Here is a 71,646-nt window from a genome sequence, read left to right on the forward strand (position 1 = left end):
ATCTATATCACTATCTCTCTATATACTATATATGTGTTTACATATCTCTATCTCTATCTACCTATGTAACTCTATATATATGTGTGTGACAGCTTGCTCACTGGCCTCCCTTCTGCAACCTCCCTCATGTCTATAACTATCCCTAATCATCTCCCTAACCCCTACAATCATTATGGCAGAATACACCCTGAATCCTTGCATGAAGGTAGATTCTGACATCTAGGACCTACAATGCCACTTTGGGTTAAAGTTGGCCACAGAGTTGCGACGGAGGACCTAGATATTCCTAGAGAGAGCATATTAATCAAATCCATGGATAATCAAATCCGCAAATATCAAATATCCCCAGCCCTGCAATTGTTACTATAGCTAGCCTACCTTGTAAAACATTCCCTAGACTAAAATGTATACGGTAACACAAAATACAAAGGGTTTTTATCCAAACACGTTCAGAAGAGAAAGTGAGCAATCCATATGCAATAAGATAAATAGGATTTTTTTCCCTTTAAAAATTATTTATAGTAAACAATCAGAAGGGTTCCGGTTCAAAATATAAAAACTGTATTTAAAAAAGCAAATGTTACACGAAGCATGAGAGAAGCACAGACGAAGGGGGAGAATGCGCCGATGGGAGCATGATGCAATGCAAGACTGTGGGAGGAAATCTCAGAAGTCAGCTCAGTCAACTAAAGGCATGGAGAAAAGAGATGTGCTATTAGAAAAGCAGGTCCTCCAGCATGAGTCTATGGTCAACCTCTGGCAAATACTGAGCATGGAGTTGTGTTGGAGAACCTAAAGTCTACTGGAGAAAACCCTTCTCTAGGCATTTGTAGGTCCTCCAGCATGAGTCTATGGTCAACCTCTGGCAAATACTGAGCATGGAGTTGTGTTGGAGAACCTAAAGTCTACTGGAGAAAACCCTTCTCTAGGCATTTGTAGGTCCTCCAGCATGAGTCTATGGTCAACCTCTGGCAAATACTGAGCATGGAGTTGTGGTGGAGAACCTAAAGTCTACTGGAGAAAACCCTTCTCTAGGCATTTGTAGGTCCTCCAGCATGAGTCTATGGTCAACCTCTGGCAAATACTGAGCATGGAGTTGTGGTGGAGAACCTAAAGTCTACTGGAGAAAACCCTTCTCTAGGCATTTGTAGGTCCTCCAGCATGAGTCTATGGTCAACCTCTGGCAAATACTGAGCATGGAGTTGTGTTGGAGAACCTAAAGGCTACTAGAGAAAACCCTTCTCTAGGCATTTGTAGGTCCTCCAGCATGAGTCTATGGTCAACCTCTGGCAAATACTGAGCATGGAGTTGTGTTGGAGAACCTAAAGGCTACTAGAGAAAATGCTTCTCTAGGCATTTGTAGGTCCTCCAGCATGAGTCTATGGTCATCCTTTGGCAGATGCTGGCCATGGAGGTGTGCTGGAGGACCTGGAGATTCCTAGAGAGGTGGTCTCTCGGGTAAAATAGTACTTTTTTATTTGCTTTCCCCCCACTTTCACGGGGGTCCTGTGCCCCTAACCCCAGCGAATGTGGAGGGACCACTGTCCTATGGTATAAATGATGCACATGTATGTCTACGCATGGATGGTAATGACAAGATGGTCCGTGAAAATAAAGGAGAACGGGGTTTCTAAGCAACAATTGAGGCTGAAGGTGGAAACATTCCATTGGTTTCCTTGGACACTGGCTGGAGAGGAGCTGGGCATTTCTCTTGGTGGAAGGTCCCATCTCCATTGTTATTGAATATAGCTGATCTTCCAGTTGTCTTTTGGGGGCAGAGATGTTGCCTAGATCAATACTCCAGAAATGATTGGATGAACTCTCTTTGCAAATACAGGTATTTGTACGCACCCAGCCAAAACCGCAGCTCTTGCCAGGCGAATTATTATGGCGTTGACCCTGGTCCAAAACACACTGCAGAAATAATGCATTTTCAGACCGCTTTAACTGCCCTGGCTCAGTGCTAGGATATTCTGGAAATTGTAGTTTTGGGAGTCATTTAGTCTTCTCTGTTGCACTGCTCTGGTGCCACAACAAAATCCATTGGATCCATTGCATTTTATTATTATTATTACTATCATTATTATTATTATTAACTGTTTGTTGTAACCCGCCTCAATCCGCAGTGAGAGGCGGGCTATAAATAAAATGATTAAAATTAAATATTTAATTAAATATATTTAATAATAATAATAATAATAATAATAAATTATTTATTTATAGTCCACCCAATCACAAAGGAATCTGGGTGGGTTACAGGAATAAAAATAGATACAAAATTTAAATTATTTTAAATTAAATTAAATAAATTTAATTATAAAATAATAATTTGTAAGCTGCTCTGATAGCCTTTAGGGCTGAAGGGCAGGGTATAAATACAATAATAAATACAAATTATTATTATTATTATTATTATTAGGGCTGATGGGCGGAGTATAAATACAATAAATAATAATAATAATAATTAGGGCTGAAGGGCAGGGTATAAATACAATTATTATTATTATTATTATTAGGGCTGGCTGAAGAGCAGAGTATAAATACAATAAATTATTATTATTATTATTATTATTATTATTAGGGCTGAAGGGTGGGGTATAAATACAATAACAAATTATTATGTGTTATTATTATTATTACTACTTGTGTTTATGCGCACCTGCAGTTAATGCATTATTTCTTGCTTTGATTTAAGCAGTAAATCAAAGCAATGGAATCCAAGGAGGACAAAAAACCTCATGCACCGTCCGCAGAGGATAGAAAATCCAATGGACAACCTGGAGATGAAAGTAAATCTGGCGGCAATCCCACCGAGGACAAGGAACCGAGTGCGAATTCCACAGAGGACAAACCAAAGGAAGGACAGTCCACCGAAGAAAAGCAAGCTGGAAGCAATGCAGTAAGATGGCCTCCTTTTAAATGAGTATATTATATAATATATAATATATATAATATACTCATTTATGAATATATACGCAGTTAAAGAAATAAATAATAATAATAATAATTTATTTATTATTCATTTATTATTTCTTTAACTGAGTATTTATTCATTCCTAATAATTATGAATAATAAATTTATTTATTATTTATTTATAAAATTACATGTGTTTATTTAAACAAATCAAATGTTTTTATTCGTAAGCTGCCTTGGGTCCCTTTCTGGTAGAAAGGCAGCATAGAAAATGAAATGAAATAATAAATGAATGAATTTATTATTTTTTTAACTCAGTATATGTTCATCCCTAATAATTATGAATAATACATTTATTTATTTATATTTCGTTTTTGTGACGCCTTTCTTTCAGAAAAGGAGTATATATATATATATATATATATATTCATTTATTATTTTTTTAACTGAGTATATATTCATCCCTAATAATTATGAATAATAAATCCATTCATTTATTTATTAGAATCATAGAATCATTTTTAAAAAATGAAATAAATAAATAATAAATGAATGAATTACATTTTATATCGCATATATTTTATGTGATTTTTATATAGAGACATTTAAACCGTTTGAATTTTATAACCATTTTAAAGTTTTTTATCTCTGGGGAGAAAGGCGGGATATAAATTAAATAGATAGATAGATAGATAGATAAAAATACATTAAATAAATATATTAAATAAATAAATTAAATAACATAAATATATGAAATAAATTAAATAACATAAATAAATTAAATATATGAAATATATGAAATAAATTAAATAAATTAAATAAATTAAATAACATATTGCAATCGTGGAAATGACCGTTGCAAGCTTGGAAATAAGGTTGCAAAATTGGAAACTGCATTGCAAAATAAAATTAAATAGATTTTATATATATATATATATATATATATTGCTAATTAAATTAAATGCAACAATTCCTTTTGCCTATAAAGAGTAATATTGCTGCGCAATGGATGAGTCAGCATTACTGCTTCCTGGGGGACACCTGAGGACAGGGCGAGCGCCACTGCGCCTGCGCGTCAGGGGCAAGGCAAGCCCTATCCATCAAAACCCCGCCCCCTTCGAACGCGGCGGGCGTTGCTTAGCGACGCCGCTCGAACGTAGAGGAGGGACTCCAAACTCCCTGCCGTCCTTAACCACGCCCCTTTGTCCTATTTTCACCTCGCTCCGATTGGCTCCGTCGCTCCTCCCCGCCCTTGAGCGATAACCGTCGCATCCAGACTCTTCCAGAACCGGCCGTGACGTCACGGCAGCGGTGGCTATAAAAGGTCCTGAGATGGGCGGGCGCTGCGTCAGTTGCAGCAGGTAGAGGCAGCGGAGGGGCGGGAAACCCTATAGAAGGCGGCAGTAGCGAAGGCGACTAGCAGGGGGCGCCTCCTCTTTCTCTTCAGGTGGGAATAAAAAGTAACTTATCGCCCAGGAAAGTAACTTCTCTCGCAAAAACAACGAGGAACGTCTTCAGCCACGTTTGGAATTAGATTCTCTGTGGGTTTTGTGTTGTAAATAATGGGGAATAAGCAAGGAATTAGTAGAGCATCCTCTCTAGGAATGTAACTAATGTAACTAGTTTTTCTTTAACTAATGTAATTTTCTAGCTTCTCTCTCAGAAACAAGCAAATAATAATGGCAAATAAGGAAGAGATTACTAATGTAATTCCTAACTAATAATGTAATGGAATTCCTAACTAGGAACTAATGTGATTTTTAATTAATGCAATTCCTAAATAATAACTAATGTAATTCCTAATAACGAGTATAATTTCTAACTAATGTAGTTTCTAACTAAGAGCTAATGTAACTTGTAACTAAGTAATAGCTAGTGTAATTCCTGACTAATAGCTAATATAATTTCTAGATAATGTAATTCCTGAACAATAGCTATTGTGATTTTTAACTAATGTAATTCCTGAGTAATAACTAATATAAATTCTAATAACTAATGGCATTTCTACCTTATCGTGACTGATAACTAATGTAAATCCTAATTAATAATTAATTAATTCTGAATAATAGCTAATCTTAATTTCTAACTAATGTAATTCAAGACTAATAACTAATATAATTACTAGATAATGTAATTCCTGATTAATAACTAATTTCTAACTAATGTAATTTCTAACTAATAACTAATCTAGTTTCTAACTAATAACTAATCTAGTTTCTAACTAATAACTAATCTAATTTCTAACTAATAACTAATCTAGTTTCTAACTAATAACTAATCTAATTTCTAACTAATAACTAATCTAGTTTCTAACTAATAACTAATCTAATTTCTAACTAAAGTAATTCCTGACTAATAACTAATCTAATTTCTAACTAATATATAATCTAATTTCTAACTAATGTAATTCCTGACTAATAACTAATCTCATTTCTAACTAATAACTAATCTAATTTCTAACTAATGTAATTCCTGACTAATAACTAATCTCATTTCTAACTAATAACTAATCTAATTTCTAACTAATGTAATTCCTGACTAATAACTAATCTCATTTCTAACTAATAACTAATCTAATTTCTAACTAATGTAATTCCTGACTAATAACTAATCTCATTTCTAACTAATAACTAATCTAATTTCTAACTAATGTAATTCCTGACTAATAACTAATCTCATTTCTAACTAATAACTAATCTAATTTCTAACTAATGTAATTCCTGACTAATAGCTAACATAACTAATAACTAATGCAATTTCTTGAGCCACAGCTAGAATTATGTTCCCTATTGGCATTGTACTATAAATGTGGCCAAAAAAAACAACCACCATGAATTAATTACTAATGTGTTAAGGTAATATATTGCAAGTCGAAATACATCTATGTATACATAATATGCAAGATGATAGAAATTAATTGTGTATGTCATGCAATGTAATATATCGCAAATAGAAATGTAACTAAGGGAGACTGTAATGGGAGGAAATAATGAAATATGTTTACTTTTTTCTCACTTTTGTAACCTTTTTTTAATTATAATAATGATAGTAACAATACAGCGAACGGAAATAAGTAAGAGAATATAACTATAATTACAGTTACGAACCGAGGCTGTGTCCAGTTAATGAACAACGAGAGCCACAAATTAAGATGTCTTTCTACGTTTTGTTTCCATCGCCAAACTGAACATCAGTATAAGAAACATCAGTCGCATCCCAAGTGTTTAATTTGCTACTTTGTAATCCGTTGTTGTTGTTGTGTGTTGTGTGCCTTCGAGTCATTCCCAACTTAAGGCGAAACCTATGGCGAACCTTTCGTGTGGCTTTCTTGGCAGGTTTCTTCAGATTTGAGCATCTGGGGACAGCAGGGCCCATCGTCCCCAATCGTGGCATGCACTAGCGGCCGCTAGTTGTGCTGCCATTTGGGAACAGGATTTGAGGTCCTGCGTTTTCCCATATCCGTATGGTAATAGAAATACATCTACATATAAATAATATTCAAGTCCCATTGTCCCTAATGGCAGCATGATGTGCACATGGTCGCTGGGGTGTCTGCTTGCACGCTCCCCCATTGGGGATAATGGGGCTTGCTGTCCACGGATGCTCAGATCCGCAGATTGCAAGCCTGCGCATGGCAAGGTCCCACTGTATACAAGTTGAGTCCCTTATCCCAAAATGGGAATGGAAGCGTTTTGGATTATGGGTTTTACTTTGGAATAATTGTACAGTATTTACATATACAATGGGCCCTTCCTTTATGAGGGATATCTGTTCCAGATCCCCCCAAATAAGGGGAATGCCGTGCATGCTCTCACCTCATTGAAAACAATGGGGTGCGTGTGCCATACACTTTGTTGTCATGCGGCTTCAGCCTAAGCATGGAGCCACCCATATATGGTGTGGGCGCACTGTATGTACCTAATGAGCGCCAGCGTGCCCTAGTGGTTTGAGTATTGGTCTATGACTCTGGAGACCAATGTTCGGTTCCCAGCTCAGCCATGAAACCCACTGAGAGACCTGGGGAAAGTCACACTGTCTCAGCCACCTCAGGGAAGGCCTCCTCTGAACAAACCTTGCCAAGAGAACCCTTTGATAGGTTTGCCTGAGGGTCACCATAAGTCGGAGACGACTTGAAGGCGCACAACAACAATGAGCGTAGTGAGATAACTTGGAGATGGGACCCAGGTCTAAACATTGGATGCATTTGTTTCGTGTGCACATTATACACATAGCCTGGAAATAATTTGATACAGTACTTTTAATAATGTTGTGAAGGAAGCATTGGTTCACCTCTATTCTCTCATCCATCCAGCCTTTAGTGTGAGCACAAACAGTGATGTCTGCTTGAATTTTGTAAGCTGTTTGGCATTGTTTCCCTTTGCTCCATCCTTTACATCCTTTGTTAAGTTTTACCCTCGACTTATCCATTGGTCATATCAAAAGCCACAATTTTGGCCCCAAAATCTGTCCTTGACTTATATGTGAGGTCTGCTTGTAGTCGGGTATATGCGGCAAGCGTTTTGTTGCCTGAACATTGTTAACCACATATTTGTTATATAAAATCGCTTTATTTCAGTGTAAGTTTGGAGAGAGACTTCAAGGGTGGGACGCAGTTCAGCTGATGGAATGGCGGCAAAAGGTTGGCAGAGAAAAATCTGAGCTTTTGGCTTACTCCACGTGTTGCTTTTTCCGTTCTTTCAGGCCACCATGGTGAAGGAGACGGACTACTACGACACCTTGGAGGTGAAGCCCAATGCCACCTCCGACGAGATCAAGCGTGCCTACCGCAAGCTGGCACTGAAGTACCATCCGGACAAGAACCCCAGCGAAGGCGAGCGGGTACGAATTCGGGATTCAGGCGGGAAAGCTGTGTATGGCTACCGCAGGATGTGTTTGGCTGGAAAACCAACCCAGAGCTAAGGCTGAACAACTTTATACGGCGGGTCCTTGCTATCCGCTGGGGTTTGGTTCCTGGACGCCCCGTGGATAACAAAATCCATGGGTGCTCAAGTCTCATTAAATATAATGGCACAGCAAAATGGTGTCCCTTATATGAAATGGAAAATTAAGGTTTGCTATTTGGAGTTTATGCTTTTAAACAATATTTTCAAGCTCTGAGTGCTTGAATCCGTGGATAAAAAATATGTGGATAAGGAGGACCGACTGTCTTCTGGTTGTTAATCGCATTCCATGTATTATTAATCCGTATATATGGTACAGTACATACTCATGTATAAGTCTAGAAACGTAGGTAAAAAAATTGACCCAAAAAAACCTGAGTCGACTTATCCATGTATCTTAACTGTTATTTAAAAGAAGGAACCATCTGGTGAAAAGCAAGAGTATAATATGTGAAGCACTGGCTCCCTTTACTTTCTCATCTATCCAACCTTGAGAGTAAGCGCAAAGAGTTATGTCTGCTGGAATTTTATAAGTTCTTTGACATTGTTTTGCTTTGCTTCATCCTTTAGATCTTTTCTATATGCCCCTAAATTTTACCCTAGACTTATCCAAGGGTCATAGCAGAATCCATAATTTTGGCCCCAAAACTTGCTCTCGACTTATACATGAGGTCGACTTACAGTTGAATATATATAGCCCACAGATAATCATGTAAGAATCAAGCATATAAGCGTTGCACCAGGACAGTTAGAGCAGTCTGAAACTGGATTATTTCTGTAGCATGTTTTGGACCTTAGATTGTTTCTCACAGTTCAGGGGCCCAAATTCAACCCCCAACACTGTTGTTGAAATACATATTTTACCCCTTACTTCAGTTTTATTATTGTTGCTTGTCCAGGGAAACTCTTTGGCGGTTGTTTCTGATCTGCCTCCTCTGCCACACTGTTCTTTACAATATGCAAACTCTGCCACTTCGCCCTGTTTGTAAAGAAATGCAGCTCATAGTTGTTGTTGTTTTGTGGGTTTTTCTGGCTAGGTGGCTGTGTTCTAGAAGGGTTTGTAGAAATAAAACTCTTCTAGAACATGGCCTCGTAGCCCCCAAAACCCACAAAAAACTATGGATCCCGGCCATGAAAGCCTCCGACTCCACAAACGTGGTTCACTCTGGATACTAGAAAATACTCTTTTCAGATGGCCCCTTCTAAATAATGACTGCTTAAATTCTATCATTACTGTTCTCCACTGTGTAGTGTCCATAGGAAACCAAGAAAAAGGAGTTTGGAGATTAACGGATAGACATAAAGGAATAATGCATGCAGTATTCTTTCCCATGTGTCTTGCGAAGAATCCCATTTTGGGAGAAAGATGGAATATGAGGGAAAACAAACTCAGACTGAATCCAGAGAAAACGGAGGTACTCGCGATAGGTACCCCAAGTCCAGGGATGGGGTTTTGTCACCCAGTCCTCGATGGGGTCACATTTCCCCTAAAGGACGAGGTTCGCAGTTTGGGAGTACTCCTGGATCCGTCCTTACAATTGACATCCCAAATAGTGCTTGGTATCAGCTTCGGTTGATACGCCAACTGTGTCCCTACCTGGACCGAAAGGACCTTGAAGCAGTAGTACTTGCACTGATAATCTCTTGGTTAGATTTCTGCAATGCGCTCTACTTGGGGCTACCCTTGTACCAAATTTGGAAGCTTCAGTTGGTTCAAAATGCAGCAGCCAGATTGGTCACTGGAACATCTAGGTTTGACCATATAACACCAATACTGAAATCTCTTCACTGGCTGCCAATTAGCTTCCTGGTGCAGTACAAGGTGTTGGTTATTACCTTTAAAGCCCTACTTGACTCGGGCCAGAGTTACTTGCGGGAGCGCTTCTCCCTACATAATCTGCCCTGCACTCTCAGAACATCAGGGAAGTTCTTACTAGAATATTATAATACCAGGTTAATGGCAATTTCACATAGGCATTCACTGCCGCGGCCCCAAGATTATGGAATGACCTACCGGAAGAGATCCGTCTCATTACTATCTTAGAGGCCTTTAAGAAGGCACTCAAAACGGATCTCTTCCGGCGAGCTTATCCACTGAATTCCATATTAAAAAGGTTATGACGACTGCTCTTCCTTGACTCTGATTGTTGGCTAATGGACGAATTGTAATTTTTAGAGAACTAATAGGAATTCTTAGTAAATTCAGTGTTAGTATTTTATTGTTGTATTGATTGTAAATTGTACTATGTGTCTTTTTAAGGTTGTAATCCTGCCTCGATCTATGGGAGAGGCAGGAGGTATAAATAAACTATATTATTATTGTTATTATTGTTATTATTATTATATAAATCCAGTAAATAATAATAATAGGTTTAATTTATATCCCGCCCTTCCAAAAGGGTCGATGCAGATTACAACATAAATAAAATACATAATTACATACATAAGTTGATACATATATCCCCATATCCCCCATCCTTAAACTAGTCCACGTAATTACAGAAAGAAAAACAACATTATAAAACAGTTACAATCCTATTAAAATAATAAAATAAGAGCAGTATGTGGTGGAGCAGAAATAAGTTTTAAGATAGGTTGGGAACTAGCACCCCTAAAATGATGGCTATCTCTGAGCACTGGCTTTGGTTTCTGGGCTGATGGGAGTCCAGTAATATCTGGAGGGCGACCCAAAAATGTTAATATTGCCATCCTTCCCAGAGTCTTCCTCTACACTAAACAAGGTTACTGTCCTTTATTTTCAGTTGCCTTAGAAGCCTGGTGTTAGGCATAAAAGAGGTACATAAGCAAAATCAATTGGCAGTTGTTGCTTGGGCGTGTTGCAACAAGCGAGTACATCATTTGTTTGGAATGAGTAATAGGACACTGGGTGAGCCTGGGAGACAATATGGTTCCGTAGAGTTAAACTGGTAAAGGAGTTCTTATCCCATATTCAATTGGTTTAAACTCTGCCTATTTTAGCACGAGGAGAACGTTGCTTATGCAGTTAGCAGCATATGCACCAGTCTGTCTTAGTTGATATTTGGAAATTTATTTGCTAGCCAATTTTTTAGAGGATCTTTTTTTCTTTTTCTTAGTTTAAGCACATTTCGCAGGCTTACGAAGTTCTCTCAGACCCAAAGAAAAGGGACCTCTATGATCAGGGAGGGGAGCAAGCCCTTAAAGAAGGAGGAAGTGGCGGCAAATTCACTTCACCCATGGACATCTTTGACATGTTCTTCGGTGGTGCAGGCCGAATGGGTAGAGAGAGAAGAGGTATGCCTTTGTGTGTGTGTGTGTGTTATTTAATTACACCTTTTCAGTTCTACTGTTTGGGACAAAAATGCAAAGGGGAGGATAGAATTGTGTCCAGAAAGTAAGATACATACAGGTTGACTATCCTTTATCTGGTGCATATAGTGGTACAGCCCCATTTACTTACAGTCCCATGAGGATCCTTCGTATGACTTTGAGGACTGTGTAGTCAGTTTTCAACTGTAGTAAGCATTGTAAGTTAGGTGCTGCCCTCTGGTGAATGTGATAAGTAAACAGCCTTCTTCACAACTTCAGAACTGGAGAGAGAATTGGATGTTGTCCAGTTATCTGATCATCCACAGTGCTTCTTCCCCAGGGCCAGAGCTGGGAAGGTAGTTGAGTCTGCGTCTGTACTGGGGAAATAATCCAGTTTGACACTGCTTTAACTGCCATGGCTCAATGCTGTGGAATCCTAGGAAGTGTAGTTTGGGGAGAGACATTTACGCTTCTCTGTCAGAGAGGTCTCAAAAAATACAATTTAAAATAAGTTTAAAATAAACTACAATTCCCTGAGTTCCATAGCGTTGAGCTGTGGCAGTTGAAATGGTGTTAGACTGGATTATTTCTGCAATGCAGATGCAGCCCAAGGAATGTTTTGAGAGCTACGGATCAGTCACATCAGAGACAATATGATTTCATAGAGTTAAACTGGTACAGGATTTCCTTGTCATATTATCAAATTCCTTTGCTTCTTCCAGTTGGTCTGCTTTTTTCCAGAGCAAGAAGCTTCAGGCTTAAGGCAGTGCCTGTACCTGTATCTGTTGACATTGTGACCCAATAATGCAGTCTTATGAGGTCTGACCTCAGGGTGAGGCCAAGCAAGGCAGTAGTAATTGTTCCCTTCAATGCGAATATTAACATTTCCTGAGTTGGGTGAACTGGGAGGTACTGTGTAGCATCCTGCCTTGTCTGCAGTTCTGCCTTTTTGCCACTTTACGTGACGAAACTGCTGCAAGATGCCTTCTATTCTAAAAGTGCATACTTGGTAACATGTGGTAAGGGCAAAGTTAGTATTGTTTTGTCCTGTTGTGGCATTATCAATGATTTAAAACACAAAAATAGAAAAGCTGGCCTTGTAGCCGACTTGAGAAATCCTGAGAAAATCTATTCTTTTAAGAACAACAGCAGTGCCATATTCTAGGAGCATTTCTCTTTTTGGAACTGACAAACAACGTTGTGCTGCTCCAGGTTGGAGAGTGGCTGAGGAGGTTTCAATCAATCAATCAATCAATCAATCAATCAATAGTTTATTCGGTCATTGACCAGTATAAAATATAATAAAAAATATAAATACTGAGATAATGATATGATCAAAACAGTACAATTATTGGAACAAAAGTCAGAAGGGCAAAATCAGAGGCTGATGAGGTTTGCAAGTAGGAGGGCTGAAAAACTTGACATTCATTTCAGAAACCATGCTTAATGAATCTAATTTTTCCTTTTCTTAAGGGAAGAATGTTGTCCATCAGCTAAGTGTAACCCTTGAAGACTTGTACAATGGAGCTACAAGAAAACTGGCGCTTCAGAAGAATGTAATTTGTGACAAATGCAAAGGTAAATGACTCATTGAGTTGAACATTTCATACAGTCCAATTTAAAAGCAAGAGGTGTCTTAATACATAAAAGTCAAGCAGAGTAATTTTGTGTGTGGCTTCATTAAGAGCTACTTAACACTGTTCAGTGACCCATTTTTAAATCTTAACATCAGGCGTATGTCACAGCTTTCGTATTTGTGAAATTCCAGCTAATCTACATTATCCTAAACTGGCTCATGAACGTAAGGTTTGAAGAAGCAAAAAACCTGTTCTGCTGGAATGTGGTGTCTAGTTAAAGATTGTCTTTTCTGTCACAGGGCTCTGTCTGAAAAGCTAAATCTAATAACCAGATTCTATCGTTAAAAGAAATTGGTAATCTTTTTTATTAAAAAAAAATCCCCCAAACCTGATTGAAAGCAGGTCACAATCCTTTAAATACTGTGCATCCCTCAAATCCTTAACATAGATATAGGGGGTATATGCATGCCATAGTCACCAGATGGGAATATTCCCAGTTTTATTTTAGTATTTTATGTATAGTATAGCTTGAGTAACCCTTATCAGGAAGTCTGAAATACTTCAAAGCCCAAAGCTTTGTTTATGGGTGGCTGAGGTAGTGAAACCTTTGCTTTCTGATGGTTTGGTGTACTTTGTTTCATGCACAAAGTTATTAAAAAATAAAGTATAAAATTACCTTCCAGCTACGTGAATGAGGTCTACGTAAAACAAATGGAGTTCTTGTTTAGACTTGGGTCCCATATCCGAGCTTTCTCATTAGGTATATTGGAAATACTCGAAAATTTGAAACACTTTTGGTCCCAAGCATTTTGGATAAGGGATACGCAGCCTGTATAAGAGAAGATGCCCTCATTCTGCATGCTTAATTTGAGGTCTGTGTTCTGCTGTTGGCCTGTGCAAGCATACAGAATTAACAAATATGTATGTATTTCCTTCCCAAGGTTATGGCGGGAAGAAAGGGTCCGTGGAAAAGTGCCCCACATGCAAGGGAAGAGGAGTGCATGTGATCGTTCAGCAGATTGGGCCTGGCATGATGCAGCAGATCCAGTCTGTCTGTCCAGAATGTAAAGGTCAAGGAGAGAGGATAAATCCCAAAGACCGGTGCACCGTCTGCAATGGCAACAAGGTGGTTAGAGAGAAGAAGATCATTGAAATGCACATTGACAAAGGTAAGAAGCGGAGTGCCATCCCTGTTATCTCCGTTAGCCAAGCAGTCTGTCGCTCGGTTTCTGTGGGAAATTACCCACCCGCCTTACATGGGGCAGAGGAGTGTCATGGAAGGGTTTAATTGGCATCAGGAAGAAATCGCAGTGATCATCTATTTCAGGAGGTTTGGTTATTCAAGTTACTGCATGGTGGAAGGGAGCTTGAGAGGCCCCAGGGATGGAATCATTTTTGCTCTTGCTTCTGATTTAAATGAAAAGCACGAGATATTTTAACGGTTGAAAGGGTGCTTCCAGAATTCACATCTGAACCTCCGTTCCATAGAAGTTATGACCTCAAAAGGTGGCAGCAACCAGTGACAGAGCTAGCGGTGCCTGGATAATTTTATCATTTTTAGAACTTTGGCAAGTGGTGGGCTTCAACCCTCAACTCCAGTTTCATTAGGAGAATGTGTAAAATTATTTCATTCTTTGTTTCACTGATTCGCACGCAACATTCCTGTCTTGATAGGCATGAAAGATGGGCAGAAATTAGTGTTCCATGGAGAAGGGGACCAAGAGCCCAACTTGGAGCCTGGGGATGTCATCATTGTGCTGGATCAGAAGGACCACCCGGTATTTCAGAGGAGGAGCCACGACTTACTCATGAAAATGAAAATTCAACTGACAGAGGCATTGTGTGGCTTCAAAAACAGAATCGATACATTGGATAACAGAGTCCTTGTAGTAACATCTCAACCTGGCAAGTTTGGCATCTGCTTTGCTTTTTTAATGTCATTTGTGAGTTTTATTCGAAGTGGGGAGGGTATGCATGCAATGCAAAACAGTGTCTCAGCATCATGTACATAAGCAGGAAAAGGCCTTAGCAAAGCCATGGGTTCATGTTCTTCTCCCCAATTCCCATGCAACCAGGAGAAGAAATAAGCCAGCAGTTTCATTTGAATTCTACCAACAGCAACGGTGGTTTAAAATAAATCCAAAGTAAATCCAGTCAAAATCAACCAATGACAAGCATGGTGGGATTATTGTTTCTTTAGCTTGGGTTGTTTAGTAAATACATTTATTTAAAACCCCAGGTTTGCCCATAATGACAAGCCAGGAGTTGGGCAAAGTGATACTCATTGTTGGTTTATAGTATAAAACTACCGTATGCTTTTAGGCAAACACATCCTTTAAGAAAAAAGAATGATTCTAAAATAACCAAATCATCTATATTTTATATAACTGTTTGCAGCCCTAAAGGCAGAGAAAAGGGAATGGATATGATAAAGAAACTGAAAGGCATGAGTTAGTGTTCAGCTTATCTGGCTGTGTGTGTTAACAGGTGTTTTCGTTCGTCAGTCTGTAACTCCAAAATGTTAAACCAGTTCCAAGCTAAGGTCTCTGTAGGGTCTTTTATGAAATAGTCAAGACTGATTTCAGCTTAACAGAGTATTCATTTATATTTTTTTCCATTTAGATATGAATACCAAACTCCACAAGCCTTTTTGTATCCATACCTGCTTAAAGAGTGAGTGTTTCTATGACTTAATATATGTAATTGCCTTTCAAACAGGTGAGGTGATAAAACATGGAGACATCAAGTGCATTGTAAATGAAGGCATGCCAATTTACAAATCTCCATTGGAAAAAGGTTGCCTGATCATCCAGTTCCTTGTAAGTAAAGCCTCACATCCCTTCCCATTGGTGCTTCTGGTATTGGAGGTCTGAAAGTGGATTCTCTGAGATTAAGCATAATAATAATAATAATAATAATAATAATAATAATAATAATAATAATCTCTACAGGCATTACTAGAGTGACTGTTGTTCCAGACTCTGGAGGTGAGGGTTACTTAGAACAGCAGTTCCCAAACTTTGGTCCTCCAGGTGCTCCAGAATCCCTGAGTATTGGCTAAGCTGCCCGGAGCTTCTGAAAGCTGAAGTCCAAAACACCTGGAGAACCAAAGTCTGGGAATCACCGATTCAGAACATGCTCCTGACATTTTCCCTGTTCTACTGCAGGTTACATTCCCAGAAAACCAGTGGCTCGCCCTGGATAAGCTACCTCTGTTAGAAGCTCTCCTTCCTCCTCGGGAAGAAGTAATGATTTCAGATGACATGGATCAAGTCGACCTGGTTGAATATGATCCCAAAGAGCGGCCTCACTGTAATCACGGGGAGGTCTGCGAAGAGGACGAAGAAAGCCCCCAAACTGGGGTGCAGTGCCAGACATCCTGAACCACAACTGTAACAGACTCTAAGGTTACAGCTTCAGGAATGGATCTGCAAAGGTTTTTAAAGCCTCTTTCCAAGTTCTGCACAATGAGTTACTGTATATTTATTTTTGTAATGACTTCCATATTTAAGGGTTTATGTAAAACATGAGCATGTGTAACTTAAGAATTGCGTGTCCTGCTGCTTGATTGAGTAAAACACTTTCTATTACTGTAAAGAAATGCTTGAGGCAGGGAATGCTTCCTCTACTACTGTATGATTGAAGTATTTCTTCAGATTAAAATTTGAAAGGACCATTCTCATTAAAATAGGATTTGTATTTTCTTTTTCCTCAGCCAAGCACTGAGAATAGTTCTTTATGTACTTTTCAGATCCCATCTGAAATGATACACACTGTTTGTTAAACACTTCTCACAGACAGCATATTTTAATGGAAATGTTTTTATTGCATCCTGACAGTATTTGTAATTTTTTTTAAACATACATAAACAGCACAGTTCATATTGTATTTGATTAAAATGTTTCTTTTCAAAATCTAAATGTTTCGCGCACACAAAAGAAATCCTGAATTACCAGGACACTTGCTAACATGCTACATACATACAGTCTTCCAGCAATCCACAATAATCAAAGAACTATTAAATTGGACAGTCATAAATATGGATTTCTTGGTCATCACCAACAGAGACTATTTTTGAACCATTTCCATTGTACTGCACTCCCCAGACCTGTGAATTTGAAGAAAGACAAACCCACCGTGGGATTAGTGACCTCAGTGGGTTCCAATGCTGGAAAACTACTGAAGTAAAAGTGTCTTCATATACCTGATCCTGATGATCAAAGAAGGTATGAACGCAGGTTCTTGAAGGCACGTCCCACACTTTGACGGTTTTGTCTGATGAACTGGAAAATGCAACCAAGCAACATGAATTAGATTCATCCTATTTAACAACCAAGGCTATTACAACGAATTCTTCATGCATAGTCTAAACACTTGAGCAATCGGTATGTAGAGAGATCTTGTATCGCTTTTGAGACTAACCAAAAGAAAAGTTGGTAGCATGACCTGTCCTGTCCTCTCTTGCCAACTTCTTTTCCTTCAGTGATTCTCAAAGGTGCTACAAGATGTCTCTACAGACTTAACATGGCTATCTTTGAATTCTATCACTTGAGCAATGTAAAGCATCAGTTAGAAACCTGTGAACTGAAAAATGTTGGCTAGAATCCTGTTAAATGCAGTACAGTAGTGGTTGCACACCAGTGATGAGGGAAGGAAAACAAAATCTGCCATGTCTGACTAGATAAGTCTTAAGGCAGGGGCCAGGCTGTTGGATTTAAGACAAGCCTGTTGCTTTGGATTAACAGGACTATTCCTATGGAGGCCCAGAAAGATAAACATTTGGATGAACCTCTGTCATGCTTTCCTAATTGACGTGTTGTATTGTATATTTAACAGTGATGCAATGTATCAATATATTGTTAGGGGATCTGGAAGTAACAAATGCACAGCATCCCAAATCAAGCTTTTTTAACAGTAGCTTCTGTATACAGAAACAGTGCTCCAGATGCTGAACTGCAACTGCCAGAGTCGCACACCAGTAATACCTGGAGGGGCTGCATGATTCCTGCCCCTGTGCTAAAGCCACGTTTAAAGGTTTACTAAGTTACTTCTGGATCTTAAGACAATACATTGATAGATTTTCCATGGACCAGTTTTGCAATGTCCTGTCAAGTGGCTACGTCTTCTACTCCCCAAACCAACAAACGCTTAAGCATGCGCGGCTGGTATGAACAATCATCCCAAAGACCCAGTGCCCTTTCAAATTGTGCCATTATAGCTCGATAATCACTAATTGCCATAGCAATATTCTATGGGTTTTGTTGCCTGGTTAAGTCTTGCCATAACCCTGGCTCAGATATCTAAATACCTCACCCTAAAATGCAAACTCCACAATACTTTGCATTCTATTCTCTGGAGCAGCGGAAAACAAGCTTGCTCCATCCTCAGTATGACACCCCTTCAAATTCCTAAACAGGGCTTTTTTATATCACCCCTTAACTGTCTCTTCTCCAGGCTAAACATACCCAGCTCCCTAAGTCTCTCCTCATAGGGCATGTCTTCCATACAATATGACTGCATATTGTAGAAAGCCCCCCAGTTAACATCCCCATTGCACCAAGAAGTTCTCTGGATCTCTTTGAACCAGCCTCCACTGCTTAGCCTATCTGACTTTAACAGGTTTGTTGGGATGCAAAGCAAGGCAACTGGGCGTGTGGAGAAAAAGTGTACACTCTGTGTTCTTTAGAGGGAAAGTAGAATAAAAATAGAAACGTAACAAGCAGATCCAGGGAATATTCATATTTTACATACCTGGAAACAAAGTGGGTGTCGTCAGGACAGAAAGCGACATTTAATACCCAGGACGCATGGCCGCTCAGGGTGCCTGCCAAGTTTGCGTGTTGTCTGTGGGGAAAAAACAAATACTGGTTTAAAGGGGGGGGGGGGGACACCTGAGAGCAACTATCTTAGAGACATGTTTCAGGAGAATCTCCAGTTTTATAATGACAACTTAGTGAACAAGGGAACCTGGGAAAGGAACTAAAACAATTATAGGAGGAAATGTTACTTTGGTTTCTGAAGAAGAGCAATCTAGGCCTCTTTCCAACTTCACAGTTATAGCACTTTCGTTCCGCTGTCTTGCCTGCATCCTGTGGAATCCTGGGATCTATAGTTTAGCAAGGGACCTGAATCCCTAGTCTGAGAATTCGTAATACCATTTCCTAAGCTTCAGATCCCCAGATTCCACATGAAGGATCCACAGCAGTTAACCTGCAATCAAGGTGCTATAACTATAATTCAAAGAGACCAAAGAAGAAATAAGCAAATGCAGGGAGGATATCATAGACATGGTGCAGAAAAAGTGGAGAGGGGTTTCTCATAATATTAGAACTGCAGGGTCAGCCATTAAGTCTGAATAGTGGGAGATTTGGGACAAATAAAAATTAATAAAGGCATAGAGAAAATATAATTAAATTTTGCCATTTTCAACCACAAAAAGCAGCAATGGCTGCCAACTGGATCAGTTTCCCTTTTATGCCAGCTTTCCTTGGCACAGAAATCTTACCACTTACACATCATAAATCTTGATATAGCCATCATCGGAAGCGGTGACCAGCAACTGAGAGTCAGGGGAAAATGTTAAGGAACGGATAGGCATAGCATGGCCTGAAATACAAAATAATGTCACATTTTATCTGTTGTGTTTCTGGTTGTTTTATCAGGTTGTTTCTGACTTATGGCGATCCATTGGCAAGCCTACCATGGGGTTTTCTTGGATAGGTATCTTCAGAACGGGATTGCCCAATGGGTATCTGGGGCTGAGTGGGGATTTGAACTCTGGTCTCCCAGCATCCTAGTCCTACACTCAGACCACAACCCCATGCTGGTTTTCTCAGTCTGATCCATCACTATTTTAATATGATTACACCTTACACCAAAGGAGGGCAATTGCACAGTGGGCAGGAACCATCTTTCCTCCATCCATCCTGCAGTCCAAACCAGCATGTTTCGGCATGCTGAAAGTGACACTTCCAGCTGCCATTTTGGCTAATTTTTAGGCATTGCCCCCACCCCTTTTTTTGTTTAAGTTTGAGGATGTACTTTTTTGAGGTTTGGGCAGAATTTGGCCAGGTTTTTGACAACAAAAGAAAGCACACAAGAATTACCCTGAAAGAAAAATTTAAAAATTGGGGACAGGATTTTCTGGAGGGTCGCAAGGGCCATGCCTAAGTCTTCCATGAGCTACATGCCCACACTTTGCCCACCCTAGTCTTACACTGCCCCACATCTTTATGGGATCTGTCGCATACTATCCCAGCCCTCAAACAGACTGCTTGGCCACCGTCGCTCCTGAACCAGTTTGTCAATGTGTGGAAGAGAAGCCATTGTTAAGAAACCCATTAGATGAGTAAAGCAAAGTTTACTTCTTTCATCCCCCCCCAAAGCATCAGCTGGGAAGAGTCCCAGGTGAGGGAGTAGGATGGAGACATGCAATGATTCACTAATAACATTCAGAGCCTTACCTTCCAACGTATGCAGAAGTTTTCCTGTTGCAATATCAAAAATATTGATAATGCCATCTATAGCTCCGCTGGCTAAATATTTTCCATCTGGGCTCTGCAAGGAACACAGATCAGCACCGTTAATAGTTGCTTAAACAAAAGCAGTGGGAAGATAACATATCAGTTTTGTTCTGTATTTTTTAAAGGTATGGGGCTGCTGGATCATATGTTCCCTAGGCATAAACCTTAAAACTATTATAATGGAACAGCGTGTCTGCAAGTAATTTAATAATCAGTGATGGTAAAAGAAACCGTCTCAAGCACTTTTTAGATGACAACACACAGAGAAGATTCTTACATATGCAATACTCAAGATGAATTTGCCTCTGGTGTCCAAGGAATATTCTTTTTTTCCAGTCTCGACACCAAAAATGTTGACTTTCCCAATGTGACTGCCTGTTGCAACGTACTGGGAATCGGGTGAAAAAGCCAGTGACCAGGCATCCACTGCATCAAGGGAGGGAGGGGAAATGGTTAACATCCAATATCTTTACAATACAATGCCAACGTGTTCCTAGTTGCACAAGAAAGTGGAAGATTTGAACATGTCAGCTATCCCCCCACTCAGATTCAACTGCAATTGTCACAACTAACTTCAGCTGGATGAGGGCTATTTTACATACTGCTAACTATGGAATTTAAAATTCAGTTGACTTGGTCACTGAAGAGGAAATAGCAAATGAGTAGATCGGAAGAAACCCATTTAGCTCATGCCACCGGTGGGGAAAGGAAGGGAGAAATCCATAGGAATGCTGCCCTCTCAATACATTTTCCCTCATTCTCCAAATTTCTAGCATTGCAGGACTTAAAAGCTCAGTCGAACATTTAGAAACACATGCATCTGAAGAAGTAGACTCAAGCCCATGAAAGTTCATACTACTAACTTCTCTCTTTCAGTTAGTCTCAAAGGTGCTACAAGATCCCTCTGCATACTGATTTTCCAGACTAACATGGAAATGCCTTTGAATTTAGAAATGCTGTTTAGCCATCCAAAGCAAAGGGGCAGGCAAAGTGAGCAAGTGAAGGTGATCACAGCAAACGGAAGGGTTCTAGAAGTAAATGATTCTTAACGGCTCACTCTGCAGTGAAAGAAATTTGGGAACTGAAGGAAAATTTAATAAAGGGGAGAGAATCCTCCTGGAAGCCATGCCCTAATTTTGCCCTCCCCAGTAGCAACACTCTTGGAGAAACCCTTGTTCCACATACCCTTGAAATGTGTTTTGGATGGTTGAGAGATCCTCCAGAGCAGATAATGGGAAAGGCGTAAGGAGAGAAGAAAATCTCATTCCTCAAAGCTCTGATTCACCTACTGATCAACACTCAGATGCAAAGGATAAACACAACCTTAGCAGCATCTAGAGAGATTTTGTAGCACCTTTGAGACAAACTGGAAGAAAGAAGTTGGCAGCATGAGCTTTCCTAGACTTCAGTCTAGTTCCTCATCTGCTGCCGACTTTCTTCCAGCTAGTCTCCAAGGTGCTACAAGATCTCTCTAGATACTGATTCTGCAGACTAACACAGCTATATCTTTGAATATAACCTTAGCAGAGAATTTCCAAACTTCACCTGGTCCAGCGTCTATGGACTTGATCTGTTTGCCTGTATCTAAGTCCCAGATACGGATGTGAGCATCTAAAGAACTGGACGCTGCAACGGTTCCGGAGTGGCTAATGTCCACTGAAACCACACCCAGCTGATGGCCTTCCAGAGTCCACTTGAGGTCTAACTTTTCGTCGTTCCTTTGCAAAATAAAAGGAGAAGGAGAAAAGGGGGGGGAGGAAGGTGAGTAGTTCTCCCCCCGTGTCACACTGAGGAACACGTGCTGAAACTCAAAGTATTTCTCAATTTTGAAATAATTTTGGTTTTAATACTTTGTCGCCATCCCTTATCTGGTCCTCCGCTACTCACAAAATCCTAGTTGGAGGGGAATGCCAGGGCCACCTTGTCTAAACCCCTGCCAAGCAGGAATACCTATCTAAAGCACTCCTGAGGGATGGTTTAGATCCAATGCCCTTTTTAAAATATCTCTATTGATGGACGGTCCACCACCCTCCAAGGTAGTCCATTTTTATTATTTTATCCATTTCCATTCTGCCTTTCCCTCAAGTACTGGGACTCAAGGCTGCTTACAAAACATTAAAGCAAATTTGTTGTTGCGAGTTTTTGTTTCTGGCTTATGGCAAACCTATCACAGGGTTTTTTCTTGGCAAGATTTGTCCAGAGAAGAATGACCAAGGCAACCTGGAAATAAATTGCTATGATGAAAAACTTAGGAAACTGGATATGTTTAGCTTGGAGAAGACTGAGAGGTGACATGATAGATATCTTTCAATATCTGAAGAGATGCCATGTAGAAGATGGGGCCAGCTTGTTTTCTGCTGCTCTGCAGATCAATAGATTCACTAGAGTCAAATTACAAAAGATGCCACCGAAACATTAGGAAAAACCACTGTAAGTAGGTATTCCTGTATGGCCAGAGATTGAACTAAGGGGCCTTTGTGGTCCCTTCCAACTCCAAGACTATGAAATCTCTCAGGGATTAACAAAATAGGTCCTGCAGTATGTTAAGGAAGCCTTATATTTTTAAAGGTGTTTTTCTGGTTTTATTGTTAACATTTTTATCATATTTATTTATACCCTGCCTTTCTCCATAAACTGGAACTTAAAAATGAAAACAAGCACAAGATAGCTAAAAACATGCAAAAGACCAACACTAAAATAGCACTACACTAATCACAAAGTTAAAACTGTCTAAAGCACACAGTTAAAAATAGCAAAAAGCGGTTACAAAGAGTACACTTAAAACAATACAGAATACTTTCTTAAAAGCCCTTTCCTTAAAAACCTTTAAGGAATAATCCAGCAAGATTTCTTCCTCTCCACTGATAATCTATCAGCCTTCCCCAGCCAGATGTACTCAGCCAAAATCCAGTTAATAGTGCCAACTAGATTAGACTAACAGAATCAATGGGAACTTATTGTGTTAATACTCATGCAGTGCCACTAATTCAATTAATCTTGTTGGGACTAACAAATGGATTTAGGCCTTGGATTACCACTCTCGGCATTCCTGTGGCCACTAGTCATACTAACTGGGATTACATTTGGTGACCTGACATTTAAGGAAGGCTCTCTTTCTTCCTCTCATTCCCTCTTTCTCTATCCACATAAACATATATACTCATATCCCAACTCCAAATGTCTGTGCCCATTTATTCACAGAAAGTAAAGATATATCAGCAAATATTTGCTATGATGCTAAGGGAACCATTACAAGATCAAAATGGATGCATTCCCACTACAGAGCAAGCCACAGATCTATAGGAGTGCCTCAAACACACAGGCCTAGATTCTACATCATTTCAGCAAATAAATATGGAACAGAGTTGTGTTACACAGCCCCTAACATGAACATCAGTACAGTAAAACTATGTGGACCAAAAATAAATACATGCCTGACAACTCACTGTGAAACTGCATTGTCCAATGCACAAAGGCAATGCATGGAGGCATTCCCATTGTGTACTTTCATATGGCATTGCATGTGCAATGATGTCACATCCATCAGCTGAATGCAACAACTGCACAACTGCAAAATAACATCGCTACACTTGTGTAGCTCCTGTGTATGTCACTAACAGGATCCTGGACAGAGTGTGCTAGTATTCAGTCACTGCAAGCAGTAGAGAATCTAACGACTCTCAAGCTTTGCTCTGTAGTGGGTTTATCATGCTGTCTAGCAGCAAGGAACTTCCTTAGGGAAAGAATCCATATTTTTTTCTTGGCTTCTTTTGCTGGCTTTTTGGGAAGCAACAACTCCCCACCACCACCATGCAAAAAAGAGAGATGTTTTCTACAGCCAAACAACATGATAAATCAACCATGGAGCAAACCTCATGATTTGTTCAGCCATTCTGGCTGCATGCAGGAGCAATCAAGCAGAGCCATACTGTTTATTCCTGAAGAACTCCGACTTATCATACAAATGAACCATATTCCTGATTTCTTCATAGTTCAGTTTAACACCACCAAACTAGGAACTTACCACTTCCAGACTTTCACGAGGTCATCCAAGGAGCCGGAGATAACAGTCTCCGAGCCATCGTTTCTATTTCTTCCCCATGCAACTGACCAAATGGCATCATCGTGTGCTATGAAAAAAACATTTTGAAAGCACAATCCCTATCAATGCAGTCCCATCTGAACCAACACTCTGCTGAAGAGGAACCTAAAATGGGTTGATATGTGCTAACCCATAAATAAACAAATGCTTTCATCACTACTATTTGCGTATCCAGGTGCTAGGGTAACTCTTCCCAAAGAATAAGCTTACACTATGAAAGTGCATATTTTGTTTCCTACAATGCCAAGAGCTTAGGGAATAAGTCATGTAGTAAGAACTGGGGAATGGTTGCTTACCTTTCAGGAGGCTGTACATCACCAACTGATACCTACGCTTAGGTCCAGACTGTCTGAAAACCCTATCTTCCCTATCTGAAAGAATATATTGCCCCATATCAACCCGAAAGACCTCTAAGCTCTACAGGGGAAGGCTTTTTCTCGGTCCCACCACCATCATAGACTCACTTGGTGAGGACTTGAGAGAAAGCCTTCACTGTGGCTGCTTCCACAGGAGACTAGCCTGGCCCTTTCCCTGCTTTACTTTCACTAGCAGGCAAAGAGCTTTTTCAGTAGGGTTTTAACATGTAATTGTGCCCAGGGAGGCTTTTTATTGGGGCTGGGTGCTTTATTTATTTTATAACTTTCATAGAATCATAGAGTTGGAAGAGACCACAAGGGTCATCCAGTCCAACCCCATTCTACCATGCAGGAACTCTCAATCAAAATATCCTTAACAGATGGCCATCCAGCCTCTGCTTAAAGGGAAGGAGACTCCACTACACTCTGAGGAAGGAGTGTGTTCCACTGTCAAATAGGCTTTACTTTGGTATAGTTTTTAAAAATAATTTCATATTGTTTTAAATGTTACACTTTTAATATACAGTGGGGCCTCCTTATTAATATCTGATACATTTAAGCACCTGCAGACAGCAAGCCCCCATTGTCCCCAATGGCAGTGCATGCACGCAGCTATGCTAGCGCGTGCACACACACCACACCGCCATTGAGAAGAATAGGGCTTGAGGTTTTTGGCATCTCTGTGTGTGTGTGTGGGGGGGGGGGGGGTGATATTTCACTTTGCAGGAATATTGCACTTTCTATCACATAATATTTACAACGTAATGCTTAGAATTCTTTTAAAAGACCTTTTCTCTTTCATGCGCATAATTTGACAGCATTTTTTAAAAAAATATCCTAAACAATATACCAAAAAGTATTACATTCTCACCTTGTTCTTGCTTGAAGAGAATACTGTACTGGAAAGGGGGGGAAAGATAGACATCTGTGTTAGGAAGCAACAAAAGGCAAATCAGAAAATGAAACTAATCGTCATGTACTCACCTGAGTCGTCATTTCTTCATAAAAACCAAAGATGCATGGAAATGGTCGGATGAGGAAACAGGAGACGCTTGGTTTAGAAATCACTGCAAAAGGCAAAATAGGCAAATGGTTCAGTGAAGACGCAAGAACAGAGTAGACCTATTGAGTCTGTTGCTGGCTGGGAAGGCATTGTACTGCTTTTTAATGTTGTGAGCCACCCTGAGTCCCAGTTTTGGGGGAAGGACGGGATATAAATAAATATAGTAATAATATTAATAATTATTATTTAAATCCCGCTCATCCGAATGATCAAAGCGGTTTACATTAAAATAAACCAATAAAATACAATATCAATACAATTTCATATAAGAGCTTTATAACCCTAACCCCTTCCCTAACCCTCCCATTATAATAATAAGAAGGATAAATTGTTTCTCTGGCTATTTGGACTGCCTTGATTTTGTCTCCATTTTGTCTCCATTTACTAATATATACACGGTCTTTGTTTTTTTATATATATTTCTTTAGTCCAAGTTTTGAAAAGCGCAAATTTTCAGCGCTATATAAATAAAGCTTAATAATAAGCCTGAGGGCAGGGAACCGTCTAATTAAAAATCATAATTGTAAGCTGCTCTGATAGCCTTTAGGGCCAAAGAGCTGGGTATAAATACCATAATAATAATAATAATAATAATAATAACAACAATAATAATAAATTCCAGGATTCCATAGGATGGAGCTAGAGCGCTTTAAAAGTGGTGTCAAATTGCATTATTATTATTATTATTATTATTATTATTATTTTACAGTGTAGATGTACGCAAAACCTGGCTTGGAATAAATAAAAAATAATTTAAAATTAATAAAAATTAACAAACAAACAAAATAATAAATAAATAAATAAAAATAAAAATAACATAAATAATAAAATAAATAAAAATAATATAAACAAATAAATAATAAAAATAAATATAAATAATATAAATAAATAAATAAAAATAATAAATAAATAAATAAATAAATAAATAGAGCTTGGAGAAGTTACTTTTCCTCTGAAAGAGCAACAAGGGGAAAGGTCTATATACATGTCCCAACAAGTCATTCCCCCCCCCCCATTTGTGATACATGAATTGAAGGAGAAGGGAAACCAAGCTTTCTCTTCCTTGTTGCACCCCATTTTCAGCCCTCAAAGGCAGCTGAGGAGGGAAAATGGGGGGAGTTGCCATGGCAACGAGGCCTAGCAGGCCTCACTAAGCCTCGACTCCCATTTCTCACCCTCCACTCCCCGAAGCGCCCCCCCCCAAACGTTTATTTCCATTGCCCACCCCCCAAAAAACTCAGCCACAGGCATTCTCACCGTCCTATTCACACTTCCGGCGCCTTCTGATGACGTCAGGAAAGCGTCCGCCATAGAGAGACAAGAGCCTAGAGCGCCCTCTGAGCTCAAGGGAGGGAATTAAGTTGCTCTCTTCTGACACCTGCTGGTCAAGATAGGCACTGCAGCCCAGATTGGTTCTCTTCTAAGCAGCTGCTTCCATCCTCTCTACAAACACTGTGTGGCACCCATTGAACTGACATGGCTCCATGCTATGGAATCCTGGGATTTGTAGTTTGGTGAGATATCATTTAGCCTTCCTAGTGTCAGAGAGCTCTGGTGTCACAAATCCAAGGATTCCATAGGACTGATTCTGCAGTAGACATTAGACCCTGAGATGCATCTAAATAAATTAAATAAATAAATAAAATATAAATATAAATATAAATAAATAATGCATCTACACTGCAGAATTAATGCAGTTTGAAAACTCTTTAGCTGCCATAGAATCCTGGGATTTGTAGTTCGTTGTGTCACAAGAGCGCTCTGACAGAGAAGGCTAGAATGCCTTACCAAACTACAACCCCCTGAAGTCTGCATGGGAACATAGCACTTAAAGCGGCGTCAAACTGCATTAATTCTTCAGTGTAGATGCAGCCCAGGGTCTAATCTATACTGCAGGCTTAATGCGTTCTGACACTGCTTTAACTGCTTTAATTGAAGGCACACAACAACAACAACAACAACAGCAATGTTCCTTTATGCATGTATCCGAAGTGCTAGGGAGTCCTGGGATTTGTAGTTTGTCGCGGCGCCAGAGCTCTCTGACAGAGAAGGCTAAAATATCCCACAGAAATCCTAAAATCCCACAGCATTGAGCCAGGGCAGTTGAAGCGGTCTCAAACTGGATTGTTTCTGCAGTGCGGATGTTGCTCTGGCCTAGCAATCGCACAACCGCCACCATAATGGCTCTCTCCTCTTCTTGCTTGCCGTCTCAATAGTGAAAATGGCACCTTGCAGAATAATTCAATTTGCTTTTTATATATAGTCCTGTGAGCGTTGGACTATGACTCTGGAGACCAGGGTTCGAATCCCTGGTTTGGCCATAAAACATGCCAAGAAAAGCCCTCTCGTCTAACAGGAGAGAGTTCGCACAAATAAAGCCGAGACATTTGCGGTCATAGAAGTACTATCAATAGTATCAATATCAATATTTATTGATTAGCCTTTAGGCCATCTCAAAATTACACGAAAGCGGATTAAAACACGCTGTAAAATTCTAAAGAAGTTCTATAGAAATTAGGAAAAGCTAAAATGTAATAAATCTAAAATACGAATAAAATACCGTATTAGATACCATGTGAATGCCATTTAATGCAAGTACAATACCCATAAATGAAGCAGAATTATAAAACTCGATTATAAAAATCTATATAAAAGACACAAAGGAGAAAAACAGGTAAAAGAGAGCGAAGGAAAAACACCGCCTTAAAATATAATAGTACATAAAACAAAAGTTATGAACATCAATTGCGCATACTATCGATGGTACAATTTAATACAACAGCCTCTGAAAATATAAAGAACCAATTAGCATATCTGTAATAATACACTCAAAATAATTATAGTTAATGTAGCTGTTTCTTTAATGTTGCATGCCAAAAAGTGTGCGCATTTACTGGCAAAATACGCCAACCATTTTTCGGTGCTTGATTTCACACCGAGAAACTGTCTTTTGGATGATTCCACTCTCCATAAGTCAGAAATAACTTGGCCGCTATCGGCCTTTCCTTGGTGCTTGGTTTTCATCTATGGGAAACTTTAGCCTTTTGGGAGGGAAAGAAGCGTGCCATTGTGGCCCGGGATGCGCTGAGTGAGATGCGCGGCTGGTCTGTACATCTTTTATGAAGCAGATCACCTTTCACAGCTCAAGAGGAGCTGAGTTTAGTGCAACCAGGAGTTCATCAATGTGGCTCTTAAAAGCCTGGACACTTTCTTGTGCCCCAAAGCATGGGATGGCCAAATTTCGGAAAAATCACAGAACCATAGCATCCTAGAGTTGGAAGAAACTCCCCAAGAATAACCCTGTTCTGCCGCCTTCAGAGTGACCAGACATCCTCCTTTTCCAGGACATGCCCTACATTTCAACCTTTGAGTCCCAAAATGTCCATTTGGAGCCCAACTAAGAAGCATGAATTTACATTTATCGGAATTTATAATGCATCTGAGGAAGTAGACTGGAGTCTATGAAAGCTCATGCTGCCAACTTCTTTCTTTGACTCTCAAAGGTGCTCCAAGATCTCTCCACATAATGACTCTACAGACTAACATGGCTATATCTTTGATTTATAGGAGTGTTAACTTTTATTTAGTAATGTCCTACGTCGTTTTTAACTTACAACTATCCTAAGGCGAACCTATCATAGGTTTTTCTTGGCAAAGGTCTTCCAAGCGGGTTTTGCCACGGCCGTCCTCTAAGGCTGAGAGAGTGTGGTGTGCCTAAGGTCACCCAATGGGTTCCTATAGTTTAGCAGAAAGGGATTCGAACCCTGGACCCCAGAATCGTAGTCCAATGCTCAAACTACTGCATCACAAGAAGGGCCAAAGTGAGTCTAGGGGTTGCTCTGTGGCATGAGGCATCCACATTTCCAAGCCCAGATCCTTCAAGAGCATTTCCTCCCTCCAAAGAAATGGCGCATTTATTGGATCTGGACAGGCCTGAAATGCAAGTGAAGCCTAAGCTGAACATAAATGGCAGGGACAGGAAAGCCCATGCGCTCGAATGCTCTAATGTGCCCCCAAGATAAGCCTACATCCCTCCAGAGAAGCTATCGCCCTGCAGAGGACTTAGATGAACACTTAGCGCTGCTTTTCCAGGTCACTTCAATAGTGTCTTTATTGCCGTCTTGATCACAAAAGACCCAGCTGGAAACTAAAGGACCCTGGACCATATATATATATATATATATATATATAAATTTTTTACACATTATAAAAATAAAATGTCATTTTTATATACATTACATCTACACACATCTACTTGCACTTCATGCAAACATTCTAACTTTCTCCTTAGTATTACATGTCTATATTTGATTTTAAAATGTCTTCTATCTTATATCTAAATTGTCAATTCTGCTTATCATAGCTTAAAGGGATTCTTTCACTTAGGAGTTTATCACACCAGGGCTAATTCTGGCACTAAAGAGAGATTAAAGCGCATTGAAAGCATCCTGCAAATAAAGCGAAAATGGTGAGTGTGAAAATGATGATCACACGCAATTGCGCAAGTAAAGCAGTATCAGAAATGCATTGTCGCTGAAATCACAAAAGTAAAAAAAAAAGTGTGTTAATCCTTCTTTGTGACCACTTTAATGGCTGGTTTTGTGCAACGTCGTGTGAAATCGTTTCACGTAATTACACGTTTTTTCTGGGATATTCACAGGATACACTTCCAACCTCCTTTGTGTGATAAACTCCTTAGTCTATAAAGTAGGCTTATGTGTAAACCCAGTTAGTGGCCACCAATGGCTAGCAGATGAAGAGTGTGGTGAATTTTATCCTCAGTTAGTGACTAGCATCCTGTTGGTGTTTTATACATATATACGACTCTGGAGACCAGGGTTCGATTCCCAGCTCAGTCCTCAAACCCACTTGGACAGGTCACACTATCTCAGCCTCTCAGGATACGGCAATGGCAAACCTGTGCCAGGAAAACCCCATGATTGGTTTGGCTTAGGGTCACCATAAGTCAGGGATGACTTTACGGCACGCAACAAGAAGAGACGACTCTGGAGACCAGGGTCCGATTCCCAGCGACGCCATCAAACCCAGTGGATGATCTTGAGCAAGTTACACTCTCTCGGCCTCAGGGAAGTCAATGGCAAACCTCCCCTGAACAAAGCTTGCCAAGAAAACCCCATGATATGTTGGCCTTAGGGTCACCATAAGTCAGAAATGACTTGAAGGCACACAACAACAACAACAACAGCAATGTTCCTTTGTGCATGTATCCGAAGTCCAAAACACCTAGAAGACTAAAGTTTGGGAATCGCTGCTCCAACAGATGCCCACTCCTGTTTTTAAAAAGTCTATCACAGTTGGAATCTGCAACAGGATTTAGGCCAGGTATGGAAATAACAACCCAGCAACTGTCATACTGCAACTCCCATTTTTTAGCATAGTCAGCGGTGAAGCAAGTTGGGCGTTGCAGTCGAAACACATCCGAAGCGTGAGGGCTGCACGGTTCCCACCCTTGCTTCATTTCAAAAACTGCAGCTCCATTCACGCACACACAAAAAGGAGAAGTGGCTATGCTGTTCAGGGGATTCTGGGACTTGTAATCTCAAGAAATAACTATCCCAAAGCCTGCTAGAAAGTAAGTTTAGGATTTCAGCCTCAACTGGTTGCTGCAGCAGATCAGCAGATGCTGAGGACGTGTTTGTGAGAATACATGACCCAGTTTTGTTCAGCGACGGCTTCCCAGAGTCTGCTAATGCCGAGCGAAATCGTGCAGAGATGTCTCTTTGCAACAATACCTGGGGATTGGCAAAAAAAGCCAATGGATTCGAACTCACACCCCCTTTTGACATCGGAAAACAAAAAGGCTACCCAAAATAGATGACCTCTCGGTCGAGAAATCAGCCACGAACTTTAAGATACCTCTGCGGCACTTTGCCAAAGAATGCAATGTTTCCCTCCCCAGAGCAAAGAACAACTTTTTGGAAACTATTATTTTCATTGCAGTTGATGGGAGTTGCATTGTAGTCCTGTTATAGTTGCTGGGTTTTTTTTTTACTACTCATTGGAACTACTCATAGTAGTGACAGATATTTTTTATCCATGGATTTAAGCATCCATGGCTTGAAAATCTTTCAAAAAAAGTATAAATTCCAAATAGCAAACCTTGATTTTTCATTAGGACCACCATTTTGCTCTGCCATTATATTTAATGCGACTTGAGCATCCACGGATTTTGTTATCCACAGGGGATCCTGGAACCAAGCCCCATTGGATAGCAAGGTCCCCACTGTGTGTATAGACAGATTAGATAGATAGATAGATAGATAGATAGATAGATAGATAGATAGATCCAAAAAGCAAACCTTGATTTTGCCATTTTATATAAGGGAACCCATTTTACTGTGCCATTGTATTTAACTGTACTTGAGCATCCATAGATATTGATATTGGGGCGTCCTGGAACCAAACCTAGAGGATACCATCACCCTCCATACATCTTAGATAAGTCTTCCTCAATCTATTTAGGTAAGTCTGGCACCGCTTAGGAAGAATTAGGTATCAGTATCAGTCATTTGCTTTGGTTCATCCTTGCCCTGTCGTCTTGACTCACCATAAATCATTGAGTAGACTCAGAGTACCGTACATACTCGACTATAAGTCGACCTCTTATATAAGTCGAGGGCAGGTTTTGGGGCCATCATTATGAATTTTGATATGACCCATGGATAAGTCGAGGGGCATTTAATGAAGGATGTAAAGGACGAAGCAAAGGAAAACAATGCCAAAGAACTTACGCAGTTCCAGCAGACATAACTATTTGCGCTCATACAAAAGTTGGATGGATGAGAGAGAAGGTGGTTCTGCTTTGCACCATGTGTGTTGGTGTATGTATAAATATATATGAGAGTTAAGATACAAGACTTACATTGACTGGTGGATAAGTCGACTCAGGTTTTTTGGGGTCAATTTTTTAACCTAAATTTCTAGACTTATACATGAGTATATACACTAATTGACCTGACTTGACTCTCTTTTTGAAATTCAGTTATCGGTTCAGACAAGGCAACCATCCCTCTCCAACTCCATCTTCATCCAAAGGACCTTACATTGGTGCAGAGAAGCAACGCAATAGTGCCGTGAGCCCAGCAAAACCAGATTTACTTCTCTTTCCTAATACTCATCATCCGGCCTTTTGCCAAGCCCAGCTGCTCTTCTTTGCAATGCTTAATAAACATAGTCCTTCACGATAATGGCGCCTCGCTCCCCTGCAAAAGATCATTAATGAGCCAAAGCTCAAGTGCCATAGAAAAGGCTGCATCCTCCTTGGACTTCACCAAACAGATGTCTGTGGAGAGTTTATTCTGAGAAAGCCTTGTTGCCAAATGCAACCTGACAGTGGGTTCTTCTCTATCTATCTTACTGTGATGAGGCAAATTATTATTATTATTATTATTATTATTATTATTATTCAAAATATAGCCGTGTTAGCCTGTAGAAACGGTATCTAGAGAGATCTTGTAGAAGTTGGCAGCATGAGCTTTCCTAGGCTTCAGTCTACGTCAGTCTAGGGCGTGGTTTCCAGGCCCTTCACCATTTTGGTGGCCCTTCTTTGGATACACGGCTCTGGTTTCTCAACCTCCTTTTTGAATTGAGGAGCCCAGAACTAGACATAGTATTCCAGGTGAGGCCTGACGAAAGCAGAATAGAGTGGCACTATGACTTCCCTTGGTCTAGACACTATATATGAGACGTGTTGCACCAGCACATTGCAACCCTCCATGCACATGGCAATGGCTGGGTGCCATGGTGCAAAGTGCAAAATCCGGAGCAAAAGGTGACCTTTTAAAAACTGCTTTGCCACCAACAAAGGGGAAAGACGGGTAGCCTGGAGCCGTCTGTCTTTACCAGGCCCAAGTCTAAAAAGGCTTATGCTAAAACTTCTGCGTAGCTAGTTTCGAAGAGTGGTACAAGATCCCCTTGTGTACTGCCAGGGTTGCCAGAGCAAACACTGGAGAGACCTCCTATCTTTGGTGTGGTTGTGTAGAAGAAGGATTTTCAGCAGGTGTTGTTTGTTACCCTGTTGAGTGAAATTCCTTCTTCTACCCAACTATTAAAAGGGCCTTGTAGCACCTTTGCGCAAAAGAAGTTGCGGCATAAGCTTTCGTAGGCTTTGTCTGCTTCCTCAGAGGCATCAGTTAGTCTAAAAAGTGCTACAAGATCCCTTGGTGTCCTGATATTTCCAGCTAAGGCAGCAATGGCTCTGAACTGTCCAACCATTAAAGGCATGGGAGCCCTCTCTAGCTTTCACTCTGGCGACACTAACTGCTATCCATCGTCATAGTGCAGCACTCAAACCACTACATCATAATGGCTCTCACTAGGAGTTAGTATGCATGGAGATTAGATAGATAGATAGATAGATAGATAGATAGATAGATAGATAATATACATATATATACATGGATACACATGCACATATATATATTAAAATATATCCATGCGTACTAAAAGCTAATATTCGCCCCTCCCCCAGTGCGACAGCGTCCAATAGCGAGCCCAGTTTCTGTCAAGTGACAAGGGGAAGAACCAATGGAAGGATGGAGGAGGTGGAAGGAGGACAGTGGTCAGCTTGACCACTTAGCAATGGCCGAAGCAAGCAGCCATTGGCTGGCCCTTTGTGACTGTCACAATAGTTTGTGCGTGTCACAAACCCAGTCAGTCAGACCAGATAGTGCTGCCCAGTGCCACAGGGACTCATAGATAGAGAGAGGGACAGAGAGTGCCACTGGCCAGGCAGTGGTCCAGTTTAGATTTCGGGCCACTGGCCATTTGGGCCACAAACATGGCCACCTCTCCAGGGCTTCTTCTAGCCCTTAGGGCTTTCCTATTAGGGGCTAGAGATCAAAATCAGCCAGAGGACTATAGTTCCTGCCCAGGCTACTGGAGATTTATTTGGCTTGCCATACCTTTTTTGCTATTCGCATTTTATTACTTACATTGCTTGTTGAAACGCTATTTCGAAATAAATAGCACAAGATGGCTGTGTAGAAGTCCTGATGAGGCTGATGTAAGTGTGACATTTCTAAGAGTCTGTTCAGGGCAGCGGTGTCCAAACTTTGGTCCTCCAGGTGTTTTGGACCTCAACTCCCATTGGCCTTAGCCAGTGTGGCCAATTGTTGGGAATGCTGGGGGCTGAAGTCCAAAACATCTGGAAGACCAAAGTTTTGGAACCACTGGTTCAGGGGGTCAGGAATAGATGGGCCTTTGGTGAGGCCTCCGGGAACAGCAGAGGCTGAGAGAGTGTGACTGGCCCAAGCTCACCCAGTGCGTTTCCATGGCCTAACATGGTTCATTGCTGTGTGCCTTCGCTTTCTTTCCAACTTATGACTTTCATGGCAATGTTTGTTCAGAGGGGCTTTGCCAGGGCCCCACTCCGAGGCTGAGAGAGTGTGATTTCTTCACATTTCACCATGCTGACAGTATTCTTTTTTATTTGCTTTAATAGGTGTGGGATAACAGTTCCTCAGGTACCAGCAGGTCTTGGGAAAATACATCCTGCGATAATGCTTCCTTCATCGACTGCCCTCGAGAGCCTCGTGTCAATTGGTGTCACAGATGCCGTAAAGTCCTCAATGCAGATGGTTCCTCAGATACCAGCAGGTCTCGGGCAAATACATCTTGTGATAACTCTTGCCCCATCCATTGCCTTGGAAAGCCACATGTCAATCGGTGTCACAGATGCCGTAAAGTCCTCAATGCAGATCGTTCCTTAGATACCAGAAGGTCTCGGGCAAATACATCCCATGATGACACTTGCCCTGTCAATTGCCCTGGAAAGCCACGTCTCAGTCGGTGTCACAGATGCCGTCGCCTCCTCAATGCAGATGGTTCCTCAGATATCAGAAGGTCTTGGGCAAATACATCTCGCGATAATGCTTGCCCCGTCCATTGCCCACGTGTCAATTACAGATGCCGCTATGTCTTCAATGCAGATGATTCCTCAGATACCAGCAGGTCTCGGGCAAAGACATCCCACAAGAAGGAAGTCTAGAGAACCTACAAGCAAAACACTACATAAAAGAGAAATAGATGCCAGTCAACATCAGAGCCTTCATTTCTGACAGTGAAAATAAAATTTCATGATTATTGCCATTCCTTGCAAGATGATTCTATTAATATATAGAATGCAATTAGAAATAATGATTTTCCTTTATGCCGACGTGAAAGACATCTCTCATCACAGCAAGCACAATTCAGATTAGCAACCCGTTCACTCTGTGCAGTTATAACACTATTGTTCCACTTTAACTGCCCTGGCTGCATTCTGTGGAACCCTGGGATTTGCAGTTTGGAAAGGCAATAGAGTTCTTTGACTGAGAAGGCTAAATATTGTTCACTAAACTACAAATCCCAGGAATCCATAAGATGTTACCAAGACAAAGTCAGTAATAGTGCTATAACTGTGCCAGATGATAGTTTTTTGTGGGTTTTTCGGGTTCTATGGCCATGTTCTAGAAGAGTTTATTCCTGATGTTTCGCCAGCATCTGTGGCTGGCATCTTCAAAGATGATCTGGCTGGCATCTTCAGAGAGGAAGATGCCACCCACTGATGCTGGCAAAATGTCAGGAATAAACTCTTCTAGAACATGGTCACAGAGCCCGAAAAACCCACAAAAAACTATTAACAGAAATGTTGTGGTTGCATTGCAGCTGTTTTTTAAATGTATCTTAGGGTGGTGGCTTAAAAAAACACACAATTTAAAATGTTGGGCCCACACACAGTTCATTCACAAATTTGATATTTTTACCCATTCATTTGTTGCTTAGCTTTGACGAAGTGCGGACGTTGATGTTCCAGCGCCATTTCTTTCCATGCTTTTGGTGAACAGTTTTTGTGTGTGTTCCGTATCCTCAAATCTGATGGTGTTTTGAAAGCCTCAAAACTTCACCAGTTCCCCTGGCATAGATCTATAAATTTCACCACTAAAATGAAAATCCTCATAATAGTGGAGGCTGTTGAAAGGGAGGAAAAATAAGCCTGGAATGCATTTGGGTAGAAGCTTTTGATGACTTCTGCAAGGCTTACCTGATCTGACTGTTTCATTGTGCATGCACATAATGCTAGTTGTGAATAAAACGTTCGCTGAAACATGTTGAACTCTTCTTCCATTTTTATGCTTAAGTTCAACCTCCCAAAATTTCTCTTAAAGAAGTAATAATGCCCAAGAACTTATCTATTTTGTTAAGTGAGGTACGGCTGCATTGGCTTTCCTAAAACTCTTCCATAATTGGATAGACTTGGCGCCTCAACAATAGCTGTCCAACAAACCCATCGTTCCCAGCCTCCTTCTGTGATATCTAGAGCTGAAAAAATAAACCTCTCCAAATTACTGGATGTGCAAGGAGACATTTCGCGTTGCCTTCCCCTTTTGCATGGCTGGTGACGCATGGAAGAAGAAGAAGTAACCAGCAGGGAATCCATTCTCCAGCCAAGATACCAATCGGCCTTCGCTTGGAAGGGTCCAGCGGGGTTCTTTGGATGGCCGGTTCCAGCCCTGGGATTTTGAAAGGAATAGAGTCAGTCACAAAACCATGGGATGCAGGGACACAAGGGCCAAGCAAAGCCCATCTTACATCACGGTGGCTTCGGGCAGGAGTGGGAAGAGAGGCTCAGTCAAGCCAGGGATGCTAATTAGCAATGCAATTAAGGTCGTTACATAATTAAGTCACAGATCTAGAATCTCGGACAGCCAGAGCGGTGAAATGGTTTGACTATGACTCTGGAGACCAGGGTTCAATCCCTCGCTTAGCCATTATTATGATGATTTTATTTTCTTACATCCCACCTTTCTCCCAATATAGGGACTCAAGGCGGCTAAATAATTAAGGCCATGAAACCCATTGGGGGACCTCAGGTGAGGCACATACTCTCAGCTCCAGAAATCCCCCAGTGCGTGGTAGGATTCAAAGATATAGCCGTTTTCATCTGTAGAGTCAGTATGTAGAGATCTTGTAGCACCTTTGAGACTGACTGAAAGAAAGAAGTTGGCAGCATGAGCTTTCCTAGACTAAAGCTCCACCAAATCCATCTGAGGAAGTAGACTTGAGTCTAGGAAAGCTCATGCTGCCAACTTCTTTCTTTCAATCAGTCTCAAAGGTGCTACAAGATCTCTCTTCCCCTGATAGGTTCACCTTAGGCTCGTCGTAGGTCAGAAGCATCTTGTAGGCACACAACAACAACATGTTCTGTATATGCATTGCCTCCTGAGCCCAAGGCGCTCCTAGGCATGAAGACTCATGCCATCCAGTGCCTTGTCTTAACCTATATAAAGATACAGCCATGAAACCCATTGGGGGACCTCAGGTGAGGCACATACTCTCAGCTCCAGAAATCCCCCAATGCGTGGTAGGATTCAAAGATATAGCCGTTTTCATCTGTAGAGTCAGTATGTAGAGATCTTGTAGCACCTTTGAGACTGACTGAAAGAAAGAAGTTGGCAGCATGAGCTTTCCTAGACTAAAGCTCCACCAAATCCATCTGAGGAAGTAGTATTTATATAGATAAATAGAAGATAGATAGATAGATAGATAGATAGATAGATAGATAGATAGATAGGCAGAACTATAGGGAGGGAGGAAGCATTCTACTCCAAAGTAAGTATGCAACAATCATAGCAATCGGTGGGTCATTTGAAATAGTAAGTTTGTAAACGCCTCCTCTTTTGTGGGTTTGGTGCAAAAGTGTGAAAATCCACAGCAGTCTGCACAATACACTTATGTATAGACTAGCCCTTAGTCAACCCCAATTGCCGGATACTGAGAATAAAAATGTGGACATCTATGGAGACTATGAAAAAGACTATTAAAGACTATTACAGAAAAGCACGTTGTCAAAGGATGACGTTTACCTATGGACAATTCAACTATACCTCTCCATACATCCTGAGGGTTGTTTTTTTCAACAGCACTCCTTCTTTCCTCTGGGGTTACATCAGATCTTTCCTAATGTGCAATAATTGAGATAATTGGCTGATGCGGTTTCTAATTAGGAAGGGAAGATCAGCTAACCTTTCACTGACAAATCTTGTTTAAGGAGCCCCGACGTGAAGCTCCTTTGGCATCGGATCTGGTTTATTGCAGGAGATGTCTTTTTTAAAAAGATCTATAAACCGCAAAAGGACGTCACAAAACGACCCAGACAAAGGGACACTGAAAGGTTCTCATTTATAATTATTGTTATAATCCTTAGTGTCGCTTTAAGAATGCAATAACAATTATAAATGAGAAGGATGTCTGCAGCCAATCTGGAAAACAAATGAATAAGGATTTAAATATACAGAATTAAATAAGATACCACAGTGTACTCATTGACCTAACCTTTCGTCATGGGAGGATATGTAACAAGGAGGATTTTCAAAGGGTTTTGTCACTGGGGCAGTTGATCTGCTCTGGGTTCTACTCCAAACTTTAAAGGAAGCATCTAAGGCACTCAAGTCTATTCCGCTCCATTATAGGTTTAGCACATTGGACAGCATCCACTTAGGAATTTCCTCCAGAGGGGTGATGCTCTGTTAGTGGTATATACAGGCGTACGTTACACTGTGCATGTAGAGTGATTTTTTTCTGGACAATGCACAACCGTTGTATCCAGCTGGAGGTGTGCATGTAAGACAGTTGCACATGCAGTAGTGAACTAAAGCACAGTAGAATATGAATGCACATGGCTTCTATACATTGCCTTTGTGCATTGTGCAGGGCAATGGCACAACGGGTGGTCAGCCTTGTGCATTGGCCATACATGGTACTATGTTGGTTTTCAGCATTTTGTTATAGTCATTTCTGACTTAGGGAGACCCTAAGACAAACCTATCATGGGGTTTTCTTGGCAACGTTTGTTCAGAGGAGGTTTGCCATTGCTTTCCCTTGAGGCTGAGAGCATATGAATTGCCCATGGTCACCCACTGGGTTTACATACAAGTTGGGAATCAAACCCTGGTCCCCAGAGTTGTCATCCAATGATGAAACCACTATGCCACTGATTTTCAGTATAGGTATTGCATAACATAAGTCTGCCAGTGGAAACCAATATATATACTCTGTGTGTGTGTATGCGCACTGATGCAAGGTAGGATCTTGGCCGCAGTGAGGAAAGGAAGCACCTTTGAAATGACTGAGGTTTTGCAAGGCACATTTACAATTTACCTTTATATTTATTTAATTCCCACCTTTCTCCTTGTGCAGGATCCAAGACAGCTTACAAGCCATTAAAAAGCAAGATACAGGTCAAAAGTAACAGCTAGAATTCACAAAGGTTATCGTGAATGTGTAATCTAGAGTTACACATTCGTGACTGGTTTGTAATCATGATCTCTGTGTATTCGGTGCTTTGGCGACTATGCAAGGACCATGAAAATCCCACTTACTAGGCAGCAGCAACCGGGAGCGACAGGGATCTGTTCCCCCGTCGATCAAGAACAATCTGCCTGACATTCCCAACTCCCTTGCTTCTATCTGTTGCAATGGAGATTACTAACAGGAGAAGGCAGAAACATCATTGAGAACAAACCCCCATCGATTGCAGCAGCTGCTTCCCAGTAAGTAAGGACTGAGGAGGGCCATAAGCGTGGTGGTTACTACGTAAGTACAGTGGCTACACAGCTATGCAGTTGAGAAAGCATTCCAAACAATTTGTACAAACCATCAAACCACCGTGGTTAAAACCACAAAGTGTAAACAATATAAAACACAATTAAAATATATGACAACCCCATTAAAACCCCATCTGCCACATCAGGCCTTACAGCTGTGGCTGCAGCAGAAGAGGAGCTCAGCCTGCTTCTTCCCAACACCACCCTGCAGCTCCAAAGAGGCACGGAGATATTGTGAAGCCACATGCTGGTAATGCATTAATATCAAGGAGCCCTGAAGTCGCTTCCAATCAGACCCCCTGCCATACAGTGGTCCGGCTGAAAAAGGATCCCATCTACCCCTATAAGCGCCAAAGCCAGGGAACTGTTTGCTGCAGTTGACACCGTAAAGAGGAGATGCTTAAGAGGTTGTGCTTTCTGCCTCCAGCCATACCCTGAGCAGTTTTGACATATTGCATAAACCGGAAGAATTCTTTTCTTTAGAAAAATAAAAAATAAACCTGAGTTATGGAATCATAAATCCATTTGGATCATATGCTAACCTCCCTGTCATCCAGCAAGCTGTATTCCACCACCTCAATACTGTCAGCCGCTGAAGCCAAGAATTCAGCCTGAGCCAAATCAAGAAAACTGTTGTATTGTTGTTGCTGTCCTTCCTTCCTTCCTTCCTTCCTTCCTTCCTTACTTCCTTCCTTCCTTCCTTCCAGTGTCATACCTACTATATTTGACATCTGGTACAGATCATGTCTGGTGAAGTTGTTGGCCAAGTAAGAGAGGAAGGAGGCTTGCTTTCCCACCTGAACAGCAAAGCTGCCAGACCCAGAAAGTTGACACCCTTTCCTACCAGCGCATTGGATGACACAACCCTCTGAGATCACACTGTGTGTGGTTCACACTCCCTACAGACCCTTCCTTCTTTCCTTCCTTTTCTATAAATTCCCACTTGCTTTTTCTTTCTTCCCTCCTTTCTCTCTAAATCCTCACTCTCTGTTCCCTTCTTCCCTTCCTCTCTCCTTCCATTCTTTTCTCTAAATCCCCACTATCCCTCCCTCCCTCCCTCCCTCCCTCCCTCCCTCCCTTCCAGTGTCATACCTACTATATTTGATACCTGGTGCAGATCATTTTTAATACCCCCTTCCTCTCTTCAACAGCCTTTTCTGGGTTTGGTGAAAGCTCCTGGTTAGGTGGAAGAAGGAATTTTTCTACTTGGCCAGAAAAGCTGTCAGACCCAGAAATTTGGCACCCTTTTCCATTGGCACATTGGGTGACATCTTCCTCTAAGATATCACTCGGTGTGGTCCACACTCCCTGCACTCCCTTTGTGACACCCTTCCTTCCTTCCTTCCTTCCTTCCTTCCTTCCTTCCTTCCTTCCTTCCCTCTTTTCTTGCTCAGTGTGTAAATCAGAATGGGGAACGGAGAATTGAAGTGTTAGTTTAGGAGCCCCAGACCCTTTAACTCACATCCACTGGGGCACTCCACTTATAATTTATGTCCCGGATCCTGTATCATCCACTTGGCTAAGGATGCTTAACTTTACTAACTTCAACCTGTTTTAAGGGAACGGAGGATCCTGTCCCCAGGTCTTTGCATCTCCAGGTGAGAATACATTCACAACAGGCTCCTGAATGCACATTATAATAAAGAGATTATAATAAATTACAATTATAATAAATGAGAATTGCATGTTCCCAAATGGAGAATGGGGAGAGGGGGAAAAAGAAAGAGGGTGGACATCCTTTCTCTTCCCCCTTTCTCCCTCCCTTCAAGTCAATTTTGGCAACTCTCAAGACACCGGAGAAAGAGGTAGTAAATTGTGTTTAACCATATACAGTGTCATTTATATTCCCCTGACAGGGAAAGGAGGCAGATGAATGGCGCAGGTGGCTCTTTTTCATCAAAGGGTTGTTCTGGGAATATTGGGGAATATTGCTTCCTTCCATACCAGGAAAGGGGGAAACGATGGCCATATTTTGCACCAGGAGAGCCAAAGATTAAGTTCTAGCGTCAACTTTCAATACATACACACACACAAGTGCACAAACACACACACATTGTCATTAGTTTATTCCCCCATTTTTAAACAGAGGGGTTCTTTCTTATTTGCTACTCAACGGAAGCATGAAAGCATAAAGTGCAGTTGTTGTTGTTGTCATCGTTCTATTTGTACTCTGCTTTCCCCCCCAAAATTGGGACTCAAGGTGACCTTATGGTCTAAAAACACAGTACAATTAAACAGGATTCAAAGCCCCACTCGACTCTGGAAACCCACCTTGGACAAGTAACACTCTCTCAGCCTCACAGAGAGGCAAAAGCAAACCTCCTCTGAACAAATCTTGCCAAGAAAACCCTGTGATAAGTTCGCCTTAGGGTCGCCGTAAGTCGGAAACAACTTGAAGGCACACAAACAGACTTTTAACTGGTTGGGGTGATGCAACAAGTATGCTGATCCATACTATGCCATGCCTTTGAGGCTAACTAAAGCAAGAAGTTTGTGGTCTGAGCTTTCATAGTCTTGAGCCTACTTCCTCCGTGGAAGTAGACTCAAGTCTACGAAAGTTCATGCTGCCAACTCCTCTCTTTCAGTTAGTCCCAAAGGTGCCACAAGATCCCTTTGCATACTGATTTTCCAGACAAACACGGCCATGTCTTTGAATAGTATGGGTTTTTCACTATTCTAAATGGATGCTTTCCAATGTTATTTCATGCTTTTCCTGTTTCTGTACTGCAAATGCTTTTGGCTGTTTCGCTCTGACATACAGCATAAGCCACTTTGGGACCCCTAAAAAGAGAAAAGTGGGATATAAATGGTAATAAATGAATAAATAAAGGGGAAAAGGGAGAGAATGAGGCACAGTGGTGGTGGCAGTGATGGTGGCATTTTTCACTATTCTAAATGGATACATTTCAATGTTGTTTCATGCTTTGTCAGTCTCTGTATTGCAAATGCTTTGCTGTTTCGCTTTGACGTACAGCGTAAGCCACTTTGGATCCCCTAAAGCAGAAAAGTTGGGTATAAATGCTAATAAACAAATAAATAAATAAAGGGGAGAAGGGGGAGAAGGAGGCATAGTGGTGGCGGCAGGGACGGTGGTAGCTTTTTAAAGCTTGCGTGTCAGCCTCCTCTGCAACTGTGGAAGGGCTGGGGAGGGAGAGAGATAGAGAGAACCCCTTCCCCCCATATTTTAGCAGCAGGCCCTTCTTCTGGACGGATGTCCCAGATGCAAAACCTAATGATGCGGGGACATTTTAATGAGGGCCAAATAGACAATGTGAGGCGAGAGAGTGTGGAAATGCCCTTCCTTCCGCACCCGTCGGCTTACATTTCACCCATTGTCGTGTCGGGAGACCCGCTGTCAATTTAATTTGGGGACGAAAATTTATGACCGGCCATTTGCCTTCCAGATGTATCATTTATTTGTGTCACACAGGACCATTGATTCAGGGCTCCCCCAGACCCACCGTTGTCTTGATGGCCCCCTCCCATTACTTTGCTTCCTCCGCCACCCCCAGCATCTTCCAGCATCGGCATTGTTTCCCTCCATTGGTCCCCCCTCCACCCCACTGGCAGCCCTCAACCGCCCCGACCACGACTGTCCCACCATGGCAGGGCAGTCAATAAACACAGGGGGATACTTCAGTTCCCATTATCGGTCCCTGATTTGGATGGATGATTGAATGGCCCCAGCTCCATCTGTACATATGTGGCTCTCTTTTGTCTTGGCGACACTTTTGGGAAGATGGATGAGATCCATCTGCAAGGGGGGAATGGGGAAAGAAACCTTGGGGGAATTCAGGTGAAGAAAAGAAAGAACCGGAAAAGAGGGATGGCTTCTGGAGAGCGGAGGGTCGGTAGCAGAAGCAAAGATGCAGGCAAACGCCACCGTCAAATCTACGGGTACCAATTTTTCCATCTTGGGAAAGAGTCATGTCTTCATAAAGTAAGACTGCCTTGTTTCCAAGCAATCTGTGTCCAGGCAGGAAAAACCCACTGCCTTAAAACCCTAAAATACAGAAACACAGTGGGCCCTCGGTATTTGCTGGGGTTTGATTCCAAAACCCTATGCGGTTACCAAAATCCGCGAATGTCCAAGTCCCATTATGTACAGTGGCATCATGAAATGGTGATCCTTATATAAAATGGCAAAATCAAGGTTTGCTTTTTGGAATGTATATATATATTTTACAATATATATTTTCAAAGTGTGGATGCTTGTATTCATGGATAAAAAAAAAATCTGTGGATATGGAGAGCAGACTGTATTTATGTACACGCCTATGGGAAATAACACATTAATTTTTGAAGGGTGTAGCTATGGCGGGAGAGTTGGTGCAGTGTAGTAGTTTGAATGTAGGACTAGGACGCTGAAGAACAAGGTTTGGGCACTTCAGGTCCGGATTCAGGGCCAGGCCTAGAGATCTGATAACCCTAAACATTGGTGACTGGAAGAGGGTCCGCCAGAGCAGCAGGGTGATTTACAGATTGCAGGGCATAATTGCACTGCTGGAAAGCACAGTTCTGTCTCCAATTGAAAGGCAACAACACAAAGGCATATGCTTGACCTCCTCAACTAACAACTTTTACCATCTTCCATTTCACTCTGCCCCGTTGTAGGGCCGGCCCTGGCTACAATGGCCTGACTCCTCTTCGTCAGTCCCAAACTAGAGTTGTCCCATTGAATCCATTCATAGAATCATAGAAACGTAGAGTTGGAAGAGACCACAAGGGCCATCCAGTCCAACCCCATTGTTGAATGACGAATTAATACTTAAGTCAGTTCCATTGATTCAATGGATCGACTCCAGTTGGGACTAAACCCAGTGGCACTCTGTATGGCGTAGTAGTTTGAGTGCTAGACTACAACTCTGGAGACCAGGGTTCAATTCCCCACTTGGCCATGAAACTCACTGGGTGACCTTTGGCAAGTCACGCTCTCTCATCCTCAGAGGATGGCAATGGCCAACCTCCCCTGAACAAATCATGCCGAGAAAACTCCACGATAAGTTCTCCTTAGGATCACCACATGTCAGAATCGAACCCTGGTCTACAGAGTCATAGTCCAGCACTCAAACCACTGTGCCACACTGGCTTTCAGAGTTACGTCTGGCATATTGTGGTCCCCCTGTTTATCAGCTTGGACCTTAAAGTCCTACCCAATTTCCCCTTCACCGTCATAACTGATAACAATAGCACTGTCCGCTGCCGCCTGCCTTTGAATGCTGCGAGCGTCAGGAAGTGATTTGGACAACGGTTGTTGGCTGGATCCAAAGCATGGAGAGGGACCCACAAACCTGGACCAGCGTCCTGAAATTTGGCTCCAGGTTGATGAGTCCAAAAATCCCATCCAGCCTTGGACGGCATCCCACTTTGCCCAAGTTCATCGCCTGCCGCCTTCATTATGGCCTCTTTCCGTTAATTGCTCTCTTCTCTTCCCAGCCATCATCCTCATCATCTCAGCTCATCTTCTGACTTTTGGGAGATGTCCGGCTTAATTAATGGAGGTTTCACAGTCGCAAGGGCTTTTTCTCTCCGCCCCCCCCCCCCCCCCCGTTCTGCATGGACAGGGGTGAGCGTTAGCAGACCAAAGAAGAGGTGGGGGGGGTGGAAGAAAGAAAGAAAGAAAGAAAGAAAGAAAGAAAGAAAGAAAGAAAGAAAGCTCCTTAATTATGGTCAACAAGGGCTGCCGTTAGTCATGGAATCATGATTCCATAATCAGATGCCGAGTATTGGATGCTTGAGCGATAATTCACTCAAGCTGTCCCCTTCCTTTTGTGGGATTCCTTTCCCGACTCGGCCGTCGCAATCCGACTGTCCGTCTGCTGGCTTCTTGTGATGTGGAGAAAAACGGATGAAAACGGCTTTTGTTCAGAGAAGCCTTTGCGGCATCCAAGACTATCTCTTTTTTTGGATGCGGCTGGCCTTTGTGCATTCACAGTGGCCTTTGTTAACATGGTTTCCGACGGCTGGGTTTGCTTTCCTGGCCTCTCCGACGCATGCGGGTGTCAGAAAGCATAACGTGTCTGTGTAATATGTAACTTTTTGTTTTTCGGCTTGGCCCAGATCCCGTTTTGTTGACGGCGTGGCGTGAAATGACGCCAGCGCAGCCATGTTGGCGTTAAAGCAGATCACGCGGCTGTGCAACCAATCGCAGATAGAGTGGGACGGCTATGCAAGCGATCCAAGCCCCCTCCCGGCACATTGCTAAGTAATTGCGCTTATGGAAAGTTCTAGAGCAAGGATAGGAAACTAGAGTTTCCTGTAGGGGGCATTGGGGAGGATCCATTGTTGCTGCCTTTCCATGGCACAAAGCAACAACACATTTTTTAATTCTCCAAATGAGAAGTGGTGCGATGTCACTTCCGGTCTTTGTTTCCAGCTAGTTTTCAGCCATTGGTCAAAGGAGGAGGAGCAAAGCCATCGTATTTGGGAAGAGTTTCCATGGTTTGTTTGTTTTTTTGGTGGAAGGAGATGATGTTCAGGATTTAAAAATCAGCAAAACAGTTTAAAAATCTGGATGGCTTTGGAGACCACAAAACTAGAGCCAGGACTACATGCGGCCCATGGGTTGTGCTTTCCCCAGCCCTGTCCTGGACATTGCAAGTTGCATCCATATGAAGGATGGTTTACTTTGGCCTCATTCCCACTTAAAAATAAATTTGTTTGCAGTCTGAATCAATAGATCGATTCAACAGCGGAGTGTGGTTCACACTACATTTGCCCCGATCGCATTTTCCCTCCTGTAAAATAACCCACTTGTGGTTCACATTAACAAATGGATTGATTCAAAATGGACCCACTCCAGCTGGGGGAAGGGCAGATTTAAATCAATCCGCATCTGGTTCTCACTTGCGCAGAATCGATTTATCCAAAAAGACACGGAAAAAATCAGCGTCAAAAACTTTAAATGGGTCTAGCGCATCCCCCCCCCCCCCGAATTGATTCAGTGATTTGGTTCAAGTGGGAACCAGGGTCATTTGAACCAGTTCCAACCAATTTGCAGTCCGGTTTAAAAGGTAGTGGGAATCAGGCCTTTGGTGGAAGAGGATTTTCAGGCCAAAATCTTATCCATTAGACTCAGCACTGAACTGAGGAATGCATCTGAGAAAGTAGACTCAAGTCTAGGAAAGCTCATGCTGCCAACTTCTTCCTTTCAGCTAGTCTCAAAGGTGCTACAAGATCTTTCTACAGACTTGAATAGTGAGTTGGCAAGTGGAAAAATCCCACTGAGTGGATATACCCTAGTTGGGATTAATAAAAGGATTCAAGCGCATAGTAACCTTGGAAAAACATCACCCTTTTGCATGCTGAAAGAAAGTCCATTAATACAAGGTTGCTATGTGTTGAAAGTGTGTGCAAGTGTGTTGTGGGCCTTCAAGCCGTTTCTGAATTGTGGTGACCTTAAGGAATGGTTATTTCTTGGCCAGATTTGTTCAGAGGAGGTTTGCCATTGCCTTTCCCTGAAGCTGAGAGAGTGTGACTCGTTCACTGGATTTCATGGCTGAGATCCGGGTCAAACCCTGGTCTCCAGAGTCATAGTCCAGCACTCAAGACAATATGTTGAAAAGGAAACCTCTTCCAAAAGAGGAGGCATTTGCAAACCTAATACATTTCAAATGAGCGATGGTTAAGATTATAGCATATTTGCTTTGGAGTAGGTTGAAATTTCAGTTCTAAGAAGAAAATGTGTCTCGTAAAAGGAGGATGTACGGTGACCCTAGTGTTACAGCATTTGCATCAAGCCAGCGTGGCACACTGGTTTGAGCGCTGATTTGGGACTTGGGGAGACAAAGGTTCAAATCCTGACTCAGCCGTGGAAACCCAATGGGTCACTTTGGGAGACTCCAGATCCCAGGACTGCATGTGTTGGAGCCACAGCAGTTAAAGTGGTGCCAAAGTGTGTTATTTATTTCGACAGTGTAGCTGCACTCTCAGTCTGACTGGTTGAGCCCTTTCGAAAACTGGGCAAGTAGAGGAAGCAGAAGAGAAAGGGAAAGAGAAAGAGAAAGAGAAAGGGGGGGGGGTGCCATTCATTGGAACATATTGCTCCCCTTCTCCCAATTTTTGTTGTTTTCCACCTGACCCTTCATCTCACAGGGCTCTGCCTCCCAGCTGCCAAGGGAGGAGGAAGAGGAGGAGGAAGGAGAAGAGGAAGAAGAGGAGGAGGAGGAAGGAGAAGAGGAAGAGGAAGAGGAGGGAAAGGAAGAGAGGGAGGGAGGGAGGAGGAAGAGGAAAGAGGAAGAGAAGGAGAAGAAAGGGAGGAAGGAGTAAGGAAGAGAAGGAAGAAGAGGAAGAATAGCAGAAGGAGGGAGAAGGCAAAAAGAAGAAGAGAAGAGGAAGAAAAGGAGGAAGAGGAGAGAGGAGGGGAAGGAGAAAGGAGGAGAGGAGGAAGAGGGAAGAGGAAGAAGAGGGAAAGAAAGGAATGGCAGAAGGAGGAGGAAGAAGAGGAAGAGGAGGAGGAAGAGGAAGAAGAAAAGAAGGAAGAGGAGGAGGAGAAAGGAAGGAGGAGGTGGAGGAAAAAGAAGAAGAGGAGGAGGAAGAGGAAGAAGAAGAGGAGGAGGAAGAGGAGGAGGGCATCTCCTTGATGCAGAGTGATGGATGTTTTGTTGGGGGGGGGGTTCCTTGGCCAAGGGAGTGATGGATGGGAGGAGAAGGGGCAGAGGAGGAGAGGCAGATGGAGGGATGGATGGAGGGAAGGCAGGAGGAGGAGGAGGAGGGGAAGCCAAGGGGAGGGAGGAAGGGAGGCAGGGAAGGAGGCAGCCTAGTCCCTGCCTTTCCCAGCCTCAGAAGGTGCGCGGACGGAGAGGAGGACAGTCGGGTCTGTCTTGCTCTCTCCCTTCTTCTGAAACATTATTGCTGCGGCTTCCTTTTCTCCTTCTTGGCCCTTCTTTCCTTCCATCTTTCCTTTGGGAAAGACACCTATTTGTTTATTTTCTCTCTCTCCTTTCTTTTTCTCTTTCTCTTTCTTTCTTCCTTCTTTTCTCTCTTTCTCTCATCCTCTCTTCCTTCCTTCCTTCCTTCCTCTCTTTCTTTCTGAGCCATGCCCAACTTCGCTGGGACCTGGAAGATGAAGAGCAGCGAGAATTTCGACGAACTCCTCAAAGTCTTAGGTAAGGCAAAGGCAAAAAGGCAAGGGATGGAGGAGGGCTTGGGCTGCCTTTCCCTGAGGTCTAGAGCCTTGAAAACCCAACAGAGGCCCAAGGAAGGAGGGCTCTCTGCTGCCTCCTGAACCCCAAACCCACCCAAAACTCAGGGGGACTAGCACCTGAAAAGCAACACAACTCAACACACACACACACACAACCCAATCAATCAATGAATCAATATACATCCAGAGAGATAGACACTAACACAATCACCTAATCAATACACACACACACAACCCAACAACCCAATCAATCAATGAATCAATATATATACAGAGATAGACACAAACCCAGACACCTAATCAAAATACACACACACACAACACAACCACCCAATCACTCTATCTATCAATATATAAATACACACACACACACACACACACAACCACTCAATTAATATAGATAGATAATAACACAACACAGCACAATCAAGCTCCATATAGCTATAGGTATATATAACACAACACAACCACCCAAATCAATCGATATATACACACAACCCAACTACTCAATCAAGATATATATATATTTATAGATATACTGTATAAACACAACCGCCATATATATTTATATATACATACACACACACAACCCAACCACCCAATGAATCAATCAATATAGATATACAACACAACACAACCACCCAATCAAGATATATATATATATATATATATATATATATACGCATAGATATAAACATCCAACCCAAATACCCAGTCAGTCTGTATACACACACAGCACAACTACTCTCTCTCTCTCTCTCTCTATATATATATATATACACACACACACACACACACACACACACACACATATATATATATATATATATATAGAGAGAGAGAGAGTGATTGTGTGTGTGTATAAAACACAACATAACCACCCAATCAATACACACACACACACACACACACACACAACCCAACCACCCAATCAATCAATCAATCCATATAGATACATAATATAGATACATAACATACGACAACCACTCAATCAAGATAGATAGATAGATAGGTAGATAAGGTCACCGGATTGTACTGATGTGTGCTGATACATACACACACACACACACACACATATACAAGGCGCTAGACCACCTGAGCTTTTACATATGTGTTGTTGTTTTGTGTCTTCAAGTCATTTCCGACTTATGGCAACCCTAAGGCAACCCTGTCCTGAGGTTTTCTTGGCAAGGTTTGTTCAGAGGAGGTTTGATTGATTCATTGGGTTGCCTTCCTCTGGGGCTGAGAGAGTGTGATGTGCCCAATGAGGGATGTGTGTGTGTGTGTGTGTGTGTGTGTGTGTGTGTGTGTACACACACACACACACACACACACGTACATACATACATACATACTGTGCTGGCTGTGTGCCATAGTAAATATTCATCCATTCATATTGTGTGTGTGTGTGTGTGTGTGTGTGTGTATTACTTCCTCACGTCTAAGGAGCTGCTGGCTGCATCTTTATATAGGTTACACAAGGCTCTGGAGAGCATGAATCTTTAGGGCCAGATGCGCCTTGGGATCAAGGATGCAACAAATCTGCAAAATATTGTGTTGCTTGTTGTTGTTGTTGTGTGCCTTCAAATCCTTCTTGACTTAGGGCGACCCTAATGTGAATCTATCACTGAGTTTCCTGGGGCTGAGAGAGTGTGACTTGCCCAAAGTGGGTTTCAATGGCTAGCAGAGAATCAAATGCTGGTCTCCGGAGTCTTAGTCCAACTCTGGCTCTCTCATATATATATATATATATATATATATATATATATATATATATTGGATGCTTAGCTTGGGTTGTGTTCAAGGCGCTAGACCTCATGAGGACATCCATGCTCATGGAATCAAGGCCACCAAATCCGGAGTGAGTTTACTCTGGAGTAAGTCAGTGGAGTAAGTTGGCTTCATTCAGCAGAGCAAGTAAAGACTGGGCGCCTTTTACTCCAAAGTGAGCCCTTCTAATATTTCTATATTAATATTCTAGCATTTATATTTCTAAGGTGCAGGAAGTGCCTTAGAAATGGGAAGGTTATAGCATTGATATAGAAATATTACAAGTATTAAACAAGGATCAGAACCTTTACAACTTTAGAAAGATCAATATTGGCATAATTACTCTATCCATTTATCAATAATAGTTTCTACTGTATAATATATTGATGCTAATATATCATGTATATGATACGTATATGATCATAAGAGCCCTTCCTGTGCCTTAGAAATATAAATGCTAGAACATTAATATAGAAATATTAGACCATTAAATATCAGAACCTTTGCCACTTCAGAAAGAGTCATACTGCCACAATTACTATATCCATCCATCAATATTAGTCTTTATTGTATAATATATTGATGCTAAAATAGCTCATATATGATAGATACATGATAGAATGAGCCCTCCCTGCATCTTAGAAATATGAACATTAATATAGAAATATTAGAATATGAAATAAATACCAGAACCTTTGCCACTTTAGAAAGAGTCATACCGCCATAATTATTATATCCGTCTATCAATATTAGCCTCTATTATATATTGATGCTAACCTATCACATATATGATACATATATGATCATGTGAGCCCTCCCTGCACCTTAGAAATAGGATGGTTAGGAAATTAATATAGAAATATTAGAAGTATTCAACAGTGATCAGAATCTTTAAGACTTCTGAAAGAGTAATACTGGCATAATTACTATACATTAATATTAGTCTATGCTGTTTAATATATTGATTCTAATATATAACATATACGAGGTATTAACAGCATATGGTATATTATAAAATATATATTAAATATTAATATTAGAAACAATCAGCATCATCAACATATCTGTTTGATAGTCCTGACTAGAGTAGACCTATTCATTGTGAATCGACACGTAGGTAAATCCAATAGACCCAATGGGTCTACGCTGGATGGAGCTAGCAATAGGAATTATATGCGTGCATGTGTGTGTGTGTGTGTGTGTGTGTGTGTATAAACATATATAATACACCATGATGCTCAAAAAATAATGCTTGCGGAGCACTGTGTATTACACACACATACACATTATATAGAATATTCCACAAGCATTATTTTAGGAGCGTCATTTTAGGTTGTTGTATTTTTTCCAAAATTGTATATACTATTCCAATAAAAATCCCTTTATTCCTTTTCGCGCTGATCTAGAAGTCAGTTCCAATGAACAAAGAGGCACTTAAACCCAAGTAAAGCAGTGCAGTTTGGGTTGTTTGGGTCACACCAAGGCATGCTCCCATTCAGGATAATGAGGCATAACCCTCATTGAAAGAAAGGGCACTTTGTTGTTGTTGTTTTTGTTGTGTGCCTTCAAGTCATTTCCAACTTATAGCAACCTATCACATTTTCTTGGCAAGTGTCTTTGGAGAGGGTTTGCCCTTGCCATCCTCCGTGGTTGAGAGACGGTGACTTACCCAAGGTTTACATGGCCAAGACTGAATTTGAACCCTGGTCTCCCAGTAACCTAGTCCAATGTTCAAACTATGACACCATGCTTGCCCTTACTCACAAGTAAACCCATGCAGGATCTTTAGTTGGAAATGTTGGCGTCAGGCCTTGATTCCCACATTTCAAATCCAGCATCAATCAGTGCACTGTACTCTTTTATCATCTGGAGACAATCTGGAGAACATACTCTTTTATCATCTGGAGAACATCACCACCACCATGAAAACCCAAAGTTCAAATGACCTAACCTTGCCATGGGTTTGTGATGATGACCTTTCCATGTTGATTCTCTCTCCGCGCAGGGGTCAACGCCATGCTCCGGAAAGTGGCCGTGGCCGCCGCCTCCAAGCCGCACGTGGAGATCCGCCAGGATGGGGACAAGTTCTACATTAAAACCTCCACCACAGTCCGCACCACCGAGATTAACTTCAAAATTGGGGAGAGCTTTGAGGAGGAGACGGTGGACGGCCGAAAGTGTAGGGTGAGTGAGAGATGACATATAGGGCCAGGGTCCGGGGGAAAGGAGGCGAAATGAGGGTTTCTTCCAGAAATTTTCCTTCCGTTGCCAAATTTCTAGCCTTGCAGAGTGAGATGTGGGAAACTGTGCACACTTTGTTGCATGCTTTTCTGACTTATGGAAAAACCCTAAGAGGTTGCTTGACATTTGGCTTCTTATGGCCTTTCTCTGAAGCTGAGAAAGTGTGACTTACCCAGGGCCAAGTCGAACCCTGGTCTCCAGAAAATGAATCTGAGGAAGTAGACTTTAGTCTACGAAAGCTCATGCTCCCAACTTCTTTCTTTCAGTTAGTTTCAAAGGTGCTACAAGATCTCTATACATACCGATTCTACAGACTAACATGGCTATTTCTTTGAATCCTGGTCTCCAGAATCATAGTCCAGCATCGCCGCCCATGGATTGAAAATATTCAAAAGAAATACAAATTCCCAAAAGCAAACCTTGATTTTGCTATTTTGTCTATGGGACACCATTTTGCTATGCCAACCTTTTTAATGGGACTTGAGCATCTACGGATTTTGGTATCCTGGAACCAAACCCCAGTGGATACCAAGGGCCTATTGAACCAACAATCCCATTACTGTGTAACCTTGGCCTGAAAACATTAAGATCCCCCCAAATCCTGCAAATAATAGGATTGGGTTCCAACTATGCTGACAGCGGACATATAGACCTCCACTGAATTGCTGGTTCCAACTAGAGCAGACTTGGTAAAGCAATTGCACTTAGACAAGTGTCACCTTACCAAGTTTCCATTGCTTCGATGTGTCTGTTCTGGCTGGGACTAACAACTGGACCACAGGCTAATATTGTTGTAGGTATGTGCAACACACTTTGCACAATGTCAAGAGAAAATCTAGACATTCTTTGCTCTGGTCAAGAAATTCCACTTGCAGATCAGGTGTTCTTTCTCTCCTATTTTATAGCCATTATAAATGGTCATCCTTTTTCATTTTTTATCATTCTTTTGTCTCAGCGACAAAGCGGGACTATAAAAACCTGTAAACCCCGATCCGTTTTAAACCAACTTAATCCTCACAAATGCCCCATATTTGATGTGTTTCATCTGTTCATCCCTTCTATGTGCTTGAGTTTGCATGAGTGTGAGTGTGCATGCACGCGCGCACACACGGACAGACATACAGTGGCGGCAGCTGGTGACCCTCATTTCCACAGAGCGCTTATTTTTGCTCTGGATTTTAGTCCAAACCCTAAAGGCGCTTAGCCCTATTTTCCCCTCCAATTGATTGAACACTTTGGAGAGCACCTTTAGCCTAAATGTACACACAGTGTTGTTGTTGTTGCTATGTGCCTTTATGTCAACTCCGACCTATAACAACCCTATGCTAGGGTTGGGAAATTTACTCAGATGTGGTTTGCATTGCCTTTCTTTTAGGCTGAGAGAGTGTGGTTTGCATAAGCTCACCCAGTGCATTGCCGTGGCTAAGGTTGCATCTGCAATGCACTGGATACCAAGAATCCAACTCTAGGATTTTAGGATTCTATTTACTTATTTTATTTACGGTATTTATACCCTGCTCTTCAGCCCTAAAGGCTCTCAGAGCAGCTTACAATTATTATTATTATTATTATTATTATTATTATTATTATTATTATTTAGACAGAAACTAGTAGGAACCATAGTTGTGGCTAAGGTCGCTTAGGTTGCATCTGCAATGCACATTGAGGCTGTATCTGTGCTATAGAAATAACACAGTTTGACATTGCTTTAACCGTCGTGGCTCCATGCTATGGAAACCTGGGATTTGTAGTTTCATGAGCTATTTAGTCTTCTCCATCACATCCTGGGATTTGTAATTCTGTGAGCATTTTAGCTTTCTCTATTTCTTCTGGCGCCGCAACAAACGACAAATCCCAGGATTCCAGAGCATGGAGCCATGGCGGTTAAAGCAGTGTCCAACTGCATTGTTTCTAATGTGAAGTCGAAGGCTTTCATGACTGGCATCCATAGTTTTTTGTGGGTTTTTCAGGCTATGTGGCCATGTTCTAGAAGAGTTTATTCCTGACGTTTCGCCAGCATCTGTGGCTGGCATCTTTGTCTTTCTCTGAAGACGCCAGCCACAGATGCAGGCGAAACGTCAGGAATAAACTTTTCTAGAACATGGCCACATAGCCTGAAAAACCCATAAAAAACCTATGCATTATTTCTGATTCAGTCTCTCCGTCTGGCATGCGGTCTTCCTCTTTCTACTACTTTCCCTAGCATTATTGTATAATGTGTTATTTCTGCAGTGTAGATGTTGCCTCAGTGAGGATTTGAACTCTGGATTCAAACCTGGAGTTCTAGCTGAACACTGAGATTCCTGCACCAGCCTAGCTCTCTGACCCTGCAGCTCCCACAATAGCCAAGCATCCAGCGAAGTAGGACAACCACAACACACACACCCACACACACACACACACACACTACCCCCAGGGCTCCAGCATCTCTGCCTCATCCATCACGTCCCCACTATCTCTTTCACTTTGCAAATCCCCTTCCATCTGGCCTTCTCTCTTCTCCCGGAACCAAGCCGAGAAAATTAAAAACTGAAAAGTTGGGAAAGACACTGGCAGATGGATCTTGGCACTCCAGGGGCCAGTTGCTCATCATTTTTCCTCTTTTCTTGAGTTTTCAAGGAGAACCTGCACTCGGCACATGGGAGTTTTGTTTTGCTTTGCATTCGCCACTGCATTGGACATGCTTTTGCCATACTAGGACTGAGCTGTTTCACAGCAATGCAAGCTGTGTGGTTTATAGCCACTTGGCTGGGGCTCCTCACGATCAAATGTGTGAGGTGGGATTTCCAGGACGATCCCATTAAAAACCAACTCATAAATCCCACTGAATTCAATGGGACTTATTCCCAGCCTTCCAGTGTAATCCTATGTATGCTTATTCAGAAGGAAATCCCAAGGGTCCTCCAGAGGAGCATGCATTCAATCATAGACTTAAGATGACTCATAAGCCTAACTCCTTGGGTTTAAACATAAACCTAACTCCTTGTGGCTAAACCAATTTCTAAGCCTAACTCCTTGGACTTAAAACCATCTCATAAGGCTAAACAAAGAGACTGTCATCTAGAGCCATGTGGTGGTCCATAGTGCCAGACCCTGGTGAGTTTCCAGGAGGAGAAATAAGGAAACACAAATATGGCATACTGGGCAAAAACATTTGCCAATCCCCCATATCAGTTAGCATTGAGCCATGACAGTTAAAACAGTATCAAAATGCATTAATTTTGCAGTGCAGCTGCAGCCTGGACACCCCCCCCCCCCCCGCCCTTGCAAAGTCTCTACATGATGAAACCAAGATCCTACTCAGGACTCCTTTGTTTGTCTTAGTATAAGGTCTTCCTTTCTTTGTGCAAAGGCTTTCTGGGTGTGAAAATTCCTCTTCGGCTTGAGTTAGCTTTCCTCCATGCGCAACCGTTGCAAGGAACTTGTCACATTGATTCGGAGGCAATGTCTTTCCCTCCCTGTATGCTCTCTGAACCGATAACACCACGCCTGCATCACAGGGCAGTCCCTGTTAGGAAGCATCTTTGCACAGCCCCACGTGAAAGTCAAGATGACAGTCCCTGTGGTACAGGGCCAGCTTGGAGGGAACGAGAGTCATGTCTTACAAGACTTGAAGGCAGGGCTGGATTATCAATGCTCCAGTGGAGCCATTTCTCCAGGTCTCTCATGGTACAGGGGCTCAGGGTTGAACGGGAGGAAAAAGATGCTCTTGGAATTCTCTGCTTCCTGGTCATTTCTCAGAACGTTTCGCTCTTTCTGATATATCCATATTTCATGCATTGCTTGAAGTTTGTTATTGTTGTTGTTAACTGCTCTCGAGTTGACCATGACTCTTGGTGACCCTGTGGATGAGACATCTCCAAGATCTCCTATTCTCCGCTAGTCTGCTTAGGTTCTACAAATTCAGGCCGGTGATCTCCCTGATCAAGTCCAACCACTTTGCATGCGTTCTTCCTCTCTTCCTATTGCCTTCTACCTTTCCTAGCATTGTTGTCTTTTCCAATGAGCTGTGCCTTCTCATGATGTGGACAAAGTACAACAGTATCAATTTAGTCATCCTGGCTTCCGGGAGGATTTCAGCCTCGATCTATTCAAGGACCCATTTGTTGCTCTTTTTGGCCATCCAAGGTATCCTCAGCACTCTTCTCCAGCACCACATCTCCAATGAGTTGGTTTTCTTTCTATCAGCTTTCTTCACCATCCAGCTCTTGCATCCGTACATAGCAAAGGGGAATACAATGGCTTGGATGATCCTAACTTTGGTGCTCAGATGTATATCTTTACTCCTCAGGATCTTTTCTAGTTCTTTCATAGCTGCCCTTCCTCATCCTAGTCTTCTGATTTCTTGACTGCAGTCTCCATTCTGATCAATATTTGAAGCTAGGTATGGGGACTCCTTGACTATTTCAATTTTCTTGTGGTCTAGGGTGAATTCGTGTCAATCATTTGCGGTCATTATTCTTTCCCTTATTTGGAAATTATGGAAAGGTGGGATATAAATTATTATTATTATTATTATTATTATTATTATTATTATTATTATTATTTCAGCTGGCAATTCTGGTATATAAGGGAAGGGACCATGCTCTTCAGTCTTGCATAGGGTTGCAAGTTGTCCCTTTTTGCAAGTGATGTCTCTTGAGGACCAGAAAGTTTGTTCCTTATAGGACTGGCAGGTGTACCTTATTATAAGGATGTCCCTTATGGGGACAAGAAAGCTTGTCCCTTATAGGACTGGCAGGTGTCCTTTATTATATAGGATGCTCCATATTTCAGGCCTGGAAAGCTCTTCCTTTTCTACAGACTGCATAGGATGCTTTTCAAATATACTGCTTTTTGGAGTGTGCCAGGTTTCATTTGAATTCTGAAGAAGCTGTCCAAGTTGTTGAATTTATTTGGGGAGAAACAGAGTTCAGCACCTTGGAGAGAAAACCTGGGTTTTAGCCTGGTGTTTAAAGGAGTTATTCAAGGTCTTAAGCCCTGGGCTCAAAATAGGGTCAACAGCTTGGACTAAAACCTAGAGCAGGTTCGCTGCCCCAACAACATGGAAGCCACCAGCCACTACTGGCAGGGAGGGATGTCCAGTATATGTTAAAGGGATCTGGGAGTGTTAGTTGGCCACAAGCTGAATATGAGCCAACTGTGTGATGCGGTAGCTGAAAAAGCCAATATGATCCTAGGCTGCATCAATAGGAGTGTGGTGTCAAGGGAAATATTCGTACTACTTTATTCTGTTTTAGTCAGACCTCACCTGGAATACTTTGTCCAGTTCTGGGCACGACAGTTCAAAAAGGACATTGAGAAACTGGAATGTGTCCAAAGGAGGATGACCAAAATGGTGAAGGGTCTGGAAACCATGAAGCCCTATGAGGAACGCCTTAGGGAGCTGGGGATGTTTAGCCTGGAGAAGAGAAGGTTAAGAGGTGATATGATAGCCCTGTTTAAATACTTGAAGGGATGTCATATTTTGGATGGAGCAAGCTTGTTTTCTGCTGCTCCAGAGAATAGGACATGGCGATGCAAGCTACAGGAAAAGAGATCCCATCTCAGCATTAGGAAGAACTAAACTGTTTGATCGTGGAATACACTCCCTTGAAGAGTGGTAGAGCGTCTTTCTTTGGAGGTCTTTCAACAGAGGCTGGATGGCCATCTGTCAGGGGTTTGATTGAGTATTCCTGCATGGACAAATGCAGCTGGACTGCATGGCCTTTGGGGTCTCTTCCAAGAATACTCTGATTCTAGGAACAGAAACACAGCATGGGCATGCAAAGAGTTGCTTGTAGGTCCCTTGCAGGGCTGCGAGTCCCTGGCCAGGTACCCAGTTATATCAACTATTCTTATTAGGTGTGCCCAGAAAATGGTCGGTTCTGGAGGTGGCCACAAGATGCAACATAATAAATAGTTGGATCCTGGACTATATCTTGGACTGGACCATACTGAGCTGCTAAGTCCAATTTAGTCTCTCTCCCCTCCTCCCTCCTGGCCTTCTGTTGCTCCTTTGCCGTGACCATTATCTGTTCAAGTATCTGCTGTTGTTCGGTCGGCAGGAATAGAATTAAGGCAACTAATTGATTTTTTCTCCTGGCGGGTGGCGGGGATGCTCTTTGCTTGCAGAGTTTAGCCACTTGGGAGAACGAAAACAAGATGTATTGCAAACAAACCCTTCTGGATGGAGAAGGTCCCAAGACGTACTGGACGAGAGAACTGGCAGGCGACGAGCTCATTTTGGTAAGTTTTTGATATCGGACGGGTAGCGAATCCGTGCCAGCATTTAGACTGAACTTTAAAGGCGCTGTCCAAAGTGCTAAGCAGTATTGTGTCCCCCAAATAAGTTTACCATCTTGGGCAATACTGGGCTAACCTGAAAAGCAGCTATACAGCCCTACTCTCCAGCACTCTTAAGATACAAGCAACTGGAGCATTCCTCTTTTACATTGATGTAAATGTTATTGTGACAATGTAATCTAAAAGTTGGCTATTAATGTTGATGCATGCTTTCAAGTCATTTCTGACTCATGGCAACCCTAAGGAGAACCTATCCTGGGGTTTTCTTGGCAAGATGTCTTCAGAGGAGGTTTGCCATTGCCTTCCCCTGAGACTGAGAGAGTGGGACTTATTGCCCAAAGTCATCTAGTGGGTTTCCATGGCACAGCGGGAATCGAACTCTGGTTTCCAGAGTCGCAGTCCAACACTCAAACTACTATGCCATGATATAGAAATATATAACTAAGTACATGAAACTCACCCACTCAAAACAGTGACCTGAGCATTGATTCGGCGCAGCCTTACAATTCAAAATTCTATGCAAATTCCGTGCAAATCTTACAATCAGCATTGTAAGCATGGACAGTTTTAATCCCAAAGGCTGTTTTTCAATATTCTGCTTGTCCCTGACCTCTAGCATGCTTCCACAGTCTCATGCTTCCAAATGTTTTATTGCCGATAGTTGCTGAGGGAATTGCAAATGCAGTTGTGTAACATCTGTATCCAGTCACAGGCTGCTGTTGCGTTACTACAGAGCTGAACTTGCAAAGGGCTTGGTGTACATCGGTGCATGACACGCATAAGTGCCTGACTGCATTGTGTGCAATGCATGTCAGTGCAAACTACATTAATGTACATTGTGCACCACTGTGCATTGGTGTGCAACATGCACCAGTGTGCACTGCTCCTAATGCACACCGGACACTCAGAAAGTCTCCCAATATGCATTTTTGCAATTCAGCAAAGAGGTTTCTTAGCACCTCTGCTATATAGCTCGCTATATGTAAAGTTATATACTTTATAACAGATCATATCAGATTCCGGCAGATATGTGTATTTCTAGCCTGGCTTGAACATATGTGCTTTTTTCCATGTGGGAAACTGCTTGGTAATTTTATTTCCTTATTCACTGACAAGCGGCAGAAATAAATAAGCAAGACTACTCATTTTCACAGAAGGAAAACTGCAACAGGTTACTATGGCTAACATTCTTTGAAAGGACCTATTCCACGCTGGAGCATGAATGCTTTAAAGGCGAGCATGTCTCCCTGATTGCTTTCTTGCTAAAAGCTAGAAGGGGGTTTTCTGCAAGAGGGAAAAATGGCCTCGGACCCAATTCTTCACAGTTCACAGATCACACCAGGGCAGGTGGCGGCGGCGGCGGGGCTGTCTTCAAATCACATTATTACTGGAGTCAAAGATAAGTCTATCCAAGGTTGCTTGGAAGCAGAATCCGCAAGCTCTTTCCCAAGAGGGAGGCCAAAAGCCAAAGAGAAGAGAAGAATTTGCGCCGCACCTGATCAAAGCCATGGGGAGCTTTGGGGCAAAGGGAACGAATGAGTGAACATTTTTATAAATGGCACGGATGAACTGTGAAATTGAACACGGCAGGCGAGGAGGTTCGACGTACAGTTTGGACGCTGGCACAGGCCTTTGATCTCTTTTTAAGACGCGGCTCAAATTGGGCTTTCATCTCTGGCCTACGCTCTGCCCTCCTTTTTCCTCTTCTTCTTAACCCATCTTCACTATCACATAGCCCAGATTTTGGGGTTACCAGTCTCACCAGGAATTTACTCTCAAGATCACCCAAGTATTGGTTCTAGTGGCATATTATTAATTATTATTAGTTTTTTGTGGTTTTTTGGGGGGTATGTGGCCATGTTCTAAAAGAGTTTATTCCTGATGTTTCGCCAGCATCTGTGGCTGGCGTCTTCAGAGAAATAATAATACTTATTATTATTATTGGGGTGTTCATTGGACCAGTTAAAGAGAGTGCATCTACATTGGAGAAATAACGCGCTTTCACTGCCATGGCTCCATCCCCCAGAATCCTGGGATTTGTAGTTTTGGGAAGCAGTAGAGAAGGCTGTTAAAAACAGATCACTGATAAAAGTGCATAAAAACAGTTCACTATAAAACACCCATGGTACTGTTTTATAGTGAATTGTTTTTAAGCGCTTTTATCTTTTTAAGCTGTATTTTACTATTTTAACCAGCGATCAGTTTTAATATCTCAATAGTTTAATTTCATTTTATCGCTCGCTTTTGTGTATTTTAAATTATACTGTTTTTTTTTAAATTGTAAGCCACTCCGAGTCCCAGTTTTAGGGGAATGCAGGATAGAAAGAATAAGTCGTTTGTACATCTACAAATCCTTGGATTCGATAGGATGGCATAACAGAAATTTCAAGTGGTGTCAAGGTGCATTGCATCCCTGGTCAGGGGCTTCCATCACAATTGTTTTGGCCTGTTAAGTGTTGGTTTTATGCGTACCTTATCCTGAGATCTTTTTATTTCGGGCAAGATAGAAATATTTAATAAAATCATGGTCCAAAATGCACTGCAGAAATAATCCAGTTTGAGATTGCTTTAACTGTCTTGGCTAAATACTAGGAAATTCTAGGAACTGTAGTTTTGTGAGACATTTAGCCTTCTCTGTTAGAGAACTCTGGGGCCACAATAAACTACAATTCCCAGGATTTCCTAGCATTGAGCTAGGGCAGTTAAAGCAGTCTCAAACTGGATTTCTTCAGTGTGTTTTGGACCGATGATAATAAATGCCCAGGCAACAAAGAAGTTGAGAATGAGTCTGCTACCCATTGGAAGAGAAAATTGGAGCAACAGAAAGGAGCAAAATCTTTAAGTGGTGGTTTCCAAACTTTGGTCCTCCAGATGTTCTGGACTACAGCTCCCAGAATTCATGAGGATTGGTCAAGCTGGCCGGGGGTTTCTGGGAGCTGAAGTCCAAAGCACCCTTTATGAATCTGATGCACTTCCCCATTTGCCTTTTCTTTCTTCTCCAGACTTTCGGGGCCGACGACGTCGTATGCACAAGAATTTACGTCAGAGAATGAAGACGAAAGAAAAGCCCCACAATGTCAGCCGCCATGGGATGGGTGAGAGGATGAAGAGAACGGATTAAGAAGCAGATGTTGTGGGGGGAAACAACAATAATAACAACCCTGCATAGTAAACATCCATGCATGTTGTCTGAAGAGCTGCCTCGATCGTACATGGCATCTCAAATCCCAGTCGACCAGCCCACAATCTCAGGCTTTGTCTTTTCCCCACTTTGACTACAAACCCTGTTAGAATCGTGTGTGCATCTGTGTGTCTCCTTTCCCCCCCATATCCCTCCCTTGTTTATTATTATTATTATTATTATTATTATTATTATTATTATTATTTTGCATTGAGTAGGTTCAAACGTGTATGATTTCAGCAATCATTAAATTTATTGGATATCATTCCTTAGTGCTTCCCAAATAGTATTTCTTTTTGGGGGAGGAAGGGAGGGTTCACCTGTTTGTTTATTTGGCGCAACCAGAAAAGCAAAGGGAGGGTGCGTTCCCACTGTGATATAAAGCGAATCACTGATGGGGTTATATGACCGTCATTCCCATTTGAAACTAGTTCTGATCCTACTTTGATTGATTTCTGTCGCGATAAAGCGAGGCAAACATAAAAAGCCAAACAAAAGGAGACTCCACCACCCTCTGAGACAAAGTCTTCCACTGTCAAACAGCTCTTACTATTAGGAAGTGCTTCCCAATGTTGAAGTGGAATCTCTTTTCCTGTAGCTTGCATTCATTGCTCCATTGTGTCCTATTCTCTGGAGCAGCAGAAAACAAGCTTGCTCCCTCCTCAATGTGACATCCCTTTAGATAGTTAAACAGGGCTATCATATCACCTCTTAACCATCTCTTCTCCAGGCTAAACATATCCAGCCGCCTAATCTGCTCCTCATAGGAGCTTTCAGTATTTTGATCGCCTTCCTCTGGACATGATCCAGCTTGTCCAGCTTGAATGTTGTGGCACCGCTGCTCTCTGACACGGACAGCTAAAGCTACAAAGCCCACAATAATATAGTGTTGAGCTACAGCATTTACAAATGGTGTCAAACTGCATTAATTCTGCAGTGTAGATGCAACGTCAAACCACTACGCCACGGGGGCTCCTTACACACTACAAACCACCAGGTCTCAAACCACAACCCAGGCCTCACACTACAAACTGCCAGGCTTCAGACTACCTGCACAAAACGCACCTCAAATTCCAAACTAGCTGGACTATCAGCCACCAAATGACAAACCAGGTCCTGGGCTACAAACTTTGTTTGGTGCAGTCAAGTTGACGCTGACTTCCACTGACCTTGTTTGAGGGTTTGCTTGGCAAGATGCATCCAGACATTTACCACTGCCTTCTCATGAAGGTGAGAGAGTGCAACTTGCCCAAGGGTTTCCATGGCTGAGCAGGGATTCCAACCCTGGTTTCCAAACACTCAAACCACTGGCTCTCCCATCATTACCATTTGCCAACTCTTTCCACCTAGCCTCCCTCCCTCTCTTTCCCCCTTTAATTCAAGCTGCAAAAACTGGATCTAGAACTCCACTTCTTAGCAATTTCCCAAATTCTGGTGTATTTATTTATTTATTGGATTTATCTCCAAAATGACATTTAAGGCGGTGTGCACTCCAAAAGCCAGAGAGGGATGCCCAGCTATCAAGACACCACCTCTCCATAATTTATTGTGTTAAGACAGTAATCCTAGAGTAGAAAAGTACAAGGTGGCTGGACTTTATAACAGCAAACCTAGTGTGTGTGTTTTGTATGTGTGCTTGGCTCCCTCAGTACTCAAGACCTGTACTCTCAGCCTCAGAAGATGGCCATGGCAAACCCTCTCTGAAGAAACTTGCCAAGAAAAACCCACAATAGGTTTGCCTTAGGGTTGCCATAAGTTGGAAACAACCTGAAGGCACGCAACAACAGCAACAGCAGAATTAATATAGGGCAAATACTGGAGGCCCTATTGAGTGGAGGCAAAGAGGACTTATACTAGGACACATATATTTGGAGTCTTGGTGGTCCTGATCCTTGGTGCCTGATCATTTTGAAAGGGCTAGCCCCCTTCAAAACTATCCTTAAAAAGGGCATGAGCCCACCTTGTTTTGGGGTACATCTCTGAACACCTCCTGTTTTATGAGTGACCCTTACAACTTGCAGCAGTCAATTCAACTTTCACAACCTCTTGCAGGAACTTGTGCTTCCTTTGTGTGTATTGTGTGCTTTCAAGTCGTATTCGACTTATGGCAACCCTAAGGTGAACCTATCACAGGGTTTTCTTGGCAAGTTTCTTCAGAGGGGGGTTGCTCTCACCATCCTCTTAGTCTGTGAGATTGTGACTTGCTTAAGGTCATCCATTGGGTTGCATGGCTGAGCTGGGAATCGAACCTTGATCTCCAGAACTGGAGTCCAACACTCAAACCAACTGCACCACACTAGCTCTCTGCCTTTGCAAGACCCATAGTGAGTGTCAGGAATCGAGTTTTGAACACACTGTTGGAAACATGGTCCCTAGGGACTACATTCCTCTCCCTCCCATCTTTACGCTCCATCCCTGTTGCCTAGCAGATTATAGCTCTGCATCCAGGGCTTAAGAGCATCTGAGGTCAATGCACATGGCTCATGCAGTCAACTGAGAGATGCAAAACACATGCTCTCCCGTCGCCACTTTTCCATCTCAGGCCCAAAATGGACAGATCCACTTAAGTCTTTGCATAAAATTGTGTAACTGGGCTTAATCGCCACATCCTAGGCATTTGTCTTTCTCAAATCCCAGTAAAAAGGTAGTGTCTCACTGGCCTACCAGTCTGTTTCCAGGCATAATCTTAGTTATGGCCCATAAAACCTGGCTATGACGGGTCCAGCCTTAGGGAGTATTGAAGAGATTGTTATTGCATGTCCATTTTCTCACTGAAAAGGTTTACAAGTGAAAGCTTCCCTACTACATAGAATATTGACATTCACATTGTACTGAAAGGCTTTAAAAACTAAAGTGACAAAGTCAATGCAGAGCTGCAAATGCACTTGAACGCTCCAATATCCTAGCAATTTCTATTCCCCTTCCCTCCACTAGAAAATACATGAATTACAAAGAAGGAAATAAAATCCCTACAATTCTCATCAACACTTAGAAAAACCGGGTGAACACCACAGAACCGATCTGGGGTAGCAAAAGATACGCCAATGGGGATTGTTATTTTTTTGGTTTGTAGTAACTTGCAGAAAGCACTGGAACAGGGGTAGGAATTGCACACTTCCCTGATTAAAATGTGGATGTTGGTTCATCTCCGCTGGGCATTGACAAGCCAGGAGTGTGTCCATTTGGACACATTCAACTTCACAGATTATAGTTTTTTGTGGAGTTTTACAGGCTATATGTCCATGTTCTATAAGAGTTTATTCATGATGTTTCACCAGCATCTGTGGCTGGCATCTTCATTTTTCTCCAACCACAGATGTTGGAATAAACTCTTATAGAACATGGCCTCATAGCCCGAAAAACCCACAAAAAACTATGGATGCCGGCTGTGAAAGCCTTCGACTTCACTATTAGCTTGTAAACCACTTAGAGAGTGCGGAGTTCACTGATAAGCAGTAATGTAAATGCCATTGCTATCATGGTTTTTTTCTTGGCAATATTTGTTCAATATCTGCAATCATCTGAAACTAAGGGAGTGCGACTTGCCCAAGGTGCCCAGTGGGTTTCCATGGCCAAACACATGGTTTCTAGAGTCATAATAACGCTCAAACCACTACACCATGCTGGCTCTGGTCCTTAAAAATCATTATCATCATCCTCTTTCCATAGACAAGAGACCCTTAACTGGTCAGAGCGCAAGAGGTTTGAAAGCCATCTGGACTCCGCACCTCAAAAAGAGAGCTTGGGAACGGTCTCCTCTTTGAAGCTCAGGTTTGTATAGACATTTCTGCGCAGCCCCACGGAAGGCTTTGACATCTTCCCTTGTTAGGGCAAACTGCTGCTTCATCTACTTTTGACCCCCATCCCTTATGAAAGGGGACGCTCCCCTCGAGTAATTTCAGACAATGTCGTATGCGAAACGCTCACACAACGGACGCGGTGGCCTGTTAAATTAAGCTTGAATTCATTCAGAGTATGTTAATTTTATGAATACTTTGGGCCGAGCAATTACAATTTCGGTTTTGGTTTGGCCCCAAGCTCATCATTAGGATGCCGACCTAATTAGGGGGCCAGTTAGCCAAGTTTGGCATTCTTGTCTCCATGTGCTAAAAAGACAAAACAACAACAACACCCATTATAATGACAACAATGGGATGGGTCATTGGAAAACTCAGCGCAGTGAAGAAAAAAGTGAGAATAGCTATGGATAATGGATGCACTTACATAGTTTTGCTTCCACCTGGAGATGCTCCAAAGACACAAACTAGCTGGATTTTATTCCTAAAAATCATGCATGTAAGTGTGTCTTCATTTCTTGCCATAAACAACAACGCACATGGGTTGGCACACTGAAGTACAGGGGTGTGTGGCGTTCATATGGGATGAAGTTGCAAACTCCAAGCATCCATTACAATCCCTCTTTTGGCACTCTACCAAGTCTTTGTTCAAAATCGAGCTTCGGCGTGCCTTTCACGTCCCCTGCCCACCGCGCCGACCCATGAGCTCAGCTTTCCGCTTGGCGAAAAGGGTGAGAACTTAATAGAGTCTCTGTCATTCCAGAATCGAATGAGCTTCCCAGTCCTTTTGATTGTTGCCAAAGAACATCCTCCAAAAGCTAAATGTCTTGAAGCTGGTGGTGGAGAGAAGAGGTTGAGGCTGAACACGGAAATGCACCACAGACCAAGAACGGGCAGCTAATTTGCATGTTTTATGCACACTTCATTAACATAATTTCCAGAGCATTTCTTTTCTTCTGAGTTTGCTGGGTGCTATGCCATTGCCAGCAGGCAGTTAGGACTACGCAGAATATCTCTCTGACTTGGTTTTTCAGGCATTTGAGAAACATACCACCTAATAGAGTGAAACTCAAAGGAGTGGTCCATGGACCAATGTTGGCCCATGAATCACCAGCTGCTGGTCCCTGATGAGTTTCCAGAAAAGGAAGGAACATTAGTAGCCAATGAACAAAATATGGTGCTGGTCTCTGGCGCACTGGACAAATAACTTGCTAGTGCACTGCATTAGATAATTTAAGATGCCTTGATCTAATGGTCTGCTGATCATGCAGAACGAAGAGTAAAAAGTGGCAAATCAAAGCAGAGTTCATAAAGCTGCTCATGGATAAAGGATTGCATTGTAGCCATCATGAATTTGCAGACCATGAGTTCTAAACAATTGGTGGTAAGATGCCAGCAGGTAACGCTGAACTGATCTAGAAAAGTAGCCAAACATGTCTAAAGGTAGCTTACTCAGGCCAGAGGTCTAAGACTTACCGTTCCAAGCAGACAACTTGCCCCAATGAAACTTGAAATTCAACAGAGACTACTTCCACCCCCATCTTGGGGCTGTGTGTGTGTTGTTTGTCTTCAACTAATTTCTGATTTATGTTGATCCAGTAGCAGGGTTTTCTTGGCAAGTTTCTTCAGAGAGGGTTTGCCATTGCTATCCTCTGAGGCTGAGAGACCATGACTTGTCCAGTTTCGTGACCGAGCAGGGAATCAAACCCTGCTCTCTATGCTCAAACTATGATGCCACGCTGGCTCCCACCTTGAGGTTAGCTACCTTTGTAGGCTTTGTAACAAGTAGGCAACTTTGGCAGATCCAGAAGCCAAATTTTGACTCTTTGGAATCTCTGCAGGCCATGTGCACTGCCAAAAACAACCACCATCCCACTAAAGAAGAAGAAAAAGCCTAAACCCATTGAAATTCTTGGTGTCACAGGCACATTTGGTGAGGACATGGGAGCAACCCTTTTCAGTGGCTGCTCCCAAGTTGTAGACTTGCTTTCCTCAGGAGGCTTGGTTGACTGCCTCCCTGCTATCTTTCCACCAGGTAAGTAGGTAAAGGGCCTTTTTTATTTAGAGAGGAATCTGGTTTTTAATATGTTGTGACAGACTGAACATTTAATAGGGAGCGTAGTGTCTCTATATTATAATGTTTTAAACTTTAAAAAAAATTTTTAACTTGTTTTGGTTTAGTTATGCTTTAGTTTTGTATTCACAGGTTTTTAAAAATGTTGTACTAAGATTTTAGATGGTTGTGAGCCACCTTGAACCCCATGCTAAGAGAAAGTTGGGTTATCAAATAAATAAATAAATAAAGTAAGTCAAACACTGCATGGGGAAGGACTTGTTGGCTTTTTAAAAGACAAAACCCCAAATTATCTTGTGCCAGAAAAGGACACCTTGGGAGTGGAAGGTGATAAAAACAGCTGGCGGGAGGGGGGTGTATGTATCTATCCACTTTTACTGTATAAAGAATAGAGAGCCTTAATTTTAAAAAAATCTATGGCTTGCAGTCTAGCAATCTGTTGTGCCTAAATACCCTAAAGGCACCAGATTCCCTCTGATCTTGGAAACTAAGCAGGGTCAGCCCTGGTTAGTACTTGGGAGACAGCCAACAACTACCCGATGCTGTAGCCCATATTTCAGAGGTGAACTGGCAAAATCACCCCTGAGTATTCCTTGCCTAAGAAAACCCTACAAAATTCATGGGGTCATTGTGACTTGAAGGCACATACACACACCTGAAGGCACCAGATCCTATCTGATCTTGAAAATAAAGCAGGGTGAGCCCTGGTTAAGATTCAGATGGGAGACTGTCAGCTAATACCAGGCGCTGTAGGCTACCATATATAATTGACTATAAGTTGACCTCATGTACAAGTTGGGGCCAAAATTGTGGATTTTGATATGACCCGTGGATAAGTCGAGGGTAAAACTTGAGAGGCATGTAATGAAGGATGTAAAGGACAAAGAAAAGGAAAACAATGCCAAGGAACTTACAAAATCCCAGCAGGGATAACTATTTGTGCTCATACTAAAGGCTGGATGGATGAGAGAGTAGAAGGAGATCTGTGCTTCCAGGGCAGATTAAACTTTTTTCTTTCGCCAGTGGGTCGATCTGTCTGTGTGTCTGGTAGAGTACAGTACTGACCAGTGAATAAGTCAACTCAAGGTTTTTGGGTCAATTTTTAACCTAAATTTCTAGACTTATGAGTATATACAGTATATTGCAGAAGAAGGAACTGGCAAAACCACCTCTGAGGATTCCTTGCCTAAGAAAACTCTATGAAATGCATGGAGTCGCCATAAGTTGGCAGGTAACCTGGTGGGACATAGGGACACAGTTCTTGTCCATACATTCCATGGAAAGCTTTCTTTCTCCCAAAGTAACGAAAACAAAAGCTCAAGGAAAGAGCTGCTTTAACTCACACTTGGGAAGTGACAATAGTAAAGATTTTTTTTTTTAAAGGGTGCGTGGGCTGGAAAGGCTATCTAGGGAAGACATACAGTGGACCCACAAAAGCCGGCAGCACAATTGCCATTGGACCCCTATTCTCTAGCTTTCAGGCACCACCTGCTGACCACTGGAAAAAACTACAAGAAGATTTATAAGCAGTGCAAAGATGGGGCTTAGAAATAGATTTAGACCATAATAATAAAAAAATGGACCTTCATATTTAGGGGTGTCACTTTCTGATCCTCCGATACAAGAGATGTCCACCTCCATGTATTTTTTTTTTTTTTTTGCAGAAGCATCTGACTAGTCATGAACAAAGACAAAATAAATTAAATTAATGATGATTCAAAAGGACTTTCAGCTCAATCTGGTGAGGCAAGGCGGGGGGATCCTAAATTCAAACCTTTCTTATATAAGCAAGGCAATTCCTACAAGCAAATTTTCAATTTAGGCTGGTGAACTATTAGCGCCCTTGTCAGATTTGCTCTTGCCTTCCCATCATATCTTAACATCCTAACTGTGTCGGTTGTATTAACTGCAGCATTAGAATGAATATCTAAAGCAGATTTTACAAGGGGGAAAATTATAAATATATTGCATGGGAAGTATAAGGCTAAAACGTGGCTCATATACAGCACTCTAGTCTGACATGAACTTTACCGATTGTGCCAATGAATGAAGACGGTTTTATGGAGACTGCCTCACCACTTTTTGTGCACTTGACTGGTCAAACAGAGAGAGATGGTTTATCTGCTGATCCTCTCACGGCTCAAACCAACAGTGGTCTGTGTTGGACTAGGGACCAAGCTTTCAGGGTCAGCCACGGGAACCCATTGGGAAACCTTGGGCAACTCACAGTCTCTCAGCCTCAGAAGGCAATGTCAAACCTACTCAATCTAGTCAGGAAAAAGGGTCAACCTGAAGGTACACAACAAACTTTTGTGGATCATCTGGGACACCTGTTGTCTGGATTCTGATGAATAACCCAGGATGGGTTGATGTCTACCCAGCCTTACCTCAGATTATAGTTGGATAAGAAACCCATCTGTTCAGCCCAGTTCAAGAAGTCTACAAAAACTGAAGGTTTATTGTGAAGCCAAGCAACATGATGGAATCCAAACCAACTGTCAAGGCCATCTCTGAACCGAGCAAACTGAACTCTTGATGGCGCCATTCAGATTTCATTAGTTTCATTGTCTCCCTTAAAGACAGACTCAGTAGGTCATGCAGACTCTGCATATTCAAAAACAAGGTGTAGAAAATCACAGCCTTAGATTAAGTCACACTGGTGGAAGAAAGGCCTGGAAGATGAATCAGAAGTCAGAGAAATATGTTATTATCAACAAAAAATGTGGTCAGTCATGGGGAGAACCTATAGCTCAGTTTCCATGAATGACTGTGATGGAAGGTCAACAAAATCTTTCCATCAAACCACATGCCAGTGTACAAGTC

At 42.0% G+C, this 71,646-nt stretch overlaps 3 protein-coding genes across 8 annotated transcripts; 2 read left to right on the plus strand and 1 right to left on the minus strand.

Moving 5' to 3' along the window:
- Window positions 1-2,718: 2,718 nt before the first annotated feature.
- Window positions 2,719-16,594, plus strand: DNAJA4 (DnaJ heat shock protein family (Hsp40) member A4). 3 transcript variants are annotated; one of them, XM_089538445.1, is made up of 8 exons: window positions 2,719-2,899; window positions 7,616-7,753; window positions 10,911-11,088; window positions 12,577-12,681; window positions 13,622-13,849; window positions 14,355-14,585; window positions 15,399-15,499; window positions 15,848-16,594. In XM_089538445.1, exons 2-8 carry the CDS (start codon window positions 7,622-7,624, stop codon window positions 16,061-16,063), a joined length of 1,191 nt encoding a protein of 396 aa, XP_089394571.1. In that variant the 5' UTR covers window positions 2,719-2,899; window positions 7,616-7,621; the 3' UTR covers window positions 16,064-16,594. The 3 variants fall into 3 exon arrangements, with proteins under 3 accessions (XP_089394571.1, XP_089394572.1, XP_089394573.1); XM_089538446.1 differs by lacking the exon at window positions 2,719-2,899 and adding an exon at window positions 4,255-4,361; XM_089538447.1 differs by lacking the exon at window positions 2,719-2,899 and adding an exon at window positions 4,370-4,455.
- Window positions 16,564-27,067, minus strand: SKIC8 (SKI8 subunit of superkiller complex). 4 transcript variants are annotated; one of them, XM_089538450.1, is made up of 11 exons: window positions 26,982-27,067; window positions 25,646-25,728; window positions 25,533-25,560; window positions 24,228-24,333; window positions 21,749-21,921; window positions 20,481-20,629; window positions 20,144-20,237; window positions 19,193-19,286; window positions 18,432-18,524; window positions 16,885-16,963; window positions 16,564-16,788 (listed from the first exon to the last, which is right to left on the minus strand). In XM_089538450.1, the coding sequence occupies exons 2-11, from the start codon at window positions 25,655-25,657 to the stop codon at window positions 16,699-16,701; spliced, it is 918 nt and encodes a 305-aa protein (XP_089394576.1). In that variant the 5' UTR covers window positions 25,658-25,728; window positions 26,982-27,067; the 3' UTR covers window positions 16,564-16,698. The 4 variants fall into 4 exon arrangements, with proteins under 4 accessions (XP_089394576.1, XP_089394574.1, XP_089394577.1 ...); XM_089538448.1 differs by lacking the exon at window positions 26,982-27,067 and adding an exon at window positions 26,900-26,958; XM_089538451.1 differs by lacking the exon at window positions 26,982-27,067 and adding an exon at window positions 26,710-26,825.
- A 22,025-nt stretch (window positions 27,068-49,092) lies between these two features.
- Window positions 49,093-63,202, plus strand: CRABP1 (cellular retinoic acid binding protein 1). The gene is made up of 4 exons (XM_089537669.1): window positions 49,093-49,437; window positions 53,251-53,429; window positions 59,601-59,714; window positions 62,774-63,202. Exons 1-4 carry the CDS (start codon window positions 49,368-49,370, stop codon window positions 62,822-62,824), a joined length of 414 nt encoding a protein of 137 aa, XP_089393795.1. The 5' UTR covers window positions 49,093-49,367; the 3' UTR covers window positions 62,825-63,202.
- Window positions 63,203-71,646: the final 8,444 nt, after the last annotated feature.

This window comes from Sceloporus occidentalis, unplaced genomic scaffold (assembly GCF_023333645.1).
Source record: "Sceloporus occidentalis isolate IW3139 unplaced genomic scaffold, rSceOcc1.0.p SCAF_9, whole genome shotgun sequence".
Classification (NCBI taxonomy): domain Eukaryota; kingdom Metazoa; phylum Chordata; class Lepidosauria; order Squamata; family Phrynosomatidae; genus Sceloporus; species Sceloporus occidentalis.

Bases quoted from the DNA above. Each gene is read 5' to 3' on its own strand.
- DNAJA4 (XM_089538445.1), top strand. From the start codon at position 7,622: ATGGTGAAGGAGACGGACTACTACGACACCTTGGAGGTGAAGCCCAAT. The intron at 13,850-14,354 runs GTAAGAAGCGGA...CTGTCTTGATAG, and splicing joins TGAAATGCACATTGACAAAG to GCATGAAAGATGGGCAGAAA. The intron at 14,586-15,398 runs GCAAGTTTGGCA...CCTTTCAAACAG, and splicing joins TGTAGTAACATCTCAACCTG to GTGAGGTGATAAAACATGGA.
- SKIC8 (XM_089538448.1), bottom strand. From the start codon at position 26,942: ATGGAAATAAACGTTTGGGGGGGGGCGCTTCGGGGAGTGGAGG. The intron at 25,729-26,899 runs GTGAGAAATGGG...TGCCTTTTGCAG, and splicing joins GGCGCTTCGGGGAGTGGAGG to TGATTTCTAAACCAAGCGTC. The intron at 19,287-20,143 runs GTAAGGCTCTGA...TTTGTATTTCAG, and splicing joins ACTTCTGCATACGTTGGAAG to GCCATGCTATGCCTATCCGT.
- CRABP1 (XM_089537669.1), top strand. From the start codon at position 49,368: ATGCCCAACTTCGCTGGGACCTGGAAGATGAAGAGCAGCGAGAATTTC. The intron at 49,438-53,250 runs GTAAGGCAAAGG...CTCTCCGCGCAG, and splicing joins CGAACTCCTCAAAGTCTTAG to GGGTCAACGCCATGCTCCGG. The intron at 53,430-59,600 runs GTGAGTGAGAGA...CTTTGCTTGCAG, and splicing joins TGGACGGCCGAAAGTGTAGG to AGTTTAGCCACTTGGGAGAA.